Source organism: Vicugna pacos, chromosome 15 (assembly GCF_048564905.1).
Source record: "Vicugna pacos chromosome 15, VicPac4, whole genome shotgun sequence".
In the NCBI taxonomy this organism is placed as follows: domain Eukaryota; kingdom Metazoa; phylum Chordata; class Mammalia; order Artiodactyla; family Camelidae; genus Vicugna; species Vicugna pacos.
In genome coordinates, this window is record NC_133001.1 from 4,147,772 (window position 1) to 4,217,347 (window position 69,576).

General features: G+C 48.3%; 1 pseudogene; it reads left to right on the plus strand.

The window, feature by feature from the left end:
- The first annotated feature begins 1,259 nt into the window (after positions 1–1,259).
- Positions 1,260–22,238, plus strand: LOC140685985 (uncharacterized; annotated as a pseudogene).
- Positions 22,239–69,576: the final 47,338 nt, after the last annotated feature.

Sequence of the window (69,576 nt, forward strand, 5' to 3'; positions counted from 1 at the left end):
ATAATAAACGAGCTTTTATCAGCCTGCATAGAAGTGTATGAAGTTCTCAGGTTAAAAAATGGAAGAGTTCATGTGTTTCCTTTACTCAGAGGGCTTGGAGTTTCCAATAAAAAACTGAAATTGGCTCACAAAAGTGTCGCTTTTGGTATATCTTCATTATAAATTGTACTTTCCAAAATATGTTTAACCTTTTAAGGCATGTTTAGAACAAGCACGAATAGAATGAATCATTTTTAATTTCAGAAACTTGACACATTTCTACTATCTGTGTCTTTTTGAAGTAGTAGTTTATAGGGAAACATCTCTGTCCTGTGCCTCTTTTTTCACTCTTTTGAGGTTCAAGATCATTTGTCAGATACTGCTTTAAAGCCTACTGTAGACCTGAAATTTGCTCTGTGTTTTAGACATAAAAGTAGAATTCAAAGTTTTAATATGTCTATACCTCGAACACAGAAGTCTAAACGAGAGGATAAAACATGTACACAAAATAACCATGATCTAAGTGAGGTTGTGATTTAGATGCTGGAAATTCCTGATTGCCATTTCCTGTAGGGGTATGGGATGTGACTTCTGTTGAAAGGTCTGTACCACAGTGAACAGCCCTCGAATATTTATGGAAGGATGAACACTGAGGGGGCTGCAGGCATTTTATATAAAGGTCTCTCCTTCGGTTGAGGATGGGGAGAATACCTTGATGACTTTTATACTTAAACAAAAACCTAGGTCGAATGTTATTTTACTGACGCAGGGATTACACATGTGCGTTTTGGTAGACTGTCCGGTTGACCATCGTGTTTGTGTTTTTCCAGGGCAGTCGAAGTGAAGTAGGGCCAGTCAGACCCCCAGGACCACCAGGTAAACTGGTCAGTAATATTTCTAGTCTCCAGCAGCTTATTTGCTTCCTATAAAATGCAACAAATTTAAAAAAAAAGCCAGGAGAGAAAAACAAGTTACAGAGGGTGATTTCATCACCCTTGATTTCTCTTCCTGGGTGAGTGTGTGAAAAGGTAAATGTGAGATTTCCAGTTAAATCTAGGAGACCCCCAGAGGGTATTTCAATCTACGTGGCTGGTAGCATTTATTTTAAAACTGGGGAGATGTGGAGGGCTCCGTGTGGCCTCTGCTGGTTCTTGGAATTGGAAAGGACTGTGTGTGAATGCTGCCTTGTTCTCAGGCAGGCTTGTTTACACAGCAAGTGGGGCTGTCCTCATCCCAGGGACTCAACTGAAAGAGCCCACAGTTGGGAAGGTGCGTAAAGCATGGAATTGAAGACCTCAGAGGTGGGGTGGTGGGAGAGGGGATGGGCTCTCTTCTCCTGAGAATGTGGCAGGTTGGAGGAGCAGGATTAAACCGAGCCCAGCACATTTGTTTCAGACAGGAGTCAACACACCTGAGGCCGTGTCTGGCTTGTGTGTTTTCTTTGTTGCAATAACTGTGCTTCTGGGGACTCTGTGTTTGTCCTTCAGGGTTCTTTGGGTAGCGCTGGCCTCCCCGGCGTTCCTGGCCCCCCTGGACTTCCAAGAATGAAAGGTGACAGGGGTAAGCTCTCAAGCTGTCCAGAAGGTTCCTTGTTTGGAAGGCTGATTTCTGCTATGTTGAGAAACCAGGCTTGCTTTGGGCCCAGTGGAGAATTTTTCTAGGAATTATCATAGAGATCTATCCAGAAAGATATCCTAAAGTACTGAGAGTGGAGGTTAAGAAGCCAGACATCTACTAATGCAATAACTTTTTAGAAGGGAAAAAATAAAAGCCAAGTAAAGTAAAAATTTTAGCTGTAGTCACACTTCCTATTTAGTTGTAAATTTACATTCCTACTTGCCACATTTTACCTGAATGTGGTCAGAGATCACTTCAAGTGGCCAGTGAGTTTTTGGACAGTTGTCTGTTTCTCCAGGTCATTCCTGACACTTGCTAGGTGGTGAGAAGATGGCATTTCTCTTCGGTTGGCGAAACTGGTCCAAAGGGTGAACCGGTAGGCTCCATCGTCCGAATAGTGTGAAATACAGGGTTTAATGTGCGTTGATGAGTTTCACCAGCACTGGCCGATTTGTGGGCAGTTTCTCTGAATGTGTTTTGTGAGTGACGCCCAGGGTTTAATTTGGTCTGTAGCTTGATCTACTATTTTTACAAGCTGGAGCTAATGAAGGCTTTGCCTTCAAGACTACACACTGTCTGCCTTTGAAAAGGGTGGTCCTGTCTCTCTTATTCACTGAATTGGTTTACTCCAGGCTGATCATGCCCTCCTGAGCCATACCATTTTTTTTTCTTTACCCAAGACCTTAGCAAATAAACTATGCAGGTGAATTAGAGTTAGACCTCCCTCTGTTCTTTGCTTTCTGCTGTCAGAGCCCTTTCTAACCCTTCCCTAATTACAAAATTGCTGGTACAGTCAATAATCCTTAACTTTAGCGGAAACTCAGCCTCACCTCCTGGTTTTCTCCAGGCTGTTTTCTAGTTGGGAACAGCCCCTGACAGCTAGATTGGAAAGCCGCTGAGAGCACTGTGTATTTCTGCATGATCTAGGGGGCGCTGTGGGGGCTTAGGAATGCTTAGCAGTATTGGCTGGTGAAAATTGAGCCAAGGGACTAAGAATTTTAAACAATGTGACATTTAGTCTTACTTTTTAGGGTGTCTCTGGGGAAGAAGGTGAAGCAGGAGAAGGGTGAACTCGTAAGAGCTTTTTTTCTGGTTATTGATGGAGACTCCCTGATTTTAACTCTATTAGAAGCATACATGTTTGCTTCTCGCTGACACTGCTATCCTTGCTGACTTCTTTAAAGGCTAAGATGTTGCTTATATAGCTGGCAGATGACCCCCTAGAATTGTAGCCAAGACCAAGTAAAGCAGAGGGAAACACCCGCAGATCAATAGACCTAGCCTGAAGCACTTGGAGGGCAAAGTGTTCCCCTTAGGGGGCAAATTTTCAGTCACTTTCCATCTAGACATTCAAGGTGATTCTTACATGACTGTAGAAAGTCTATGAACAGTGTTTATCATGGAAAGAAAAGGAAAGTTTTGTTACAGTTGGAAAGTTGTGGCTCACGAGTGTGACCCTGGTGGCCATTCTCTTGAGTCTAAAACCCTCCAAAGAAGTGACTTCCACCCCCAGAGGAGGCTGCAGCTGCAACTCCAGGAAGGCAGTGAGAATGAGAGCAAGTTGCCGCTGCCGCCGGCACTGCTGGGTCTGCGGGCTCAGCTGCCTGGTTTTGACACAATGTAACGTGACCTGGTGTGGAAGCACACTGGGTGCTTTGGGGTGGGGAGGTGACAGAGTTCTCATAAAATCTTTTCAGAGAGCTTTTAGCACAGGAGAAAACTCTGGTAATGTTGCTTGATTCAGATTTTTAGAATTTAGAGTTACTATAAGTGTGACATCTGAATTAGGCTGAGCTTCCTAACAATTAAGTGAATGACAAAAGGATTATTCTAATTCTATTTTCTATTCAAACTGTTCATTTTATAAGCTAAGAGGACTTTTTTAAAAAAAAAATTTGAGGGGGAGGTAATTAGGCTTATTTATCTATTTATTTAATTTATTTTTTTAATGGATGTACTGGGGATTGAACCCAGGACCTCTGCTATACCCTCTCCACTAAGAGGATGTTTTAAATTATTCTCTTTTGTAGTGGAGATGCACTGATATGCTAAAACAAGCTGAATTCATACCTAGAACCAATGGTGGGAGATATTGAAGTTTGTTTTTTAGGCATAAAAGTATGCATATTTATTCGGATAGACTTTTGGGGACAAGTTTGAAAATATTGTTAGGGTTTCAAAACTGAAGCCACCTGGTTTAAATATCTATTGTGTTATATATAACAACATGGTAGTTTAATATTTTTTGACTTACACATTTAATTCTCAACACCTAGCATTTTAGATCTGGATGGAGCCTTGGAGAGCTCCTATTCAACCCTGGTATTTAGCAGACAAGGTCACCCATGGCTGGGAGGTTACAAAGCTCACACACGGTCATAAAGTTAAGTAGCAGAACTAGGACCAGAATCGAGATTTTGAATCTAATGTTTTTCTGCGGGGCCAGGGTTCTTTTGTTTGTGGTGTTCTGTAGACTTCAGCAGCACAATCCCTCTGAAATACTTTTACTGAACTATCAGATGTGAATACACTCTTCTACTATAATTGGGTTTTATTGATTTAGGGAGATATAGGGTTACCTGGCCCAAAGGGATCTGTAAGTATAACAAACAGTTATGGTATAAAAATAAAAATATCAATAAAACTGTAGAAAATACAGTGTTCTGCTTTATGAAATCATTCTGTAAAACTCAATTCTAAAAGGACTTACATTTAAGGAAATTAATGTCTAAATTTATTTTTTAAGTAATGAATTAGTGCAAAGGAAAAAAAAAAAACCTTACAACACTCTAAATGGAACTGCATTTTGACCTAACCATGCCAAGGGAACTTTTTTTTTCCTAAGTGGCTCACTGAGTATATGTCGTAATTTGTTCCATAATAAGTCACTTTTACAAGAACTGAACTGTGCTTAGCAGTGAAGAGAGGATAACTGAATTTCCTTGTCAGTGATATCACTGCAAATATTTCAGTAATTTTCTTAATCTCCTGCGTATTCTACTTGCAGAAGTAAGTCACAGGCACTGTGCTTAAGAAAATACAGATAATTATTAGAGGTAGAAAATGGTCACCTCATTCAATTGATCACTTTACAGAAACTCAGCTGATGTCCCTAGAGATGAGATGAGTTCAGAATTAGAGAATCAGTAGCAGACCTCTGATGATTTGCTAAAAGTTGTGCAGATTTATTACAGTAAGAAATTTAGGGTAATATAAGGAGAAAGGATGAAGCTGACTTCAGTCTCAAGTGTCGCTACCAGCAGGATCCATTACTTTCCAAGTCACTCCTGTTTCTGGAATCCACCACCCCCTCCCCACCAAAGCCCCTCTGTCCCTGTGCAACACATTATCCTCACGGCCGCCAGTGCCGTCTAGATAAAAAAAAGGTAAAGCCCACAGCCTGTCCCTCCTCTGCTTAAAACCCTTCAGGAACAACACTTCATAGAGTAAAACCACAGCCTTAGCGAAGCGCACACAAAGCCTTCAGCAAAGCGGTCCCTGCCTCGCCAGGGTCATTTCCGACCTCTCTGGAGCTTTATCTGCTTGCAGTTCAGCTAAATGTTTCTTCATGCTGTGTGCTCTTCTCCCAGCCTGGAGCACTCTTCCTCTTTCCTTAGAATAGTGCCTCCTACTTAAGCACTTAACACCATCCTCAGCCCAACTTTCTCCGGAGGGACCCATCCAGGCTGGGTCCCAGTGCGCTGCCCTGGGCTGATCACACAGCACTGAGATGGAAATGATCACACTGTGTCACTTCAGCTGCTTGCATGCTGCTTCTGAATGCCCTGTGACAATCTCGGGCTTCAGTTGACAACTCTGTACCTAGGACTCCCTGACAGCCATGGCTGAGGACTGAGAACAACGTAAAGAATGAACTTGGGTAGAATTTGGGAATGGAAATCCTCCTTTACTGTCTAGAAATAATCACTGATGTCCAACGGTGATAATTCAAGTTATAAAAGAAAAATGTGGGTGAGCAATGCAGATGTCAAATGAGTTCATTTCATTTAATTTTGGATATACTACTAGGAGTTAGTTCTTGATTTATCGCCACCCTTCCTACCCTGTCTTTCCCGACCCTTCCCAAGTAACACCGATGAAACTGAAGTACAGCCCCTGCATCAGGGGAAATGGCTGCTAAGAGAAGGGCTTCCCCTTTCCTCAGTGACTTCAGCCCGGACAAACCCGGCAAGTGGGTGAGGTCTGTTCCCCGGGTTCTATTTCAGCAGCCCACTCCTCAACTGATAAATTCTTTCCCAAAGACCCGGGACCCCTGTGATGTCCTGGCCATGTTGGCCCTTGACATCTTCATCGAAACTGCCTGCCCCTTGTTCTAGCAATATTGCAGACATTGCCAGCCAGGTATCACCCTCAAATTTGGTCTCCTTTGTTTTCTCCTAGTTCTAGTTCTTCCTCTCCTCCTTCTCCTTCGCCATCATCATCGTCGTGGTCACCTTGTCCTCCTTTTCCTCCTTCTTCTCCTCCTCCTTTTCCTCCTTCTTCTCCTTCCTCTCCTTCTCCTCTTCCTCTGTTCTTCTCTCTTCTTCTCCTCCACTTCCCCTCCTCCTTCCTCTCCTCCTCCCTCTTCTTCTTTCTTTTTAGCAGCTTAGAGCAAAGCCATTTACTAAATCTCAATTCTGCAGGTAAAAGTTGGGATTGATTCAACTGGACTCTACTTGGAATCTTGAAAAGCCAAAAACAGGATATTGGATGGCTAAGCTCTTATCTGAAGGCTCTGGGGAAGAACCCACTTCTGAGCTCATTCATATCCTAGTGGTTGTAGGACTGAAGTCTCTGTTTCCTGAGGCCACTGGCTGTCAACTGAAAGTCCCTCTCTTCTCCTAAAGACCATTCACATTCCTTCTTATGTGTCTGCCAGTTCTTAGTGCATTCTGAATTCATTTGGTTTCTTCTCTGGGTTTTATTTTATTTTTTTTGTAGTTGCTGTGGTTTTGCATCCTAGTCACCTGACAGGTCCCCCGCCTTCATTCCATCCTCAGCTCTCCCCACTGACCCTGACTTTCAGGAAGTCTTTTAAGCCATAATTTATTCAAAGAAGCAATTTTGACAGGTTGACTTGATGAATGTCAGGGTTTTTGTTTGTTTGTTTTGTTTTTTTGCATAAAGAGAGATTGGGAAAAAGCATACTCCCTGAGCTTTATTTCGATGTGTCTAGGGAAAGCATTGCTTCACCACCTTTTTTCTTTTAGTTTAAAACATTTGAATGTTGGAATGAGTAGGCTTTTTCTAGACGAATGTTGCATATGAAACAGAAGCAGGATTGCGTTGTTTTATGAACATTCATGTCTTGAGCACTAGCATTCCCTCGATGCCTCCTGCCCTTTTATCTCTCATTCTTATTCTGTGAACAGTTGTACACCGGAACTAGTATGCCACAAATTCCACTAGAGGTGGTTTAACAACAAGTGAATGAATTTAGTCTCCTTTAAAGCAATCATTGTAGATGAGGACTTTAAAAATGCTTTTAGTGGTCTGCTTTCAGAAGAAAAATCTAATTGGTTTATGCTTTTGTGCTAAAGAAATAATTGGTTTATTTTTTAACATCTTTAATATTTAGATTTTTAACTTCCTCAGCACTTAAATTATGGACTCTCACTTTTTGTTTGGGTATTTTAAATACATTGATTTAGTTCCTGCTAGTATTTGATAGTTCCCAGACATATGTGACTTCTCCAAAAGCTCCAGAGACTATTATATAGGCTAAATGACTTACGTTCTTGGAAATATATTTATTTGATGCTTTCTGTATTGCTGATCTACCACGTAACATTTCTTGTGAACTCAGCGGTCTTTTGGTGGCCAGGAAAAGTTAACATGTTTCATTAAAAACTACCTTGCTGTTAGAACTGGATCAAAGTATGAAGAATGTGGTTTCAAAATGGATTGTTCCAATTAACATTTTGAAATAATAACCATACCAAAAAGACAGATCTTTAAAAAGTTCACTTGAACTGGAATTTTAAGAGATGGGAGCATTGTCATGTGGCCTTGTGTGTCTTTACCTGGAGGATTCGCAGCCTCTGGGCAAATACCTCTTAGGTAATGGAGCTTAAGTCAACCCGCAGCTTCATGTCAGTGCCTGTGTTGGTATTAAGCAGACACATTCCCTGTGCGTGGCCCAGTTTTACAGTTCGCTGTTGTGTTCCAGGCAGGTAACCCTGGGGAGCCTGGCTTGAGGGGGCCTAAAGGAAGCCGGGGGCTTCCTGGAGAGGAAGGACCTTGAGGACCGCCTGGACCATGAGGCGTGCAGGGAGAAAAGGGTGCCCCCGGCCTGCCTGGTATCCAGGGCCCTCCAGTGAGTGATGGGCAGTACCTGGGGTTCCCTTTGGAAACTCCATCCCAGTACTGGGTGGGGGCAGAGGGGCAGTTGGGCAGGACGAGACCTCAGCTCCTCAGCAGCTGGGCCATTTCCCTTGTAAATCCAGACGATCTGGCTCCTTGCCAAGTCCGACACTTGCTCATCTAACAGTGTCCCCTTTATGGTTCCATGTACAACGGTCTGTTTTCTTTTCTGTCCCAGGGTAGAGCACCCACAGATCAGCACATTAAGCAGGTTTGCATGAGAGTCATGCAAGATAAATACGTCAGAATGGCTTGACATTTTGTATGCTTTAAAGGTGGGAGGTTTTTTTTTTATTGAAATGTAGTTGATTTACAATGTTTTTGTTAGTTTCTGGTATACAGCATAGTGATTCAGTTACACATATCTTCTGTTTCAGATTCCTTTTCATTGTACGTTATTATAAGATATTGAATGTAGTTCACTGTGCTATGCAGTAGGACCTTGTTCTTTATCTGTTCTGGACATAGTAGTGTGTATTTGCTAATTCCAGACTCCCAATTTATCCCTCCCAACCCCTTCCCCTTTGGTAACCATAAGACTAACAGACATAAAGGTGGGAGATTTTGAATAACATTAATTTCAATTCTGTTTTATCCAATTTGTTGCCATTTGCAATAGCTTATAGCCTCAAAGAAAAATATTACCTTTTGGGGTTAGCCTGGATTTTTTTTTTTTTTTGCCAATGGGGTTGATTTACAAGAAAGTACACCCCATACACACACACACACACACACACACATTTTTTTCCCCTTTGGAACACAAATTCTCAGAACCTTTCTCCTGTTAACATCCTACCACCTGCTGTGTACCTGGCACTGACCTAGACTCTCCCTGTGGATTATGTGAGTAGTAACTGGCAGACTCTGTGCCTCTAGGAAGCATAAGGACATTGCTTCTACTCAGGTACCATGGATGTAGAAAATCAATAACTAGAATTTTACTAAAGTAGTGATATATTTTTGCATGTTAGCCTTTTTTTCCAAATTCATCTGTAACTATGGCAATACTATTAATTATCGTGTTCTTTCATACATTCATAAGGTAGTAAGTTTATCTAGTAGGTTCATCAAGTTTTCCAGAATGGAATCATCACCTCTGTATTTGAAAACCACTGCTGTCGACATTTTATCTTGAAACGATATTTCAATTTTAAATATTTCACACTGAGAATATTATGACTTTATGCTAACTCTTACCTAAAGAAGGCCAGCGTAGGACACTCGTATTTGAACAACTTTAAAATCTTGGTTAAAAAATGGGTTTCCAATTTATATTCTCCTTCACACTCTAAAAGCTTTTTAAAAACACTGCACTAGAATATTTCCCTGAGAGCATTTTAATGGGACCATTTTCCTGTTCTCCATGGTTACTGTGGATGGTTCTTAGTCTCTTTAATGATTCCTGGAAAAGCCTACACAGTTATTAATTTTTCAGACAGACTGACCATTCTTAGGGAGCGAGCACTAATGTCTGGTGTCTGTTCCAAGCATGAAAAAACTTCTGAGAAGGATTATTAATAGGAAGTCATGAATTCTCTGGATATTTCATGTGACTTAAGTATCTTCAAGCTAAAAATGTAAGCCTGGGTCTCAAAGGGTGTCTTGGTACTAATTCTGGATGATGTCCTTGGCTTTCAGAAAGCTCCTGGACATCCACTCCCTACCCATGTTGAGAAACTCACTTTCCTCCTGGCTTTCAGATAACCAGCAGGTTCAGGTGAGACCCTCACCCCTGAGGAGCACCGCTTAGCCCAGAGCCCTGCAATTTAAGGACTTTAATTCCCTCCCCCGTGTCTCAAAGCAGCAGGACCAGGTTTATCCAGGGAGGGCTGAATAGAAAAGCATCCCCAGTGAAGCTTCCTGGCAGAAAGCTTGTGAAAAAAATGACCCTGCTTTACTTATTTCTCACCGCCTGTTTTGAAGCTGTGGTGACACGCTGAGAAAAAAACACACTTGAAATACCTCTCTTTTCATTTGAATCACTTGCATGTGTCTGACTATTCTGGGCTCTTTTGTTTATTATCTTCTAGGGCATTTTGCTGAGATGGCTGCTAGCCTCAAGCGTCCCGACTCGGGAGCCTCTGGCCTCCCTGGGCCACCTGGACCCCCCGGTCCCCTAGGACCCCCGGAGAGAATGGTTTTCCTGGCCATAAGGGACATCGTGGCCTCCCAGGCATGAAGGGTCCCCTAGGGGCTCTCGGTTTGAGGGGACCTGAAGGTAAGGCATTTTGCCCTTGTGGAACCAGGGACGTACACTGCCCTTTTTCAGATGAATTCACGTGTCCTAGCAAGCGCCAGCTGTCTGCGCGGTAAGATGGATTGCTCCCTTTTCACAGTGGTGATGGTCAGGACTGGAAAACTGTTGTTTGATATTTTCTTTACCTTGGTGTGTGACAACAGTAGACCAAACACCAGAATTAAGGTCCCTTGCCTTTTGGTGCCAGTGTTTTTCAGTTACAGTCTGCCTTAACCATAGTTCAAGATAAACCTCATGGGATCTGGTAAAGGATCATTCAGGTTTTTATTTTTATCGAGACCCCTAGAATCATCATAGAGTTGTTCTGAGATGGCAACCAGCCCTTGAAGATTTGTGCGTGTCAACTTAAACCAACAGTTTGTTAGGACGTCAGAAAGGTCACATCAGGAGTTAACGCGGCCTCCCCCACCCCCCACTTTCTTGCCTCCCTCTTCTTTTAAAGAGTGACACTGGCTGTCAGATTTGAGGGACTTTTTTTGTTCAGCTCTGAAATTCAGTCTAACTTTATTCCTTATTTAAGGTATGAGAGACTGTGAGAGAGTTTGTTTCTTCTCCATTTATTGAAAGCAAGCTAAGCCCCTGAGACCAGTTATTTTGCAGGGGAGTAGGCTTATGAATGGGTTAGGTATTCCGCAGAACTTGGAGGAGGGCTGGCTGCCCCCGGTGGTGTTTGCTAGTTGAGCTGAGTAAGTCTGTCAGCTTGGGGTGGGAGTGTGCCGGGTAATTTACAGAGAGAACTGAGAGCGAGGAGTTTATGTATCACGAGGAGGGACTGACAGCTCTCCGGGGAACTTCAGAAAGACATGGCACCAAAATCAAGAGAGGATGTGTGTTTTTTAAACAGGGGTGCCCCAATTAGGGATAAACATTATGGTGTGAGTGGTCAGAAGTCAAGCCAGCTGCATTTTGGGATCTGTCTGTGAATTGCTGACACGTTCGGCTCACTGCACCCTCAGCTGGAACAGCGTTATTCATTATTTCCTATTTGGCATGCGCAGAGCGGTGTGTTAATGGGGCCCCGGGTCAACCTGGCAGATTTCCAAGTTTTCAGAGGCTGAACACAATCAAACATGGAGAGAGCTCAGAGTGCATCTTAAAGAGAACCGGGTGTTTGAAAGAATCCCATGGCCACTCACCTTGGTCCTGCTTTTACCTTCAGTTCAGGAATTCTGACCAGAGGTGCTCTCCCCCAGGGTCGGGCCCTGCTTCCTGTGTCAACTCTTCGAGGAAACTCCACTGCTGCGGGCGGACTGCTGGCTTAGTTGTCTGTGTTGTGGCAGAGCCCATGCTTTCCTGAGTTCCCTGCTGAGCCGTGGTTCCCAAAGAGTGGCCCCCGCTGCGTCCGCATCATCAGAGACCTGTTAGGAAAGCAGTTCTCCTGCTGGCCCAGACTCACTGAATCAGAAACCCTGCAGTGAGGGCAGCAGTGTCCGTGGGGGGCATCACCCATCTTCCCACTGAGAAGGAGCATCTTGTAGGGCTGCCAGCCCTCTCTTCTCTGGCTAAAGTGAAGTCTCCATATTTGGGACAGAGCTTAACTTTGACTTAGTAAAGACTGCTTCTGAAGTCCCACCTTATTCCCTAAGAAAGGAAAGTGTCTGTCTACCTGCTTCCCTGGGAGAGTCTGCAGAGGGCTGCCTCTCCAGCCTGGGCTACATCCATGTCTGGGTCCCCTTCCCAGAGGTTTTGATTTACATTGGGCTTTCACAGTATTCCCCAGGGGATTTCAGTGTGCAACCAGGGCTGAGAAGCACTGGAAATAAAGGGGACCTGTTCTGGAAACTTCCTGGGTTGCTTGGAACTGGAGCATGGAGTTGTGTCTGGGTTGGGCTGGGTTGGCCCTAGCAGGTGAACCTTATTTTGAAAGGAAGAAAAATCTGTTTCTATATTTGGAACCTGGAAAGGATCTCTAGCAGTAAGTTCATTCATTAGGCATAGTTTGATCATATAAGGGACTGTTTCTTCCTGCAGTATTTGTGACATAGCCTAGAATCTGGATGTGATAGAGTTTTTTTTTTTTCCCTAAAGAACTTTCTCTCCCCACCCTCCTCCATACCTTTCTTGGCATAGGGTTCCTTTAAAACAGTATCTTCTCTCAGTTTTACTTCTTAAAATGTGGGGCGTGGACAGAAAGGAATAATCAGATGGACTCTTATCAGTCAATACTGTCACAATTTGGAAATGTAAGATTCTTGATAAGTGGACTGAATCTTCCTTGTCCATCACATACACTAAAAGTCCTATTTAGTTGAAAACACGTAGTGTTCTACTACCCAAAGGTTACAGATCAAATTTTTCTTGAGAATAAACACTCCACCATTTGAAACTTAACTGTTCTTCTGATCAGAGATGTGTTTCATTGCCTCTTGTTGCCTTTTTCCCCCCCACTTAATAAAGAAGGAATGGTGTAGGTGCTGGTTTCCATGGAGATGCTTTGAGAGCCTTTTTCCAGAGACATTGCTACATAGATAAGTTTTACTAATAGTTCAGGCTATGTCTTAATCAAATCACTGTTTTCTTTCTAAAAACTTACTCTGAAAAACACAGCAGAACATTTTTAATAGGAACTCGTAGAAACAGGCCTCAGATCATACTCAAAGCTTAAGTCGTGTTGCTGTGTATTTTGGCTTTCATCACCATGCTTTACACGCTTTTACACAAATGCGTTGGAGCCACAGCCTTGTTGTGTGTCTGTTTCATGTGTGTTCATGTCATGTGACGCTGGAGCAGAAACACAAGAGACCCCCGACTGGCCCAGTGTTCACCTTGCTTAGGATCACGTCAGTCTTTCATGTCATAAGTACTTTTTAAATGTTCATGGTTTGGGGTAGTTTTCAGTCTCTGAGTGAGGCTGTGTGTATGTTTAGAATTTTTTTTAGTGTGAGTCAAGTAGATATGTCGCTATGCCTTGTCTCAAGCCTCTGACAAATGTTATTCTCTGTTCTTCAACTTTTTATCTCTATCTGAATGGAAGAGTGTTTCATCCTTAAAGGTCAGAGCCTGGAGAGTGGGCTCTCCTGTCTATTTCAGGCTCTAGGCAACATGCTTTTACAAAAGGTGCAGAACCAGCATGGCTCAGCCCAGGACACAGAGCACAGGGCTAGAGCTAAGGGAACAGATCTCATAGGGAGTCAGGTTTGTTCTTCCCTATTGCACCATCCCTGTGAAAGCTGCAGTTTAACTTACTCTGCTCATCTCATCTCTTCAGAAAATGAGGCACAGTCTATGGCCAGCCTTGAGATTTGCAGTGATATGACATTTAAATTGCTAAGTTAACTAGAGAGCTTAAGCTGTTAGTTTTAAAAATGCTAGTTGTCTTAGCTTCCTAATGCAGTAAGGCCGTATCGGTGATGAGTGTAAAAAATAACTAGTTCATGTGAGTTCGAGCTGAGCTGTAAATCCTTACACAATACTTATAAAACTTTGTTTTGAAAAGGTGGTTGACATGGTAAAAAATCTTCACACAAGGAAATTCACAGCTAAAAATTGAAGTATGGTTACTATTTAAAGATTCATTTCATAATTTGAGATTTTTGACTGACAAATGTGCATATGGTTGTACAGATACTCTATTTTTGTTGTGTACGTGGCTTAGTTTTTAAAATTATAACGAACCTGATAACATTGGATGAGGTTGAGCTGATATGAATATTTGGAAAAAATGATTATGTATAGAATTTGTTGCAAAATGCCATTGCATCTTCTAACAATGTAGTAAAATAACAATATAATACTATACTGGTGGGGAAACAGGTAATGCCTCCTACCAGGAGCAGTAGAAGTCATTTAGGACCAGTTAACTAAGGTTTTGAGGCACTTTGTTAATGAGGCCAAGGTTGTGGGTTTGGTCTCTGCAGGGGCCAGTTTAATACAACTTTGTTCTGTGGCTGCTGGATCCCCGAATTCAGTCAGCTGTCTTGCAAAGACACATGGTTGGTTGCAATCCAGATTTCCTTTATTCCCTGTAAATAATGAGACAGAATTGAAATGTACTCCCTTGTGACAGCACCCTCTAAATTTCAAAAATTCATTAATTCATTTTTGGTAATACTAAATGTACATTGTTCATGAATTTTAAAGTGTATAAAAAGATATTCAGTGAAGCATGTCTCTCCCAGCCCCATCTCCCATCTGCCTCGATTCCTTTATCCTTTCTATTAGGTAATCACTATTATTAGCTTCCAAAATATCCATATCTGTGATGATCAATGAATGTATATTTTTTCTTATATCATTTCAATAAATTGTATTGTCCTTTAGTAAGTGGTCTGGCCCTGGCTTTTTTCACTTAACAATGTCTTGGGGATCATGTCAAAGAGCTTCCTGGTTCTTCTTCACAGGTGCATAGCATTCTACTCTATAAAAAAGTACCACCATATATTTAACCCTTCAGTGGACACTTAGATTGTTTTTAATCTTCTGTTAAATTTTTTTCCAGGTTGGATTTGCATATTTCTGATTAAACTTATTCCTGGTTATTTAATAATTTAGTTGCTATTACAAATGGGATCTTTTTTCACTACATCTTATTCCTGATTGTTTGTATATGTGAAAATTATTGATTTCCATATATTAATTTTGTACCTTGCTCCTTTACTGAATTCTCTTATTGTTCGTAGATTTTGAATTGGTTTTCTAGGGTGTAAGATCAACAGTCATATCACCTGATGTTGCAGAAAAATGTGTTACAGCTCAATTGTGACAGCAACCTGGATCCAGGCGAGAAACCAAGCAGCACTCGGAGAGTTGGAGAACTCAGGTTTATTACGCCAGCAGACCCAGAGGAGTTAACACTCCAAGCTCTGGACTCTGTCTGTAGGTTTGCACAGGCCTTTATAGGCTGCCAGTTTTACACTTTGCAACATCATATGTAAATAAAGTATAACAGAAGTTGACCAACCAGGAACAAGCTTTATGGAAATAGACCAATCAGGAGTGAGAGAAATAACCAATCAGGAGTGAGCTCCATGTGACTGAAGTACTACAAATGGACCAATCAGAAGTTAGGGAAGTGGACCAATCAGAAGTGAGAGTAATAACCAATCAGGAGTGAAGGAAGTAATCAATCAGAAGTGAGCTCAGGGAACCAATAGAATTTTAGGGGTAAGTAAGCCGTTTCAGAGGCAAAAAGTGAGATAGAGCCTCTGGGCCAGGGAACTGGATGGTGTTGGCAGGAGAGTAGTGGCCCTGCCTGGGGGTCCTGCTGGTCTTTTTATGGGGCTTCCTGCCTCACCGAGAACAAGGGTAACTTACACCAAATAATAAATAATAGTAAGAAAGTAGGCGTCTTTATAACATCCTGACTGGAGTGGAGCTGCTGCTTGTGTTTCACGTGAAGCATCACGCCAGCCAGGGGTTGAGACAGATAAACTTTATCATGCTGAGGAATTAGCTAGCTTCTTATTTTATTGACTGTTGTATCAGGAATGCATGTTTAATTGTCTGGTGTCTTTTCATCATCTAGGGATATAATCATTTGATTTTTCCCCTTAGACCTCTTAAAATAATTAACTTGATTTTTCCCTTGCTATGTACTTACTACAATCTAGTTTGTAGCAACATCATAACTTTTTGATTTCTGAATGTAGGCCTTGCTTTAAGTTGAAAAATATGGAACTTTATTTTTATAGATACATAGAAAAATAACATTTCTCTAATGAAATCCAGGTGACATGGGAGAAAGGGGTGATCGTGGCCTTCCAGGAAGATGTCCCAAAGATGTGCCCAGAGCTACAGGTCTCCCAAGTAAGTATGAGGTGGGGAAATTGGTAGCAAGTGGGTAGTCTGGCTAGAATAATATTTCAAAGAATTGCTCTTTGATTACTTGAGTTTATCACGTGATAATAATGGCTAGCATCAATTTTTCAAGACCAACTTCAATGAAGAGTTAGATAATCTGTAAATCATGTCTGAATTCTTTGAGTGAGAATACATGTCAGGGCTTGAAACAGCACTTTATTTTTTAGGGGTAATTAGGCTTGCTTATTTATTATTTATTTATTTACTTTTTATTTTATTTTATTTTATTTTAAAATGGAGGTACTGGGGATTGAACCTAGGACCTCATGCATGCTAAGCACATGCTCTACCACTGAGCTATACCCTCTGCCCACCTGACATGTAACTTTCTTGAATAAATACTGAAAAAAATAGTGTCAAAGTCCAGCCACAAGGCGCCTGTTATGAAATTGAGTGAATTTCTACCCCAGCTGCTCAATTCCTCTTTGTTTAAAAAGAGCGACAGGAAAATGAAACCAAGTTTCAATTGTTTGTGTTGTCCAGGGAGTTAACTGAAATTTATTTTAAATGCTTCTCCTTCAAACGTACAGACGGTCCGGAAGTCCACATGCAAAAATAAACTTGGACATTTCTAACCCTGGCCACCAAAAGCCACACACAAGTACATACCCAGCTGGGTCAGCTGAGGTGACAAAGTAGCCTCTGTGTGAAGGGCCCAGATTCTCACCTTGGGCGTCTGTTCTCCTTCCACACTGGTTGCTCTGTGGCCGGAGTCTCGATGGCCGCTTGCTCTTCCACTGGGCGATGGCTTCCAGGTCCAACCACAGAAGAAGCCTGAGAGTGTGAATGGCACGCAGCCTCCCAGCAGACTCCCCGATCGCTGTGGGGCCGTGCCTCAGGAAGGTCCCCAAAGCCCCGGGGAGGCAAATCAGGGGAGGGGGCTTGTGCTGAAGGAGGAAGGAGGGTGGTCCACGCTCCCACAGTGGATTTGGAAAACTCGGTCAAAGAAAATCTAGAGAAAGAAAAGATGGTTCTCTAATTCTGCCGATGGCTTGCATATTCAATCAAGGTTATAATTGCCACCCCAAACATCGTTGCTTTCTGATTATCCATTTCATTGCACCTTGGGATTTTCTCATTTAAAAGATTTTTTTAAAAAATACAAATACATTTGGAGAGAGCTCAAACACTGCTTTTCTAAGACTGATTCATGGGCCTGTCAAGACGTTTTCACAAATCGATGATTGTGATTGGAATCACAAGGGAGGCTTTTACTATTGGAAAAGGAAAGAAAATGTGGTTGGAGTTAAATGAGGCCAAGAGAAGATTTTACTATAGAGTCTGGATTCATTGATGGACGTTTAGAAGAGAGAAGAGGAAAGAGACTGCTGAGTGCTCCTCTCCTTTATCAATAGTAGGAATAGGAGGTTTTAAAGCTGATGCAATAGCATCACTGCAATTTACTTAATTATCTGTGGGTTATAAATCCCACAAGAGCCTTACAATTTCTCCTCCCATTTTGTTAACAAATCACTTAACTGTTCTTGGACCAGAAACGTGCACGGTTTACAAGGTTTTACTTTATCAAAAACATATGATTGTTTCTGGTGACCCTTACTTTAAAAAAAACCTGTGGATGAGCCACGTTTTAAGTTTAAGAATGGGGAGATTAAAGAAGAGCCTCTCGCATGTGCGCAGTGCCCCTGGCCGCCACGAGGGGCGCTATTTCCCACCTGCACCCCCCACTCACCTGGGGTTTGTGCGGTGCCGGGAGGGGGCTTCGCTGATGAGCTTTTTTTAGCACATCAGACCATCCGTGTGTGGGCAGACGGTAAGGTAGGACAAGCTCATCACTGGCAGCTCTCCCTGGCCCTAATCTTGTCTCCTTGATGAAAAAAAAAAATTGTTATGGCCGCTCTTGGAGTTAATACTTAAATCTGATTTGTTAAAAAGTTCCATGGACTCCCCATCTCAGGACTCCGACACCTTCCCTTCTGGGTTTCCTTTCTGCCTTTTACCAGCCTGTGCCCCTCTCTTCCTGGTCCCACTCGGAAATCTGGTCTTCCTTTTGGGGCTTTGGTTACATTTTCATTGAGAGGATATTTGGCGTCACTTAGTGAAAAATCGGAGTAGCAGATTATTTTTTTTTGAAGGCACTAAAGATTGAACCCCACTAAGCATGCACTCTATCACTGAGTGTACCCTCCCCTGCCCCAGATTACAGATTATTACTATTATTTTTTTAAATTACCGCTTGCTTTCCGAAGCATGCCACTTCCCCAGGGCTTTGGCACACTGGCTCACTTCTCCGGAGGCCCCAGCTGGGGCTTCGGCTTTCTGTCAGCTCACATCCCCTTGTCTGCACGAAAAGATGCTCAGCTGTCAGTTTCCCAACCCATCAAGTCCCTGAGCAAGGGTTTTGGGGGCCATTTCTCCCCTAAAGCGAGTGCTCTGAAACGGGGCTGTTGGGAGCTTGGGCCCCACAGTCCAGACGCCTGGCTCACATCTTGACGGTCACTAACTGGCTTCCTGACACCAGACAAGTTCTTAACTGCTCAGTGCCTCAGCTTCCCCACTTACCAAAGAGATGATAGTCAAGAGTCCCATCTCCCAGAGAGCGTAATTCTGAGAATGAAAGGGAAGGAGGCAGCCCATCTGACATGCTTAGGGCGGTTTCTGGCCACCGCCCCTGCGCAGTCCGGGTTCATGCGTGGTGCTGCTAGTAACGTAGCAAACCCACTTCTGTGTGTGGAGGTGGGTGGTGGGCAGAGCTGGGCCCTGGTTCAGCCCTGGTGGCCTCTTCCTGGCTGTCGCTCAGCGGGAAGATGCTGCTACTCCCGACCCCTCAGACCTTCCCTCCGCGAAATCTCCAGCTCCGCCCACAAATGCATAGTGCTAGGTCACAGCAGATCGTGTCACCAGCTCACTGTCCTCAGAGAGGCTGGGCCATTCTTCATTTCCTTGTTAGAGCTTGAAATGGGATTAAATGTGCTTTCTGGTCTCTCCCAAACCTAACGGATGGGACTTCAGGACCTGAGGGAACCCTCAGCAGGGCCCTGTTCAGGACCTTGTCCAGAACCTTCTAGATACATATACATCTCATGTCGAGGAAAGAGCCTGCAGAACAGAGTATTCTGCGACCTTCTTTGTTGTCCCTGTTGTTAGATTTGGGACTCAGCCTGTTGAGTGAGAAGACGACCGTTTGGTCCTTCTTGGTGCTAATATAGCTGATGAATTTGAAAAAATGGCACTGACTCCTTTACTATCTATCCAGCGATCAGAATTCCTTCATTCTTTCTGCACAGTTTAGTTCTCTGTCTCTCCTCCTTACCCCTTAGTTGGTTCAGTGTTAAAGATTACGTGCCCTTTGGGATTGTGATGGTCCGTTGCCGAATACGGACCACAGGGCATTGTTATCACCATTGTGTGGACTGTCATTTTGGCCTTCGTGCTCTGCTGTGTTAACGTCAATAGAAACCATGAGTGAGCTTCTCGCGGCCAGAGGGAGGAGGGCAGACAGGTGAGAAGTGCGGACTCAAGCCCGGCTGCCCTTTTACTTACTTTCAGCTGCGCTGCCTCTCGGTGCGCTCGCATCTTCTCTGCACGGGGGAGAGGATAACCGCACCTACTGTCCGGCCTCATTCGGGAGGACCTGTGGGTGTGTTCGTACCTGTAGAGCACTTAGAATGGTGCCTGGCTTGTAGCAGACGTTCTGCGAATTTAGCTCTTACCGCTATTGTCATTCCTCCGTTTATATTTGAAGAGAGACAGACGTAACACAGGTCCCAGGCCCCGACAAAGGTCTCGGGTGAGTGACAGAGGCAGATGTGCGTATGTCCAGGTTCACGTTGTGGATGAAAGGATGGGCAGGCTGGGCGGGTGTACGATGAGCTGGTCTTGCCATCTGAGGCATCATCTGACTGGCGTGTCCCATAGCTGCTCAGTGTCTTGATTCCTCTTCTGCCTCCCACAGAGCTGTGCAGAACTCACAGAGCGGGATCTGTGGGGCTTTAGACCCCGATCCCTGCCCCTACCTTCCATCTCTCACCAGAACCTTCCGTGGCGTCACTTGTCCCATCAAGAGTTACTCTTTGCCTGCTGCCCCAAACTTGTCCACTGGGGACCAGTTCATTGGCACCCTGGGGATTTTAGGAAAACATATTTAAGGATGGGTCTTGACTTCTCTTTGTGCATTTAAACACCGGGGAGAGGGGTCAGCTAAGTGACAGTCGTGTGTGGACCACCAGGAATGTGGCGCTCACCATACCAGGCCACGGGACCAGATTTCTTGTGCAAAATCTGCAGTTAGGTGAGCTGTGCTTGTGAATGTTGAGTGGGAAAAAAATCCCGCAATGCAAAGGGCACCTCTGAAGCTTAAGTCTAGCAGTAGTCATTTATCCTATTTCCACAGCTGTCCAATTTCCACTGTTTTATTCAGTCCTGGGGATCTTAAGTGAGCAAACCACTAAATACACCAATTCCTTAAACATGTGTGCTTTGTCTAACACCACAAAAGTTAGCTCAGGACAAAGTGAGACATGTAAGAAATTTCTAATTAATGCTGGAAATGTATCCGTGTTTTTTTAAGCCTGTATGCACAGCCCCTGTGATTCCGCAGCGTCATTAGAGCCCTCGGAAGGGTCCTGGCACGTTGAGCCTTCATCAGTGTAACGCGACTGCCCTCTAGTGTTAGCACAGAGAATGACACCGATGTTCACTTTAAGAAAAACGAAATGTTTGGCAATAACACTTTATAGGTCCTTGAAATTTTGGAAAACTGTAAAATCATCAGGCAGCTAGTGTAGCTAACACACCCATGAGGCCAGCAAGGCAGAATGAGAACACTCTGGATCTGGGCTTTCTCTTCGCAAGAGTTGAAAAGCAGTTTTTAGATATTTGTTAATGGAATTCTTGAGTAACTTGAATGTGACTTAGTGTCACCCCAAAATTAGGTTCCCACAGAATAGTCTCCGAGCACCTTGGAGCCCAGGTCAGGGCTCACCAGAAGCTGATAAGCTGTTATGGGAAGGCTAGTTTTTCCCTCTGGCCACTTTTACAGGGCAAAACCTCAGACAAATAGCTTTAAGGATCATCATCTTCATCCATCATCATCTTTAGTCATCCTCTATCATTTAAGAAAGCATTAAAAAATTATTTTGGAGGGGAGGAGGTAATTAGGTTTCTTATTTATGTTTTGGAGGAGTTACCTGGGATTGAACCCAGGACCTTGTGCATGCTAAGCATGTGCTCTATCACTTGAGCTATGCCCTGCCTCCTACAAAAACATGTATTAAGGCCATTTGTACACACTGCTGGACAGTGGGAGGTCCAGTGCCTCCTGCCAGTCTGCAGCCACGAGGGGTGTCCTGCTCATGTGTGCAACTTTTTGTGTGTTTCAGGTGACCCGGTTCCTGCCAGCTATGGGAGGAATGGCCAGGATGGTGGGCGAGGCCCCTCAGGGGTGGCAGGCCTCCCTGGTGTGCCTGGCTCCCCAGGACCTCCCGGCCCTCCTGCTTTCTGCGAGCCAGCCTCCTGCACCGTGCAGGCTGGTCAGCGGGCATTTAGCGAAGGTCCTGACTAGTGAAAGGCTTAGCGCTGCACCGCTGTCAGCGTAAACCACACTTGGAGAGGAAGCTTGGGAGAGAAGCACTGCCCGAAGCGAGGGCAAGGGGATGGTGCCTCACCTTCAGGTTTATTCCGGAAGACCCACCTGACAGTCAGAAATCCTCTTCCCTTTCCTGTGGACGGGAGCCAGCAGAGCCGTCAGTGACACAAACAAAACCCCTCCCTTGAAGCAAATTTACAGTCCTGTCCCCGGGACCGTAAGCCTTAGCGTGCTATACACGCTGCGGACCACTGCGCCAGGAAACAAGGACAACGGTTTGGACACCTCAGCTGCGGTAGTTACTTTCCTTCTTTATTTGGATGTTGTTTCAGCGCTGTAGGGGATTACCAGACTAGGTACCAGGAGACCCCACTAGGGATGAGAGAATCGGTGCTCAAACTCCCCGTCAGTGTGCGCTCTCGGGAGTTGCAGGGAAGGCTGGACCACATGGAGTGACTTCCTTACAGCTGTGGTGGTTTTCACAGTCGGCGTGGATTTTTTCAAACTGTATTGCATCTCCCACCTGTTAATATTTCGGGCTCTTCTATGTGAAAGCAAAGAAGGAATTTTAATATCCTGCCAATCATAAGTTTTATTGATGAGGCTATTTATTTTAAAGGTTTGAGGTAACACCTCTGGTTGTACCAAAGAAGCAATAAATACGATTTCTTAACCTTGCATGTTTTCTTAGTCGTAGTCAGTGAAAAGAAGTCTGAGCTGATTTAGAGACATTAGAATTTTTTCAATTACTGGTATTTCTGTGGGCATGCTTGTAATATTAATACTTTTTTTCTACGGTGAAATTAAAAAGCCCTTACTGTTCCCGGGAGGGTGTTACCATGACGGAAGTTCTTTATATGTGGGTGTGTGTGTGTGTGGTGGGGGTTGGAGAGCGGGGGCTTGGGGTGATGAGGAGGCCTGCATGGACTTTTTTGAAATCTAACAAACATGGGACATGAAATCTAACATATGGAATATGAATCCATATCCCACAAAAATGCACAAATGCATATGCAAAAATATGTTTGCATGTGATGTCTGAGATCTCACTGACCCCCTCTGCCTAGCCTTGCTTGGTTTCTAGGTGAGAAACCAGTCTTCATTTCAGTGCTGTGTTAGTGCCCTCCTATTTAGAACTTCACTGCTGCGAAATGATTTATGTTCTGCCATTTTTCTTATAAAGGCAGCTCAGCTAGAGCACCGCATTCTTACCAATAAGATGGGTATTGCCTGGTCACTCAAAGCACTTTATTACTGTTTACACAGTCACATCGGCTTGCTGTTTTAGCAACCTCTACATGAACTGTCGATCAGACTTAATAGATGAATTTTGTGTCGCAGTGCCTGTGACTGACTTGTCCCGGGCCGTAGCGCGCTGCTCAGAGTAGTCAACATCTTCAGTGAGTTCATGGAACTCCATTCTCTCAAGTCAAAGGGAGGGAGGGTTTTTGATATTTTTTTCCTCATGTGTACTTTCTACACATTTAAAATTTTTAGTCCCATTTGTTTGCTCAAATCAATCATTTCATAATATATATTTGAGTTTCTTTAAAACCGCTCCCAGCATCTGGGCCTGTGCTTCTGGCGTGGATTGTGTTTAAGGGGAACGTGCACAGCCTGACCGCACAGATCAGTGCCGTCCACCCCCAGGAAGGGCGCTCTTCCTGCGCGTGGAAGAGACGATCCTTGAAATGGAGGTATCGTTATAACTGCTTCAAAGGGCCTTTAGAGGAGGTGGCAGACCTTTCCGGGTCCTGTGACAGATAAACAGGTGCAAAGAAACTGCCTTGTCATTTCACCAGGGTGGTTTTATTTTAACTGGAGTGACACAATCAAATACGACAAAAGAGAAATTATTCAATAACCAAATACATATGTTTCTCGGTTCTGTAATATCCAACTCATAAGAAAATTTAAAAAAAAATAAAATTTCAAAGAAAAAGTTCCTTTGACTGTTTTACAAACTTGAGAGACAAAAGGAAGTACAGTGGCTCCTACAGATACAGCAATTGTGGGAATGACCACTTACAAATGGATTGTGCAAAACGAGCAGATTCCAGACGGTGGGAACGATCCGTTATAAATCCAGTTAGCTGAAGTCGCTTATGGAAGCAGTAAATTCTGGACTGAGAAACTGCAGGGACAAGTAGCCCGCAAATCTCCAGGAAAGAGGGCTGGTGGATATTGAATGAGACCAAATAGCTCTCTTTAGCAAAGCAGAAATCTCCAAAACCTCTGAGCTACCTCTCAAAGGTGGATGAAGGGCCACCTACAGAGGGGTGGGCGGGCAACCCCAGGTGGTGAGAAACATGCAGGTAACTTCCTCCAGGGCAAGAGAGTTATGATTTATTTCTAATCAGTGCTTCGATGGTATCACGATGATTTTCATCCCGAATGTCTGACAGATTGGTTAAGAATTATGGAAATCACATCCCAGCATGACTGAGCACATAAATTCTCCATCATAGTTTGGCCTAATTGACTTTGTCTAGCAGAAGAGTACGAATGAGTCATCATATCAGTGACATGACTGATTTGATCATTTGTGGACACTATATTTCAAGCTGACTAAATGAATACTGTTATTCTTCAACATCATATGTAAAATCTGATTTATCTGCAACCTGAATTAAGCTTCGTGTAAATCCCTGCTTTGGAAGGTCACCTCTGATTGTATTATTATTATTATTATTATTATTTTATTAATAGGCTATTACAGCATCTCTGATGTCTAACATCTCTGAGTTTAAAAACAGACCAATATAGAGGGAAGATCACTAGAAATACATACAACATACCGAATATCCAGAAAATTGCTTTTTAACATTTTCTTGTCTGGAGTCCAAACAAGGGATAATTCAGGAAATTTGATCATTCTTCTTCCCTGCTGTGGACATTACTGCCATCTGTGTGAAAATAAACAAATGTTGTGTATTGGAATGGATCAGAATGATACAAGAGAATTGCCGGCCACCAAGTTAGGGGACAATGTCACACCCTCCTTTGGGGCCTTAATTATCTACTTTCTTTTTGTTAAAGGAATTAGGCAACTGCCACAGCTCCACTTTACCTGGCGTGGTATCAGCTGGCCCAGGCTTTCCTGGTGCTCTTTGCTGCATGTCATGCGTACAGAGGCGGGGATGGTGAATATACAGGAGGCTGAGCAGAGATGCTCCCGGTGACACAGCTCCATTCCTCTGGTTACACCCAAGGGAGATGGAGTCACACGTGTCAGTTGTAAGAAAAAGAGCTTCAGTCACTGTGACAGCTCTACTTTGAAATGCACCATATAGCAGTCTACTCCCCTGCTCCTCAAATCACCAGAATAAATTCAGGTTCTTGAAACCAGAATAAACTGGCCCAGCATGAGTGGAATTTAGAAAAAGAAAAGTTCCTAAATATGCAATTTGTAAGAAAGGATACAGGCCATATCCTCTGGGAGTAAAATGAGCAGAATTTATAAAACAGGAAACTGAATTAAGTCTTCTTATGTATGTGAAGGGATCGACTCAAAGAAAACAAAAATACACCGATCACCATTAGCAATAATAGTTCATGAAAACATTAAAATGCTAAAATAAATACTTCTGGATTAGCAAAAAGGTGAAAGGATCAACAAACTATTAATTAATATGAAAAAAACCTTTCAAAACATGAGATGTTCAGCTTTATGTCAAATTCAAGTAAATTAATGAGTAGCAGATGTGTTATAAGCTTTCAGAAAATTCAACAAATTAAAGTTCAACAAATGAAAAGATATACACATAGCACCAGATTTTAGATCTCTGTACATTTTTGGGGGGAAATGATCATTTTACTAAGAAAATGTGTATTTGTATTCTGATTGTGTAAGTCTGAAACAGCACCATTGTAGGTATTGCACAGGAAATAAAATTAAGAAGAAAATAAATTTAAAGTTAAAAACACTTGAAATAAATGAAATGACCTTGGAAAAGAGAGTGAATAAACTTGGAATTGACATACACAGCACCATTCAACATGAAATGAGGAAAAGGTTGTATTATACAACACAGTCGTGTAGGAAGTCCCTGACCAGCAGTTCGTCCATCTACAATGACAATCATCTCAAACCAAGGGCTTGCCTTTCAAACTCACGTTTCAATTAAGAGAGAAAAGCAACCAACCCCGGGCGGCTTTAGCCACCTTGGCCCCAGTGCTGCTTCCGCGAGGCCAGTGCTGGCCCCGGGGTGATGCGGCAGGAGGGCGCTCAGCGTCCGTGGGCCCCACCGCTTAGATTTCAGCAACGTCCTCAGGCCCAGTGTTCAGAAAATCAGTTGTTCTCAACAGCTTCTCAAAGCAATGTCCAGCCAGGCAATATGGGTGCCGTTGAGCCGTTTGGTTGGCGACCACCCGTTTCCGGTCCGGCCGGAGGCTGCGGCCTGGCCGCGCCTGCTCCCCCTGCAGGGCACGGGGACGCTGTGGGCTCGGCGCCGGCTGCGCTTTGGGCCCCGTGGCTCTCCGTCCTGCCCCGCACCTCCTGCTGCAGCTTGTGGACGCGCATCTGCGACACCACCCCCTGGAACAAGGGCGTTTCTTCTCCAGTCGCTGCAAGTCCCGTCTTCTGCTCTGATGGCTGGTTCTTAAACTCTGGGGGTGATGAGGTCAGAATGATGGACACAGGGCCCAAAGACTCGTTGGACTTTTTAAGCTTCACGAGGACCAAAGACGGCTTGGTGCCCTCGCCACCGAACCCCTCTTGGGGAAGGCAGCGTTCTGTGTCCCGGGTGAGAAGCGCGGTGTGGGCACCGCAGGGCTGGGCTGTGACTCCTTCCTCCCTTCTCATGCAGAACGTGTTCCGGCCGGTGGGGTTGCCTCACATCGACCTCCGTACACAGAGTTAACAAAACCATCTCAGTACTTGGCTATGGTAGGATTTGGGGCTCCCTGATAAAACAGTCACGTGGGGTTTCCCCTCTAAAATATAAGTTATGAAGTGAAGTTCTTACTGCCTATCTGTTTCCCTATATAAGTCGAATGGATATAGGATGGTATAAGAATTCTTAAGCTATGAAAAACTAACTAAAAAAATTCAGCAGGAGCAATGGACTATATCAAAAAAAGTTGATGAAATTTTTAGCAATGATAGTAAATTTAAACACCAAGAAAACATTAAGTCTGAAACTTTAAAATTCAGAAATCAAAGGCCAAATACAAATTGATGAGGCTACGAAACGTACATCACCATCCGTCTTCTAAACCACAAGCTGTCATTTCCTCTTGAAGAAGACCTAAGGATCAAGATCTGCTTGCATATTTCATAGAACACCCTGAATAAAAATCATAATGAAGGTGAAGCAAAACATATAGCATGAATTTGGAAAAATTCTAAAAATGCTGATATCGCAATTACTATAGGAATAAGATTTCAATTTTTGCTGTTAATGTCTGGCTTACACCAAAAAACAAACAAAAAAAGTCACTCCCACATCACGTGGGTTTGATAGTATCAAGAAAGGGCCGGTTTGATAGTATTAAGAAAGGGCCAGCGGCAAGGAGAGACGAGCAGGAATCCAGTTGCCCGTAGGTGCGTCTACTTCCCACCTGTCCGCTGACAGGCATGAGAGACAGGACAGGGGCAGTCTTCGGGGTTACATCTTCCACTGGGGCCCAGGAGCACCTGGTGAGCCTGGCAGGCCCGGAGCTAATGAAATAAAAGGCCCCATCAGAATGCAGGTCAACATATGGCCTTTCCTTCCTCACTCCATCCAACATGGGTCATTCAGTGTCACCTGTAGCAATACAGAAGGGCCATAGGGGAGAAGGCATGGGTCCCATTTTGGAGCCAGCTGGTGTTGTGAAGACAGTATCACTATTACCTGAAGTCCCAGGAAGACCCGGACTCCCCGGAAGCCCAGTTCCTGGTTCCCCTCTTTCTCCCCTCTGTCCTCACTGGCCTCAGTAAGAGATACACAAAACGAGAGACAGAGAAGTGAGCGTCCTCTATGCCAACACAGCCCATGCAAGAACCGTGATCTTAGTCTGCAATCTATACGCAAGTCCTTCATTTAACTTAACAGTATATTAGCTGTTCTACATTAACCACATACTAACTAACATGTCAAACAGATTTTGTGCAATAGGCAATGCAGACCTTGGAAATACACAGTTACTATAAAATGTTCTGACTAATCAAACTCTTGATAGTGAGACTTTGGGCACTGAAAATGATGCTTAGACACACCAATCATGTGTATCTCCTTTCAAATAGCTAACGACGAGGTGTGTGAGCCCTCTTCAACCGGAGTTCTGCCTGGAGAGTAGACGCAGCTAAATGTGAGTAGCTGAAAGAGTTCTGCTTAATGGGGAGACCAGATAATGTGACAGCAAGAATCCACAGCCTCGCCCAAGAATTAAAGGGAATGAAAGGAGCAAAAACTCATGATTTTAATAAGTGACACTAAATGTCTAAATATTTGCGAATCCACCCAACTTGGGACTTAGGTCTTTGTTCAAATTACCGACTATAACTGTTGTTATGGTCCCTTCCAGTGCTTTACATCCTTTCCAAGGAGAGTTAAAACAGCAACCCCTTGTTTCAACGTGGTCCTGACAGATTAGGAGCTTCAAAAATGCTGGAAAGCAAGAGGAGATTGGAGGCTTCATCTAAATTCACTTCATCCACTTATGTTGGTTTAACCAAAATGAATTAGATCTAAGATCTGTATACATTTTAAAATGAAATCATCCTTCTTCTTGAATATGCTTGTCACCTGAACTAAAATAGTACAGAGTGATTTTTGTCTCTGGAGGACCTTAGCCCTGTTTTTAAAAAAGCATAGAACACCTTTTTCCCTCTGTATTTTATATATTGGCATCCATGTAAGACTTTATTGAAGACAATGTTCTTGATTATGAGAGCTTCAGTGATGATAAATGGGGTTTTCATTCTCAACTCTTTCAGACTTCAACAGCAGCTTAAAAATTGCTCCTACTCCCCGATGCACAGAGCAGTCATGTGGAGTCATGCAGACACACAGCCAGGGTAATCACTGGGAGAGCATCTCAGTAGGAGCCAGCAGGCCGTGACTCAGCTGCACCTTTCCTTAAAGGTGTTATATTAGCACAATGTGACTGGAGGAGAAATGTTACTGTTCTCTGTGAATTTATGCAAGACAAATTATTTCCTATTATTGCTGGGAATTAGGCATTTTGGGAGTTATCCTGTTTTGACCTGACCATATATAGTCGCATAGTATACACATTATTATTTAAATAATATTAGCAATGTAATTACCACACCGTTTTTTTTTTTTTCAGCTTTGGAGGTGTGACCAGACCATAAACGTGAAAATAGTTGAAAAAAGGGTATACATTCAGGAAATATTTTGAGGTGCATATTGAAAATACACCCAGTGGAATATCTTCACCCATTTCTATCTGGAAACTATGTTACAGATATTCAATACAATCCTAGATCCCAGAGAGAACAGTGGCTGAGCATGTGGGCAATATCCTAAATCGATACATACTAACATTTAGAATATTACCAGGATTTCTTCTATATAAGTGACTTTGACTTAACATATGTGAACAATAAGGGAAAATGTTTGCACTCTGGGCCATGTGGAAGCACCCTTCCAAATCTATTATTTAAGCCTGTGTGCAGTAAAATAACATTTACTACCTGAAGTAGATCTAATAGTTCAACCCAGTTCACACTATTACAGAGACGTGGTTAAATTGACCAAGTCATCTCAGTGAGTGCTTAAGATCATAGGTTGAAAAATGAGGAGGAAAGAAATATAACTGAAGATACATGAACTTTGGATTAACAAGAGGATTAACAACACGGTGGCACAATTCCAAATGAAGAACATTTCTGCCGAAAGCTACATGTTTAAATTCAGTTCTCAGATTTTAATATCATGTAAAATATATAATCCATTCCATGTGGGTTTCAGTGCATATGATATCATAAAAAAAGAAACAATAATTTGTGTATTTGTATAATAAGGTACCATTTACACTTCTTGTATCAAATGTAATAATTGATTTGTACAAATCTCTCAGCTCATTAGGTTAATAATGAACTACTATGAATAGATAAAGATGTTGAATTGCACAAAGCACATGAGAGCTTTCTGCTCATACATTTCCTAATAAGGTCCCAAGCTCATTCCTTATGAAGGCTGCCAAAAAGCCACAAGGTCCCATTTCATATTTGCTTCACAACACAACTTCAGATAGGAATGCTAATAATGCTAATAAGGTCAATAACAGCTTTCCCATTTTCTAGAGTTAAGATTTTCATCACTTTAGGGTAGGTCACTCTTAAAATTTGTAAAGGACTAAAAGACTAGTCTACCTGCAAACAGACATGTATTTTCATGATGACAGTTTGATACCAGTGTAGCTTACGTAGGAAAACAGAAATAAAATCACAGCAGCATCCTAATCCAGACATTCAGAAGTGCTGGTCACTGAGGAAACGTGGTGCTTGCTGTGGCTTTCCAGCTGGGAGGCTTTATTTCTGGTAAGGAGACTTCCAGTTCAACTACAGGGATTTACTTCTAAAGTTGTAAATCTGTGCATCTGTATGCATACCGGAAAAATGAAGACAGAAAAAGAGTGTCCCTGGCGTTTGGGGAGGGACAATTCTTCATGGGGGGGCGGGGCTTACAAGCCATCTGCAAGGCTTGTAAGTTGTTTGGCCTCCCTGGTTCCAGACCGCTGACTGACCACACTGTCCTTCATCGTTCTGACACCCACAATGTGTTCCATTTCTGAAGGTCCCTGCTGCTGACAAATTTGAAAGATCAGATCTGCATCAGCCACGTGAACTACCCCATGGGCCACTGGATCACAAATAAGAGAAGGGTTGCCTTCATTATAAACCAGTAACAGCTCAACTCGGGAGGTTCCAAAGTAAGAATGATTTTTCCCAACACCGTCCCTCCAAAACCGAAGGAGGACAAATGGCTGGCTCTGTTTTCTCCTGGCGACTCCATATTCTTTCAGCGTGCAGGGCTCTTTCTCAGGTGGATGCGGCTTTCAGGCACGTGATCTGTGCTTGAGGGTCTTCAGAGAGGCGGAAAGTCAGCTGTGTTTGGAGAGAGTTGAAGTCGAGTTCTTGCAGGGCTCTGATCAAGATGGCGGACCAGACAATCTGCGCCCAAACCACAACTATGTATAAAACAGGCATCTGTGGGAATGACCTGAAGACGAGCAGAAGAGAGCTTCTACAGCTGAGGGGTCAAGACAGGGAGGAGGGGCAGAAGCAGTCCAGTCACATCCCGCCCCCTGGCATGGTGACCCACAAGCAGGACGGACATCACAACTGTGACAGCCCCCCTGGGGAGTCGGGGGTCCAGCCCCCGGTCAGGCTCCCCAGCCCAGGGAAACTGCATCAGGGAGACGAGCCCCCATAAGGTCTGGCTTTGAAAACCAGCAGAGCTCATGTCCAGGAGAGCCTGGGGGCTGTAGGAAACCAAGACTCCACTCTTAAGGGGCTCGCACACAAACTCACTTGCTCCAAGTCCCGGCATAGAAGTAGCAGTTTGAAAAGCACCTGGGCCATATGAAAAAGAGATTCATTGACTAGTTTTAGGGCATGTGCCAGAAAGGCAGGGATCCAACGGAAACTTCTCCAAGGATGGAAGTTCTGGCGAGCGCCATTTTTCTCTCTCCTAACACCTACTTGGGCCAGTGCTGGTGGGCGGGCAGCATTCAGTCACTCTCCATCTATGTAGCTAACCCTGTGTGGCCCACCCCAGCATCCTCCTGAGGAACCACCCTGCCCACCCTGCCTGCCCCCGCCAGCCACTGGCGGGCAGCCCTGGGTGGCACTGCTGCCCTTCCAAAGTGGCAACCACTCTGGGGAGGCTGCTCTGCACACCAGTGTGTCTTGCAGCCAGCCAGCTGGGGGCCAGTTCTGCCCACCAGCACGCCCACAGCAATCAAGACCCAACCACAACAGGGGGGTGTTTGAAACCTACAATCTTCCAGGACTGAATCAGGAAGAAATAGACCATCTGAACACACCAATTGCTAGCAATGAAATTGAATCAGTAGTAATAAAAAGAAAATTCCCAACAAAGTCCAGGACTTCACAGGTAAATTCTATCAAACATTTAATGAAGAGGTATTACCTCTCCTTCTCAAACTATTCCAAAAAATTGAAGAGGAAGGAACACTTCCAAACTCATTCTATGAGGCGTTACCCTGATACCAAAACAAGACAAGGGCACCACAAGAAAAGGAAATTACAGGCCGATATCCCTGAGGAACATAGATGCAAAAAATTCTCAAACTGAATATAACAAGCGTTAAAAGGATGCTACACCATGATCAAGTGGGGTTTATCTCAGCATGGTTCAATATCCACAAATCCATCAATGCGATATATCACATTAACAAATTGGAGTGCAAAAATCATATGATCATTTCAATAGATGCAGAAAAAGCTTTTGACAAAATTCAACATCCATTTATAATAAAAATTCCCCAGAAAGTGGGACTAGAGGGAACATAACCCAATATAATACAGGCCATACATGACAAACCCTCAGCTACCATCATACTCAACGGTGCAAAGCTGAACGCATTTCCTCTAAGATCAGTAACAAGGGTGTCAACTCTCTCCACTTCTACTCAGCACAGTACTGGAAGTCCTAGCCACAGCAATCAGACAAGAAATAAAAATAAATAAAAGGAATTCAAATTGGAAGGGAAGAAGTCAAGCTTTCACTGCAGATGACACGAGGCTAGAGTCTAGAGATGAAGGAATCGGGTTTGGGGGGTCCCCTGGGTTCATAAGAAAGGTAGTCCCTGCTAGAGCCACCTGTCAACATCTATCCTCCTGGAAGGAGGAGAGTTGAGAAGGGATTTGGGAAGAAAAGGATGGCTTTGGACCAGATCCAAAGACATCTTGTAATAAGGACTGAGGCACACGGTGGGAGTGAGACTCTCTTTCATTCATTCACTCATTCACTCATTCAACAAACAGAGCACCTGAGAAGGTCCCTGTCCTCAAGGGTGCTCATGCTCTGGATCTGGAAGGTAATCATGAAACAGGAAACCACATAAAATGACCTGAGCTAGGGTGACTGCTACACAGGGACAAGGTAGAGCTGGGGGAGATGGGGATGTCTAGAGATCGGGGGGCTCTCTGCCCTGTGCAGAGGTGACTGGAGGGATGGGAAGGTCTCCCTTCCCCTACTAGCTATGGCCCCTCAGCCCTCTACAGTGGCAACAGGGAAGAATTCTCCACCCCTTGCCACCAGGGGTCAGCAGACAGGTCCCAAGCAGACATGGTGATGGGCAGGCAGGTGTCTGGACTCAAGGGAGCCTGGGCCACCAGTGAAGCGGCTGCAAGAACCCAGGTGGGCACCTCTTGAGGGAGAGAGGAGGGAGTGGACCCTGGGGCTGAGCTCTGACAACAGAGTGACAGCACATGGCACTTACTAGGTAAATTAAACCCATTGGTCACTGTAATTAGCAGAACTGCTTGGCCTGGCTGTTAATACAGCGGCACAGGCTGCCCCTGCGGACTGAGTGGCCTCCCCACGGCTGACTGTGCAGGGGGGTTGGGGGGCTGGCTGCCAGGCTTGGCAGGAGGGGGATGGAGAACGGGGGCTGGGGGACTCTGCGCAGGGGAGAGGCGACTGTCCCTTCGACATGTCTCCCTGTGTCATCAAGATTTCTTTGGATAAAATGAATGGCCACGTCCCATTAGCATGAAAGTGCCACGAGGTAGGGGTACTGTTTGCCTGGCTCACTGCTGCAGCCAGCCCCAGCATCTGAAAGCCGGCTGGGCACACAGCAGATGCTGGGAAACTATCTGTTGAATGAATGGATGAATCAATCAATCGATGCCCTCTCACTTCTGGGCATTTGTGCAAACCAGTCACTCTGCTTGGAACACTTTTCATTTTACCGAGGTAGCTCCTCAGATCCTTCAGGTCTCAGCTGAGATGTCCTCCCGCCCCTGAGAAGACTCCCAGGTAGGAGTGACGTACCTCCCTTTGCACCCGGATTCTCCTGCACTTACCCCTGGGCTGGAACTCAACCCCCAGCCTGACAGCTGCTTGCTTACGCATCGCTCTCTCCCCACAAGACTGAACACTCCAGGACAGCGGGGGTCGTCATGGTGTCTCCAAGACTTCGCCCAGGGCCTGTACATAGTGAGTACTCACTAAACAGTTGTTGAATGAAGGAGTCAGTGAATCAATGAACGAGGAATGGAAAACCAGCTGGTGCGCTGCTCTGAGTCACACCTACTCTTCTCTGATTTTGAGTGGGTGTGAGCGGCAGGCGTGGACGGGGTGGGAAGGCAGAGCCTGAGCCCACATGCCTGGATGCTGGGGCTCCTCTTCCAGCCACTGGCATCTCCCCAGACCCGCACTTTAATAACAGAGATACTCAGCCATAAAAAAAAAAAAGGAATGAAATAATGCCATTTGCAGCAACATAGATGGACCTTGAGGTTATCAACTAAGTGAAGTCAGTCAGGCAGAGACAGACAAACATCATATGATATCAGTTATATGTGAAATCTAATAAAAAATGACACAAACGAAATGATTTACAAAACAGAGGCAGACTCACAGACATGGAAAACAAACTTCTGGTTACCAATGGCAGGTGAGGGATAAATCAGGAGTATAGGATTGACAGAGACACACTACCACGTATGAAATGGATAGACAACGAGGATTTGCTGAACAACACAGAGGACTATGTTTGGTATCTTGTAATAACCTATAATGAAAAGGAATCAGAAAAAAAGTGTATGTGTGTATATACATATGTATACCTGTATATACATATAAGACCAAATCACTCTGCTGTACACCTGAAGCTAGCACAATATTGTAGGACAGCTATATTTCAATAAAAAATAAATAAGTAAATAAAATAATAATGGAGATGCTGATCTCACAGACCACAGCCCCCCGGTCTCCAGGTGGGGTCATCCTGTCAGGACATACTTGTCTCCAGAAGACGCTTGGCAAGGCATCCCCAGGGCGGTCAGCTCTGCCCGGGCCCCGTCCCTTAGCACCTAAGGCAGAAGGCCACGCTGGGGGCTTCCCCCTAGTGGCAGACAGGCCCCTTGGCTCAGCTGGAGCTTAACCTTCCTCCTGGGTTGGGCAGGCAGGTGTCCCGGGACGACGAGGTGGCCTCGGGGACCAGATTCGTCCTTTGATGATGAGAACATAGGAAAGTGCTCAGGAATCCAGAAGATGCCACCCTGATGTGAGTGGGAGTTGGGGAAATGGTGCGAGGTGAGGCTGCAGGAGGGTATGCTGCTTCTCTAGGGGTGGGCGGGCTGGCGAAGGGGGAGGGACGGGATAGGGAGAGAAATCGGGTCCACACGAGCTTCCTCACTGAGCACGGGAGAGGTCGCTTAGGGAGGGCACGCTCTGCTTGGCGCACGCCTCTGTGGCCCCAGGGCCCGTGGGCTGGATGGGGCGGGGCGGCCTTTGAAGTCAGCACACCTGAGCGAGCATATTTCTCTTACCGACTCCCTCGGAGGAGGATGACACTTACCTGGCAGGGGTGCAGCTTAAATAAGACAAGGCAGGTGAAGCTCCTGGCACCCAGTACTCAGTGTTTGTGACCCGCAATGAGCCTCCCCACCATCAGAGCGACCAAGAGCCTCACTCAGTAACCGCTTCCCGACATGGGCCCCCGACACCCCACTACGCCCCAACATTTCCTTCATCCTCAAACTGAAAGTCACGACTGTGCTGACATTGGGTATACAGTCCTGACTCCTGACCTCTCCGGACAGGACCAGGGGGAGTTTTCACTTGTGATGAGCCAGTGGCTGAGCACTCAGGGACTCCCTGACCCACTCCTCTCAGAGCGCTGGAGCCCGGCTCCTCCTGCTGCAGATGGGAAGGCTAATGACCAAGGAAGAGAAGGACTGCGACTTCCTCAGGACCCCGCACTTTGGGAGGCACTTATTTCTGCAGCCTAGTCCTCCTACTTCCTCTGAGAAACCACCCCTACTCCAGGTGGTCCTGGTGAGGCTGTCAGTCGAGTACCTGCTTCCTCAAAGGGATGGGCGTCTGGCCAGTCACAGAGTAGACCCATTCCCCTAGGCAACGGCGATTGAGCCAAGCGTGGCCACATGACCCAGGCTAAGCCAATTGGAACCCTTACCAGAATGTCAGCTGCAGGAAGGGCAGGGCAGTACCTGTCCTGTGGTTGGGTTTCACTAAATACTTGCTGAGTAGGGGGGAGGGTACAGCTCAGTGGTTGAGTGTGTGCTTAGCATGCACAAGGTCCTGGGTTCAATCCTAAGTACCTCTATTAAAATAAACCTAATTAACTCCTCCCCACAAAAAATAAAAATAAATATTCACCGAGTGGGTGAATCTGATGGAGTTTCCAAGTTTGGGGAAGAGGGTGCTGGTATGAGGCTGACCTCGGGCACCAGGAGGAGGGGTCGGGGTGACCTGTAGCCTACAGAGCATCTTACTTGTATTAGAATAGGTGAGTCTTCCTGGCAGGTGAATTAGGAAACTTGCCCCTCTGGGCCAACACTGCTTCGTACCAGAGCACAGAGCTTGGCGAGCAGAGCTTTGGATGGGTTTCAGCTCCCACCGGGCCCCTTAGCTGGTGTCTTTGAGCAGTGCCTAACCTGCCAACAGATGTAGCCCCACCCTTCCTCGCCCTGAGGACGGAGGAGAGAACTTCTGGTGGATGAGGTCAAGAGAGAGTCAGTGAGCCCTGACCACATCGTTTGATTCCTAGAGCCACCCTTGGACTCCCCTTTCACTTGTGCCAATAGACCCCCCTTTTTTTAGCTACTTAAGTTGGATTTCCATAGCTTGCTACTGAAATCCTGTTCACTACACACAGCCACGTGTGGGCCTTACAGCTCCTGGGATCCTTGGATACCTGGGACCCCACCCCTCCAAACCCCATCCCTCCCATGGGCGTGACGGGCATCAAGCCAAGAATAACTGTGGCTTTTATGAATTGGGTGTGAACCGAAGAACTGGATCTCATTTCTAGCTCTGCCACGTGGTCCCGGGTACCAGCTGGCCTGGATTTGGACCCCAGCTCCATTACCTTCCACCCCTGTAACCTGGGGCAGTCACTTAACCTCACTGGGCCTCAGTTTCCTCAGCTGCAAAATCGGCATAATAGCAGTATCTACTTCATAGGGTTATTGGGAGAATTAAGTGAGTTAATACAGGTAGAGTTCATTGAGTAGACATGATCCATGGCCAGTAAATGCAGTAAGGAAATGTCAGCTGGTAGTGTTACTAGTAATGATGGACGCAACTTCCCCATCGGTAGAATGGGAATAAGAATCCCAAATGGGAAGGTTGTAGGAAGGCTAAATGGGATGGAGTGGGCAGAGCTATGGGCCCAGGGATTCCCACTCAGTAGGTGCTCAGCCAGCGCTTGATGAATCTGGATCTTCAGCGGCTTCACTGAAATCTGTGGGCTGAGCTCTCCTCCTGCCAGACCCAGCGGAAACAAGCCAGCGCTTCGGCAAGGAGGAAATAACTCCTCATGCAGATTATTCCCGAGTGAACGTTCTCCTGGGACACCGCTTGCTGGGAGCCTTCTCATTCCAGAGCCAGACGCAGCAAACACTGCAGCAGCTCACCTCGGGCTCGGCGCTCACGGGCTCGTCCTCCAGCAGCAAGACAAGGTGAGAGGGAAGGAAATCGCAAAGTCTTTGATTCGTTGGAGCCTGCCAGCACCGGACGAACATCACTGGGTCCCCAGGCCTGGTCCCCAGATCACTGGTTCTCTGCCAGTGCATCTCTGCTATTTCTTGGAATTAGTCTGTCTGAGCATTCAGGGCAGCCCAGGGGTGGGAAGTGGAGGCGGGGGCGCCTGAGGCTGGAGCTACAGAGCAAAGCAAAAGGGAAGCAGCTGAGAGGACCCCTGCCCAGAAAAAAGACAAAGCAGGAGGGACCCATGCCTGACGTCGTGACTGGAGACACAGCCTTCCAGAGAGTTCGTCTGTGCTGGCTAAGCTATCTGCTGGACTTTGGCACCACGGTAGGAGCCAGGACCTGCCTGCAGGCTGTCTAGGCATTTACGGGCTGTGTGATTGGACCTGGAGGGTACGGGGGAGGGAGGGACAGGGCAGGGCTGAAATTCCTCATCTGTAAAATGGGAATAAACATCATGAGCCACGTCTCCCTGAGACACCACGAAGAGCCCATGAGATCAAAGGTGTGGACATCTTCCTGAAAGGGACGGCTTCCCTGCCTCGTGAAGAAGTTTTGTCTTCCCCCAGGGCTCCGGGCTTTGCGCTCCCAGGCTGGCCCGCCTCCCACTTCCCGTCTAGGGCACAGGCCAGGCAGAAGTTGGTTGTCTGTTTTAGAGAAGAAGAGACCGTGATGGAGAGAGGGGAAGGCGACCTTGTCAAAGTCAAGCCCAAGAGAGGCTGTCCCCTCCACTCCCGGGACGAGGAGCCGCCGTGTAGGGAAGGGTCAGGCCCCAGCCCTGCCACTTGAAGCTGCATCATCTGTGGCGAGTCACTTAACCTCTCTAGGACTCGATTTTCTTATCTGTAAATTGGGAGGGTAGCAATAGTAAATCATGCATAAAGTGCCTAGCATGGAAGAAATGTCCACAATAATAGCTAACACGTACTGAGGACTGTCTCCGCCGCAGGCACTGTTCTAAGTGCTGTTGTGATCGTGACTGTCCTCGTTAGCAAAGGGTCCATCTTCTTTTCTCGTTTCTGGTGAGAGCTAGATTTTAAAGCTCCTCTCTGCTCTGCTGCTGCTGCTTCGGGTTCTACAGAGAGCTGTTTCCCTGAGCCCTCTGCAGGCACCTACACAGCCCGAATACACGACTTACAGCCTGCAGGCTTGGCGGCACCCCAGGAAAGGGGAGAGCCCTCTGGTGCCCTTTCTAGTCCCTTCTCGGAGCCTCGGACTGCGTCTTCCATCCGAGGACACGTGGCCAGAATCCAACATCAGGTCAGAAAGGAAGCAAGAATGCAACCCCCCCCACCCAGCGAGCTGCTGGGAAATCCTATGAAAGGCTCCCTCCATTGCCCTAGTCTTCAGAGATGGTGATTTATGGAGACATCGTCCTCCAGCCTAAATCTACTTCCTAGGACTTGAGCTGTCATTGATGTAAAACTAATGAAAGGTTTATGAGTTCCCGAGCTCCAGGTACAACTGATAAGCGCCCTTTCATGCCATCGTTATAGCTCGTCATCCGCACAGCCGCTCTGAGCCCTTGAAGCAGAGAGCAAAGCTCAAAGGTGGACCATTTTATACCTGCTCTGAAGAGGAGAGCCTGTTTGCACTGCTGCTTCCCCACCTCCAGCGGGAGGGAGGGGTCCAGGCTGGCAGGAGGACGGGTAGCTGGCAGAGACCTCAAGACGACATGAAAAAGTTCTCCACGTGGCTGGTGAAGATGGTCACACAACTTATGAATGTCTTGAATGCCACTGACTGCGCTCTTAAAAATGGCCACAAGTTGTGGCCTGGAGAGCCTTCCATCTTTCTTGCAGGGCTGTGAACCCCTTTCTCTCTGATGAGCTGGGGCTCCCTCATAGAAAGGGAATGTTGCCTCACATCATGGAGACAATAAATATATAGTTAGCAGAATGGGCTCTGGAAACAGAGCCTAGCTCTGCCACTTAAGGGCTGTGTGGCTTCAGGCAAGGTCCTTACCCTCTCTGTGCCTCAGTTTCCTCATCTATAAAATAGAGTCGAGGGTACCTACTCCACCAAAAGGCTGTAAGAAGTTAGCACTTTTACCATGCTTGGTACAAACCTCACATGTGATAAGTACTCCATAAAGGTGGGCTGGTATTGTCCCCAGCTTCCCCTATGCTCCAATCACGGCTGAGACAGACTTCTTTGGACATGAAAGGTGAAGCAATTTGGGGTGGGGGGGTGCAGCAAGCAAATTGGGAGTGGCTGTGCAACAAGGGTCTGCCTTCCCAGATGGCAGCTGCTCACGTCAGAGTTTCTGAAAAGGAGCCATGAGTACACTGATGTCACAGCATTTAGCGATGGCCACTCTGGAGGCAGACACAGCCGCCCAGGGACCCCCAGCAGCCGTGCTCTCAGCGGCCATTGTCTGGAATGTTGGGGAAGCTTGAAAAGGTAACTGCCAGCCTTTAGGGCTGTTTGTGAGGTCTGAGATCGGTTCATAAAGAAACCACAGCAGCTCCTGCCTTGTCCTCTCTCCTATCGCTCACTCTGGGGAAGCCACCACCACGCGGGGATGAACTGAGGCCTCCCACCGACAACTAGCAGCCCGGGAGTGAACCATCTTGGGAGCAGGTCCTTCCGCCCCAGCCAGGCCTTCAGATGGCCACAGCCCTGGTCCACATCTTGACTGCAACCTCAAGACAGACCTAGAGCAAGCTTGCTCCCAAGTTCCTGACCCATACAAACTGGGAGAGAGAATGGATAGAGATGTTTATTATTGCTTTAAGCTGTTACATTTTGAGGTCATGTGTTACGCAGCAATGGGCGACTAACACAGATGCGGAGGGGGATGGGCGGGCAGGGCCAGGGGTGTCATCTCACGTGGGCTGTGGAGCTGATGGCCGACTTTCCGGGTCTCTTCCCTTCACGTCCACCCTGATTTTCACACAGGTGAAATCTACTTCTGTGTCTTGCTGCTTCCCAAACACGCCCTGCCTTCCCCACCTCTGTGCCTGAATGTGCTGCTTTCTCTGCCAAGAATCCCCTTACTTCTCCCCCTCCTGCTTCTTCCTCTTTTTCTTTCTCCTCCTGAAATGCTCTCCTACTCAGCCTTCAAGACACATCTCAAATGTGCTCTCCTCTGGAAAGGCCTTCCCAGTCTCTCTTGGGCAATTTTTGTCACCTTCCTTGGCACCCCCATGATACTCTTGTTTTTTTAATGGATACCTGAGGGGGTGGAGCTGCAGTGACTGGTTCCATGAGCTCTGGCTGGAGTTTAGAATTTGAATTTCATTCATCAACTCTGCCCTCCCTCTCTGTTCACTGGGAACCAGGGGATGCTCAACGTAAGGATGTTGAATGAATGCATGAATGAATGAGCAAGCATCAAGGGGTGCTGTGGGGAGGAAGGAAGGATCCACATGCAACCGCATGGCGGGGAGGAGGGCAGAGCTCGAGCTGTGTGAGTGGAAGGGGTGCGGGGCTGGCTATTGGTCTGCGTCTGTAAGTTTCGGGTCTGCTCATCCCAACACCGGTGACCTCCTAACACAGCCCTTCTCTCCTGCCACCCCCAGAGCTTCCCGGGGTCAGGGGAAGGGGCATCACTTAGGAGGCCCCTGTGTTTGTTTCCCCATCACACCCTTTTCCTGATCCCTGCCCTTCCTCGCTCACATTTTCCCTGCCCAACGGGCAGCCCTCCAGAGTCCCTTCCCTTCATCCAAACCTGGAGGGCAGGTGAGTGGCAGCCAGACAAACCTGATTTCTAAAACAGGTTTAAAGGTCTTTTCCCAGAGCCCCCGAGCTCATTTCTCCGTCCTCTGTCTCTGAGGTGCCAAGGCAGGAATTTGGATCTCAAACACCCAAGCAGGAGTGTGGCCAAGTTCTCTACTGCATGGAATTAATTTGTTATGTGGAGAGTCTTTGGCCTGAAGGATTGCTTATTGTCCTTATGTCACACAGTGTCCCAACCCAGCTGGTGCTCAGAGGCAGGAGAATTACCTTGCTTGCCGGTTGACTGAGAGGAGGGCTGAGCGGGGCTGAGGCTGGGGAGGGGTCACCAGCGGACTCTGGTCCTACTGCTGGCCACTCCTGCCATTGAGCGCCCAGCAAAATCAAGTCCCAGAGAAAGAAGTCATTTGTCAGAGGTCTCAAGGCAGGATGTGAAAGAGTCGAGATTTGCTCCCAGGCACTTCGAAGACCCCTGTTCCAGACCGCTAGCCGCACTGCCTCAGCCGCTCCAGGGGTCACTCGGCACCCCCCACCCCCGCTCCCAGCCCATCCAGGGGCCCCTCCAGCTCCCAGAAGGCAACCGGAGGTTCTGCGGTCTCCTGCTCGGCTGAACTTCATCCCTGCTGGGGCAGAGGGGGGCAGTTCGCCATGTCTGGTTGTGGGGCTTATCTTTTGATACTGCAGTGCATGTGGAAACCTGTGAACCAAAGAAGGCAGGAGGAAGATTAAAGAGGGGAAGGATTAACATCTGCAGGGCTCCCCACGCTCTGCAGAGCCTCTCCCGTGAGCAGCGCTGAGATCTCTCTATTACAAAGCCCGCCGGCTGCCAGCTCTGCTGGTGGGGAGGGCTGAGCCCCTGACCCCAGCCTTAAGTCATCGAGAAAGCAGCACATTCAGGCACAGGGGTGGGGAAGGCAGGGCGTGTTTGGGAAGCAGCAAGACACAGAAGTAGATTTCACCTGTGTGAAAATCAGGGTGGACGTGAAGGGAAGAGACCCGGAAAGTCTGCCATCAGCTCCACAGCCCACGTGAGATGGCACCCTTGGCCCTGCCTGCCCATCTCCCTCCGCATCTGTGTTAGTCGCCCATTGCTGCGTAACACATGACCTCAAAATGTAACAGCTTAAAGCAATAATAAACATCTCTATCCATTCTCTCTCCCAGTTTGTATGGGTCAGGAACTTGGGAGCAAGCTTGCTCTAGGTCTGTCTTGAGGTTGCAATCAAGATGTGGACCAGGGCTTTGGCCATCTGGAGGCCTGGCTGGGGCGGAAGGACCCGCTCCCAAGACGGTTCACTCCCGGGCTGCTGGTTGTTGGTGGGAGGCCTCAGTTCGTCCCGCGTGGTGGTGGCTTCCCCAGAGTGAGTGATAGGAGAGAGGACAAGGCAGGAGCTGCCTTTTTATATGTATATGAACTGGCCTCAGAAGTCACCGTAATTACTGTAATATCTTATTGGACCCTCAGATCAGCCCTTTTCAGTATGAAAGACCAGGCATGGGTGTGAACACCAGGGGCTGGGGGTTCTTGGGGGCGCCTCGCTGGTAGCCGTACAGCACAAGCCCTGGCCCACAGACTTTCAGGGAAGGAAGCACTCAGGCCCTGAGGCAGATGCTTCCATCAGTTCCCACGGGGCTTTCCAAGGCACCTTCCAATGGCGACTAGTCAGAGTGTGTGGTCCCGGGCGGGCTGGCACTGACCTTCCCTGGGGGAAGGGGCCCCGGGGTCAAGAGGACCACCTGTGTCTTTCAAATCATGCCAACACGCAAGACTGAACCCGTCCCTGGCCACTGCCCAACTGCCCGCATGGCTTCTGGAGCAGTCATCCTCGAAGCAGGCCCATAATTGTGCCCTCCAGCACATCCCTGAGGCACTGCCAGTTGGACGGCCCACGCTGGGCCTGGGCCAGGGCCAGCGATGCCAGTGAGACCTCCGTCGGGGCCTGGGACCTATCCAGAGGTTTGTGTGCTAGGTGGGGGATCTCAGCAAGTCTCCCGAAGCCCGGCCCAGGTCCTGGACAGCTCAGACCCGCCGGCCCCTGAGGCGGTGCATGCCTTATATAATGGGGAATGCCAGGCAGGACCTGAGGACAATTTTATCACACTCTGTATAACGTGTAAATATCATTAAGTTAGACAGATTTTCTCATTAATTCTCGGTCCCAGTGACAGACCAGGAATTAACACAACTGATTTTCCAGTCCCTACTCATTACCAGTCATCCCCCGGAACTTAGTCACCTGTCATCTGCTCCACTTGGGCCCCAGCATCTATGGAGTCTTCAGCATACATTAAACTAATAAAGAGCAATGGGCACCACCACGTCTGCCCTGGGAGCTGGTGGGGCTGCATGAAGAAACAAATCTTGGGCAAAAAGTTGCTTCTGGGGCTTTTGGAAGCGCATTTGAGGGCACAGTGCTGTCCCCTGGGAAGCTGCCTTTGGCCACTGGGGACTCGGGCCAGCATCTGTTATGAACTGCTATGTGACAAACCACCCGAAAACATAGCGGCCTAGAGCAACAGCTAAGGTGTTTGCTTGTGATTCTGTGGGTGGACAGCCTGAGCCAGTCTTTCCTGGGTCATTTGTGTGCCATCAGCTGCTGGCTGGGATGTCCAGAAGGTCTAAAACTGGCCTCACGAACATGTCCGGTGGTGGGTGCTGGCTGTCGGCGGGGTGGTCTGGGGAGCCCAGCTGGGATGGCTCATCTCTGCTTCATGGGGCTTCCCACCCATCCGGAGGCTGGACCGGACTCCTTCACCTGGCGGTCTTAGGACCGTCCCAAGTGGAGGAGAGCAGCGGCCAGGCCCGATAAGGAAGGCCTGGGCTGAGAAGTCGCACAGCATGACTTCCATCATATGCTATTGGTCAAAGTAATTCGAAGACCAACCCAGATTCAAAGGGTTGGAAAGGAGACTCTGCCTCTTGACAAGAGGAGTGGGGCGAAGGCACAGTGCAAAGCAGACGTGTCCCGGGGAGGCGGGTGCTTGCTGCAAACACCGTCCAACCAGTCACCGAGCTGGGATGGGGCTCTCAGGCCTTCCTCCAATGGACAGTGTTTTCCGATCCTTCATACCAAGACCTGAGTTTGGTACCCATCCAAGCAGGACAGAAATGTCCTGCAGTGACCTGAACAGTGACCACATCCACCACTGAGGGAAGGGCCCCCAGGTGCAGGGAGGAGACCACCATGTCAAGGTCTAAATCCCGCCTGCATCTGACTTCGCTGCCTCCCGGAAGGTTTCTGGACCGTCTCACCGCCAAGGCTGAGTAGTATGTGTTCAGAAATTGCCAATAAATTTTAATACCAGCAAGAGCACGCACACTTACAGAAGTAAGTCCTTTGCAAACAAGTGCATGTCGTGTGTAACGCACTCATTCTAAGTCCAAGTCAAAAACACCTGTGGGTTATCCGCTGCTTTCTATTACCTGCTCCCCCCCCCACCCTAGCAGAGGTTATTTCATTTCAGTGATATAATTATGGGTGTGTTAACGACCTCTACTTGACAAAGGGCTTTTGATGGTACTTAGAGTGTAACGTACATTCAGAAGAAGTCACAAATTATAAGGGTATGTATCATTCAATGAATCTTCCCAAAGCGAACGCACCCATGGAATCTGGGCCATGAAGCCCCCCTCTAAGCCACCCCCTCCCAATAAGGGGCAACCACTCCCCTGACTTATGACACCATAGATTAGTTTTGAAACGTTGTATATTCATCGAGAACATGCTTTAAGAAGACGCATCTGCCCAGCCCAGGTCCCAGACCTGGGAGATGACTGAGGCGTCATCACTGCCTTCGGGGCTGGTGGATCAGGAGTCCCTGCTTGGGGCAAGGAGATGCTTTTCCTACTTCTCAGGGGTCCTCTCCATCCTAAGTCCTTGCGTGCCATCCTTAGGGCAGAGCCCTTTGCTCTAGAGAGCACTGCTTTTGCAAAACCAGATCCGAGCATGGGAGCAGGGGTGGTGAGAGTAGGGGTGTGGGCAGAAGAGTGAGTGGAGGGAGGAAGGGGTGACCAGAGGTAAGCACGCCTTTGAGGGCTCCGGCCAGTTTCCTTCCATTTTCTCCTGGACAGAGTTCCTCCTCCGACCCCTTGTCACTGGGGAGCGCAGGGCAAGCTGTCGGATGGTGTATTCATGCTGACGTGGCACGCAGGTTGCTGGCAGGGACGGAGTGAGGAGGGGAGAGCGGGAGGGCTTTAGGGAACATTCAGCAGACCCTTCCTGAGTGCCTCCTAGAGCAGGACAACGTGGTGGGGGCCGGGGGTGAGCCCTCCCTCGGCTCTGGTACTCAGGAAGCCTGTGTACTCGCCTGGAATCATCACCAGGCAATAACAACTCTCTTTATGGAAACCATTTCAGACGAGTTCTAATGCGCTTTATTATGTGACTTTTTCAGAAGTTCTGCTACAGGGAGGTGAGATAGGTTCTGAATATTAAGCAGTAAGAGGCTACAAAGGGCATCTCTGCCTGGTGGGAACCTTCCCCATTACTTAGCTCCCTAACACCACCAGGTAGAGGCGGGGATGGCAGACAGGGAATCCCCCTACCTCCACTCAATTAGGTTCTCTCTTCTTTCATCAGAGTTGTCGGGTGCCCCTGGGTCGCCCCCGGATGGGAGCCTGAGGTCCCTTGTAATGAGCCCCTCGGCCCCCACTAGGGGAGGAGACAGGCACAGAGCAGGGTGTGGTCGAGGTAAGGCGGCAGGGGTGCAGGAGATGGATGAGATGCTGAGGCCGCCATCCACCGCGTCTCCGCCCCTTTTACCCCGCTGAGACATGGGGGAGGCATATGGGGACAGAGGCAGCCGTGTCTCCAAGCCTCCAGAGTTTGAGGGTCAGCAGAGCATTAAGTTTTCCCTCTACTCCAGAAGGGGGTCAGGAGGGCCGGGACAGCCCGTTCATCTCACACTGTCCGTCTCAAGCAGAGTGGGGCATCCAGTGATGCCTGGAACCGGGTCCCTCTCAGAACTGCCCTCCCACCACCACATCCCTAACTCTCTCATCCAGCCTTTCAGGCCCTCCCTCCCAGGGCAGCAGCCCATGGGCTGGACATTTCTTATCTCTCTCCCATCAAAACTTATCCATCTTGAAGGGGGAGGTCACAACAGAGTGAAGAATCACTTAGCGAGAAATGCAGGCAAGCGAAGGAAGCAGTGGTAGTGGTCAGGCTTTAATCATTTAATTGACATTCAATAAACATTTACCCAGTGCTGGGAAAAAAAAGACTTATCCATCTTGCATAGCACTCCTTTAGGGCCCCATCTTCTGTCTGCAGTGGTGACGGGCAGATGTTTTCCCCTCTGCAAGCCCTCCTGTTATGCACCTGTATTTCAGCAAGGGCCTGTGAGAAACACAATGCCTTCATTCACAGGACTGACTGCTGATGGAACCTGAGGCACCAGGCAGGTTGCTGCAGGGCTATTCAGGTGCCGGAGAGCCTCTGAGCTCCCATTAACTCATGGCCGTGGGGACCTGATGTAAGAGGATGTACCGTTCTTCTCATGAAAAGTTTTCACCTGCAAACCAGCGTGAAGCTGTCAAGCGCAGGGTTCAGCCTTTCAGAATGTGCTCAGCAGCAGATCATTGAATGAATGAGTGAATGAATGAATGAATTCCAAACAAAAATGGAACCTAAGACTTTGATCTCATTAGCCCTTGACATCAGTCAAACTCCCAAATTCCGGGAGTCAAGCCAGAAGGCCAGAGGTCCCCATCATCCCTTCTAATATCAGCTTGGGGTCCAGTCCGGGGGGTGGACCTAGGAGAGAAGGAAGCCACCTGCTCCCAGAACCAGTACTCAGCACCCACTGGCCTGGACGAGGGACCACCAGGGCAGCTCTTCCCCAAGGCTGGCCCAGGAACACGCGGGCCAAGGGAGGAGGTCCTTCCCTGCTCCCATTCTATCCCAAACCCCAAGTCCCACAGAAGAGCAACCTTCCGGAAAGAGACTGAAATAGACACACTGTTCTGTCTTGGTTTCTCCGTTCCCCCCACCCCTACCCACACTTAAGTGCTTATTAGGGACAAAGGGACGGGAACAGAGGACAATAACGTCTGTTTTTCCAACAACCGGTGACAATGTGGATCCGGAGGCGGAGCCCACGTCAGCACCGGGCCCCAAATGCAGCCCCGCAGCTGCAGAAGCAACCAGCACTCCATCACCTCTCAGACGTTATCTCCCAGTCGGCGGGTCCCGCTTGTTTGCTTTATCCTCACCCGCGGAGGTATCACTGCTCTCCGCAGGATCCGACCTGCCTCTCTGCTGGCGTTTTACCTCTGTCGTGGGCTGGGCCCTGGTTCAGGAGGAAGCGGGAAGCCACAAGTCCTCCAGTCTCCGTGCTGCCTTCTCATGGCTGAGACCAAGGTGGAGATGCTGGCTCACACCATAGAGCCTAGTGGAAAGAGCACTGGGGGAGGAGTCAAAGGACCTGGCTTCTAATCCGGCTTGGCCACTGGCTCTGTGACCTTGGGAGGCTAAATGTGTCTGGGCACACTGAGAGCCAAGTGCTTAAACTTGCTGCAGGAGCCTCATTTTCCTCATCTATAAAATGGGTACTCTTGTAACTCCATCCTTGAATTGCTACAAATCTCAAGAGTGATAAACCTGTATGTGAACCTAATGCAGGTCAGACAGCAGAACTGAGGACAAGGGTGGTGAGACACTGCAGGGTGGGTTTCTGTAGGCAGTTTTGTCTGGGGCTGTTCACACCTAAAGATGATACCTACTAGGGGGTAGGGAGGGTATAGCTCAGTAGAGGAGTGTGTGCTTAGCATGCATGAGGTCCTGGGTTCAATCCCCAGTACCTCCATTTAAAAATAAATAAATAAACCTAATTACTCCCCCATCAAAAAATAAAGTGCATTAAAAAAAAAAAAGATGGTGTCTACCAAATTTGCAGGAGCCACGCTTCTGCTCCAGTTGGGAAGGATGGCTGAGATGACCCCCGAGGTCAGACTGCAGAAAGGAAACAGAATCATCCATCCCCCTTTCACTCAGTGGGAACCCCAAGACCCTTTCTCTGATGGGCCCCTCAATTCCTCCCACATGGGGACAATCAGCAGGATGAGCCCCCACGTGCAGGGGGAGCTGGGGGAGCGGGGAGAAGGGTTAGAGAGGGAAGGGGAGGAGAGGCAGGAAAGAGAATCGGAGAGGGAGACAACGATGAGAGAGGAAGCTGCGGTTGTTTCAATATTTTTAAGGAGATTTCAATTGAAAATGAGATTTATATATATAAAAAAAAAAACCACCAACAACTCATCACCCTTTTCGCCCCTCCAAAAGAAAGGAGAAGCATTGAAAGTTAAAAAGATTTTTAACCAAGTGAGTGCTGGGTTTAGAGTCAGAGAAAAGCTGATGGGGGCTGAGCATCTGCCATCCTGTGGCCCTGGGACCTGTAGCAGAAACAAGCGGGCGGGCCCTCTCGGGGCGGGGGCGGGGCGGGGGCGGGGCCGGGGGCGGGGCGGAGACGCGCTTGGAGGGGGCGTGAGGGGCCCTGAGGATGGAGACTCTCACTGGGAGCCGGGTGGGGCGGTGAGGACGGACTGTGCCCTTTCCCAGGCTTAGACCCCAGGGGTCAATGTGAGGATGCCCTCCACCCACTAGCCCAGGTCCCCTCCGGGAGCGGCTGCTCAGGCCAGGTCACCAGCCCCTCCAGGAGGGACTAGAGAACCAGCACCACGGTTCTCCTGGGGGTGGGGGGTGGGGCCCCGGGGCACGGCCTGGCCTCCCCCAGGAGCCCGGGCCCCCCTGGAGAAGCAGGTCTTCTCCCCGCTGTCAGGGGAGGATCAGCCGCTGCCACCCGACGGCCCGGGCGCGGATTACGCAGCACTAACTCGGGCGTCTTTGCTTGTCACCGTCCCCTCGCTGTCCCTTCTTGGAAAAGGGATGGCTCCTCTCCGCCGGCAGCCCGCTCGCGTGCCCCCCTCTGTTCTGAGCTGGCAGGATGACGAACAGCTCCATCTCGCCGCCTCTGCTCGAGCGGCTCCGGGCTGTCATTTGCTCACTTCCCCCCTGGTTTCCTTCCATCCTCTCTGGAACTGCACGGAGATTGGTTGTCTGGTCATTGAGATTGCTTTACAAGGTGTCGCTCATCGCATTGCGTTCCGTTCATTTTCGGCTCTCCCTGAATACCCAGAGCAGTAACTGCCTGCTGGTGAGGGAGCAGGGGAGCCAGGGTCCCCGCACCTACACAGGTGCGCACACAGGCACGTGGGCAGTTTTTTTTGATAGAATGACAACCTCAGAAAAACACACTTCAGACGTTTTCTGGATGTCCTTCCCTGGGTGAACTTTGACAGGAACCCAAGAAGATGGTGTTTCCTCTCCCCAGGGCACATATGGGAAATTGGATCCCCGAAGATTCCTTTAACCGGAATATTCTTGAAACCTCTCTGAATTACAAGCCATTCACAACCATCTATAAGACCATCTGTCTCCCCATCCAACACTCTCTTGGCACCTGCTCCACGCTCAGGCTCCCAGGGCTGTAGGACATTCAGATAGGAAGCCACCTTGACAGTCTCTGGCCCCAAGGCCAGAACCTCAGGGGTCCCGGGCTCTGGTGGGCAGAGGGGCAACCTTCTGGGATTCCAGTCTCCCTGAGAGAAAGGCTCAAATGGGTCATCCCTTGGCTTCCTCATAGAACATTGTGTGGTTGCCAGAGCAGAGCTCCCCAGGAAACCACTAAAGGGACCCCGCACACACACACATAGAGTTTCACAAGAATTGTTTTTCTTTTCTGCCTCCCTTACTGTTTTATAAGCTCCATAAGGGCAGGGACCTGGTCTTGTTCCCCTTCTATTTTTAGTTTTTATCACAGTGCCTGATACTTATCAGGTGCTCAATGAGTGTTTGTTGAGTGAATGAATGACTGTACCAGGCATTGTGTTGACACTTGAAGAACACCATCATGTCAGCCCTGGGTCCTCTGCCCCTTAGCAGAGAATTCTGAGATTATACAGAAACAACCACATTCTAAAATATTCATCAATAAGGAAGGAAAGGAGACCCACATTCTGAGGTGCCTACCACACCCCAGGCACCATGCTAAGTAAGTACTCTCTGAACAATGTTTCATTTAAACTCAAAACTACTCCACAAGGCAAATACTGTCATCCTCCTTTGGAGAGAAGGAACTGGAAGCTCACAGAGATTACATGACTTAGCTGAGCAGTTCCACAGGGCGAGTGATACAGCCTGGACCTAATTAAACCCAGTGCTGTCAGACTCTGTGTTTAACCAGTCAAGCTCCATGAGTGACGTAAGGAGTGCCTGTCTGTCTTTCCTCTGAGATTGTAAGATTCCTGAGGGTAGGGACCGAGTCGCACCTGTTCTACCCCAGAGCCTAGCCAAGTGCTGTACGGTTAATACTTGCTCAGTTAACTGGGAGTGACTGCCTGGCCTCAGAGTCCCCAGCAGATGGCTCCAGAAAGGCTCAGAGGTGAGAAAGAGGGTTGTGTCACAGGGAGTGAACTGACCAGGGTCTGCAACAGTGGGGAGCAGGGAAATTAATCTCTGCTGCCCTCCTTCTCCCACAGTGCCTCTGTTAATGACACTTGAGATGGCATCAGAGTAACGTACGCATTTGAACTCTCCCACCAGCTCTTTCCAGCCCTTAAAAGGCAAGGGCATGCTTCATTTATCTTGAGTCCTGGGACAGAGCTGGCCCAGAGCGGGCTCTCAGCAGTCTCTGGCTAGGAGAAGTGTTAGCTAGAAGGCCCACGTTGGTGACAGTGACAGTGGTGGCCTCTGACCCCCTCTGCATCTTCCCTGAATCTGGGCTCCATGCAGCCAGAGTGAGGCAGTCTCCCCACTTCCCCAGCTTGATGCCTTCCCTGGGCCTGGGCCTCGTCTCTCAAGGCCATTCATCTTGATTAGATATCGGCAGCCTTGGCTGGTTAAAACCCCACCATCCGCTCCTGTTTGTTTCTCAGTGAGAAGGTGTCAGGGCTTTTCATTCTTCAGGCTTTGACCTTGGCAGTGGTACGATGGCCCTTTAGCACACCCACCTCAATGCTGCAGCCGTCTGGCTGTGCTGCCAAAGAGGCTGATTAAGGGGAACTTCGCCCACACTCTCAGGCAGCAACCAAGGGACTTTCTCCAACTCGGCGAACCGGGGACAGCTGTCTTTCAGGACCTCAGCTTCCCAGGAAACCATCACCCCATGGCTACCTCTTCCTGGAAGCCTTCATAATGAATCATCGTCACCTCCTCCTGGAAGCCTTCCTGATTAGCTCCGTCCAGCATCCTCCATCTTTACCCTCAATGTATTGTGGTCATCAGGGTTTATTCGATAGTTGACATGCATCTGCCTCCTCTCACTGAACCCAAAGAGAAAGTCTTCTGGGTCCCAAACATATGTCACATTCAGCTCCCCGTGCTGCTCACCCAGAAGGTAGCAGGGGGCTCCTTCTGTCTCCCCCAGCCACATTCCCAGGAGCAGAGTCCCCCACATTCCTGATGTGAACACTGATTCAGTGGCTGGGTGAGGACTGCGGGAAGGAGAGAAAATGAAGACAGGCAGATGGGGGAACAGGAGTCTCACTTTAACCCGAGAACGGACCTTCCTGTGTCGTCATGAGTGGGCATCATCCAAGGATGGGCAGATCTGACCCAAAACCTTAGTCCAACCAGCCAGAGCAGGTTAGGCAAGTGGGTTTAATTATTATCTCCTCAGAGCTGGCCTCCAGAGGATATTAGAGGGCACAGGGTTTGAGGGGGCCTCACCTGGAAGAGCAGAGGGCAACAGGCCAGTGCCAAGGGCAGTGCCCAGCCCATGGTACCTCCACTACCTCCAGCTGCTTGTCTCTTGTGCCAGGTCTCAAGTTCTTTGCTTCCCGGGTTAGAGCTCCTCCAGCAAGAAGGCAGCTACCCTGTCGGGATGGGAACCACCTCCCCCAGCCCTGAGCCACCCAGTCCCTCACATACTCTTGGGAGCAACCCCAGGAGCCCCTGCCTAAGGGCACTGGTGGGGCCAGGGAATTTGTGAAGGCTGTGGTGCCCCTTGATGCTTCTGAAGCCCGCTTCTCAGGCACCCACCACCTGGTTTCCCCTCCCTCACCCCCCCTCACTCCCGAGGGCGGGCCAGGTGACCGAGTCCCCAGCCTACAAGGCGCTGCAGGGCCCTCAAGGACAGAGATGAGGAGCAGAACTTGCACTGAAATAGTTCAAGGGCAGAACCATGGCTCCATCACTTACTAGGGGTGACCCTGGGCAAAGGTAATAATCTCCTTGCACCTGTTTCCTCTCTTATCAAAAAAGACCTTAATACCCATTCATAAGGTTGTTATGAGGCTTAAAAGAATGTATTTAAGCTTTAAGCGCCATGCCTGGCACACAGCGGTAGCTTTCATTCACTCAGTCATTCAGCGAACATTTATTTATTTAGAAGCTTCCATGTAGCAGCCAGATGAGCCGGATCTTAAAAGATCTTAAGCGTCACCACCCTGTTCCCCCCCCAACCCCTTCCTGCCCAGGGGCAGCACGTGTGATGCGGCGGCCCGAACTCTCACCTGTCGGTCAGCCCTACCACCAGCCTCCCGGGGGCCACCCAGTCCTGCAGCACCGGTGACCGGGCGCCCGCTCTGGATCCCGAGCCCCGTGCACGTGCCAAGCGAAGACGGTAAATAAAGCTCTTTAGTCCTCGCGCCTGCCGGGGGCGGTTCACAGCAGACGTGCTGACAAGCTAACAGGCGTGTGACGCCATGTTGTCGCCTTCCCTGTTACACCCACTGTGACCCTAGTGGGGACGATTCTAAGGGAGGCTGGGGGAGAGGGTGACAAGGATCTGGCAGGAGTGCAGAAGTGTGGGCTTAGGGGGCCCGAGAGCCACAGCAGGCAGAGGGCTGCCTCTCCGGATGTATCGGCATCATAGAAGGGCCCCAGGTCCACCTCCTTGCACCCCCAAAGTCCGGTTGAGAGCATGGGAGCAATACCTTCACTGTCCCTCTCGAGATGCCCAGGAGCCTCCCAGAGCTCCTGCATCTTGAGGGGGGTCAGGAGCACTGAAGGGGGCTTTGCCCTGCAATTACAGCCCTTCCCCCACCCCAGGAAACTGCCTGCAGGCCCACCTGAAGAGCCCGGACTTGGCCCTCGTTACTCCTTCAGACAGGGGACCCGACCTGGCTGATGCCGCTGCTTGGCATCCTGGCTTAGTCACTCACGGTGGGAGGCCTGTCCCGATTTGAAAAAGGGCAAAATCACAAATGTCAGCTGGCTGAGACCCAAGTGCCACGTCCTTGCCAGAGGCACCACATCTACACGACACCAGCCTGCAGTCTGGAGCCCCCCGTGAAAGAGGCTGACAGCCCACTGGCAGCAGAGTGGTCCAGGGGCTCGGAGAGAGGAGCTGTCATCCGCCTCACGCCAAGGGCTTTCAAGGGGGAAATCAGCTCGCGCGTGTATGTGTGTGTATGTGTATGTGCGCGCGTGTGTGTATAATCTTATAAAAAAAAAGTAGTATCAGTCACAGCCGCACCTGTTAAAACAGGCAGACAACCATCTGACATCACGGAGAACTGTCAACATGTTTCTTGTGCTCTGTCCTCCCAAACCTTGGGGGCAGGTCTGAGAGATGATCCCAGAGTAACAGAACCGCCACGTCACAGGAGGGGAAGACACTTAAGGTCCTCTTGCACACCCCCTTGCTGATGTCCGACTCTGCTTCAGTGTTCCTGACGAGGAATCATCCTTTCACTTGAATGCCTCTACTCACAGGGAGCGCACTGCCTACTGGACGCTTCAAATACCTCACTTGTGGATTCCTCCAACAGCTAGAAAGTTCTTCCTGACCAGAGAGCTCAAACTTGGGGCCATATAATGTCTACCCATGAGTCCTGGCTTTGCCTTTGAGGTCACACACACACACACAGCCCAATCCCTTTCCCCCCAAGGCAGCCCTCTCGAGTCTCCTTTCCACGCTGACATGGTTTTAAGTGCCTAGTCTGCCTACTGCTTTCTGGACAAGATCCAGTTTGTTAATAACATCTTCAGAATGTGGTTCCCACGCTGAGAGACATAAAGCCTCTGCCGCAGCTGTTACCGGTGTGAAAACACACACACATGTGCGGGTAGAAGTGAAGTTCCTCTAGCTGTATTTTCCGCCTTCCACAATTCATCTCATTTGTCAAATGCTTTGCTGAAGTCCAAGTGCATTATGTCCCTGGAATGCTCTTGATCTACCACCGCAATTGCTCCATCAAGAAACAAGGAACTGGGGTGGGGGAGGGTATAGCTCAAGAGGTGGAGCGCATGCTTGGCATGCACGAGGTCCTGGGTTCAGTCCCCAGTACCTCCATTTTAAAAATAGAAAGAAACAAACTAGAAACTAAGAAAGAAGGGAAGATGCCCAGGAAGGGGCTGGCCCACCACGTGTGGTCTCAACCACACAGGGTGGGCAGGACTCATGCCTTCCTTGTTCTGGACACTGTTAATTCCACCTCAGATCATATTAACCATCATGGAAGCCAAAACTCCTCACTGACTCAAACTGAGCTTTGGGCCAGGTTACAGGCCAGATTTTGGTTTTAATGAAGGAGTAACAGATGAGTTGGTAGGATAACATAGGATGTTCTCCAGAAAAGGCCAGCACTGAGCTTCTAAAGGCCCCCTGGGTGGGCTTTCGTGCAGAGGTCCTACAAGGGGTGGGCAAGGAGGGAGATGCTTTGAGTGGGGGAGGTGGATGAGGTTGTTCATGGAGGAACTGGGAGCCTCCCCAAGACTGGGCAGAAATGGGGATGGGGTGGCAGGGACGAGTGGCCTCCAGGCCCATGGAACTCAGCAAGGAGGGCCGCTGTCAGGGCACTTTGAACCCTTCTAGAGCAGAGTTATCTAAGAAACAAGGGTGGATTCCCAGGCCGGGCCCCAGCACGAAGGAGCTGGGAAACAACCTCACAGACAGTGAGCAGACGGAGCAAGGATGCAGCCAGCACCCCCGGCTTCCGGCCCCATGGAGGCTCAAGGCTCCTGGGTGGTCCTAGGGAGATGGAAGCAGGCCCGAGAGGTGGCTGCGGCTTAATTTCCAGCCACCCACACTGGGCAGCAGAGTAAATCTCACAGAAATCAAGGCCGTGATGCTGGACCTCAGGGTCATTGATAAAATTCACACCCACATCTGCTGCCCTCGCTCCATGGACCGTCCATCTGATGTTACTGGGTTGGCTTTGGAGACCCGAGAATGGTGCTTTTTTCATGCTGAATTTCGCCTTTGACACATCAAAGCAGCCTTTTGACTTCCTTTATAAGCTCTTCCTCCGTGGTTTACAAAACCTGCGATTTCGGCTGCCCGATTCCAATCATTAACTACGAGGGTTCAGCGAGCAGGCTCACGTACGCCGCTAAAGGCTTGCTCCCTGGCTGCCCCCGACACGCCGGCCGGCCGGCCGGCCGGCCCGCCCCAGCAGCTTGCGGGGTCTCCCGAAATTCACCTGACTTGACTGCTATCCACTCTGCATGTCTCTGCTTCGTTCATAGGGATGTATCATCAGATGCCTAGCAGAAAAGCAAATGCACGCTGTCTGCCTAATGCTCTCAATCTATCAGTACAGTGACACCATCAGGAAAAATGAAAGTAGGAAAGGACCAAAGGAAGCAAGGTTCATCTGGCCTGACTGGCTCTTGGCAAAGCCACACTGACCCAGAGGGGTCCCTACTGCCCCTTCCAAGAGCTCATTAAATCTGGTCACACTCTACACCCAAGATCAGGAACTCCGCCCCCTACTCCCACCAGAAGTCTCTGCACTGGTCTCCTGAGGTTCATGAGTCAGACTTCACAATCAGACAACAGGACAAGAACTAGGAGGAAAGCAAAGAAAAACTGGAAGCCAGTCCACTGACAAAAATATCCTTTTATAAATTTTTAATTTTCTTTTAATTAACCAGTCTAAAGAAAACCTTCACTGAATCAGGGAATGTATTACAAATTATAGTGACCTGAATCTAAAACCTGGCACCAAATCTGGCCTTTTAGAAAGATCTATATATAAAAATACGCATTAAAACCTGCACTGGAACACAGCACAGAGGTTAACCGGCACCCCCGAGGGGAGTGCTCCCCAAGGCGGCCTGGCCTGTGGACGCAGGGGGCTCCTGGTCCTACGCCCTCAGGGGTGGGCTTTAAGTGACAATGGCCTGCCCTGAAGAGGAGCCCAAAATGCTTGTCTTTGAAGACAGGACTCCTGTGAGCACCAAATGCCACCAGCCTGGCATGAAACAAAAGCGGTGCAGGGGACAACGGCAGGAGAGGGGCTGTCCTCCTTTCCCTTACGGGGCTCAACCACGATTCGAGGATTCTGGAACTCTGCAGACAAACCACCTTTAACTTAGGAGGAACTTTTGCAATTTCCAAATATGTTTTTCCCAACCAAGCTGACCAATTCTAACTCAAGGAGCCAAATCATAATTGGCCTGATTTTAAGGATTAAGAGCTAGCTCTCAGGTCGTTTTCTGCAGGCCAAGACCCTGAACTATCCCTCAAAATGGCCATCATCACAGCAGAAGAGCATGACAATGCCCTCAGTCTATTCAGGCTTGGACTCAATGCAACTAAACGACTCTAGCCCAGAAGTCACACTGCCCAGGCAATGAAGTGTAAAGCAGCTTTGATCAACACTGGAATCCCACCCCCTAGGTGCAAACTATCTCTGCACAAGGCGACTGAAGCCTTTAGGGGGAGGAGGGTCAAAATTGCACATCTGCCTCCAAGGAAGAAGATGCAGCTCCTGCACTGGCAGGCCCGTCATGGTGGCCTGACAGGGTCAGGACCTCCTCACGGAGGAGCTGGTGTCCCTGGTCTGCTGGTCCCGTGGTTCTGCTGAGAGAGGCAACCGTCCCTGGCTCGGTTGCTAAGCAGCTGCCCCGCAGCAGGGCCCGCGTGTGGGAGGCACACAGGTGGGAACCCGGGAGAAGGGCAGGCGGAGGGGCAGCCCTGAAGCAGCCCGGAAAGACAGCCGTGCCTCTGCAACCTCAGCTCTGCGCGTTACTGAAAGGGCGGGAGTCTTCGACAAAGGCAAGACAGCTGCCTGACCGGTTTCTGTCCAAAAGCAGAGCGGGTTTTCGCAGCTGCCTCCAGGGCGGTTTTTTCCCCCTTCCCAGGCCCCGGCCTGGCGGTCTTGCTGTGGGGGGACCTGGTGCTTCTCCTCAACTGTGGCAGTAAGTGAAGTGAAGGGCAAACGTGTCTGAATCACAACTGAGGCAAAAAGCCGGGAGACGAGCCGGGCTGTTAATGAGGGACTGTCTCTCCCTAGCAGTGTATTTCAGGACCGCAGGGCTCCGCGCCGGACAGCTGCTCCTTGTCACGGGGACCACTGCCACATCCTGCCAAACCAAGGCAGAGGGGGCGCTTCGCTCCATTGCTGCGGCTCCTTCAGGACAGAAGCCCAAGCCCAGCAGCTCCTTCACAGCCTTAGGGCAGCCGAGTCCACTGAAAAGTGACCCGACAGCACCCTCTAGTGGAAATTATAAATACAACAAGGGTCATGCATCCAATTTACCTTCATCTGATAGCAGAGTAGTTTCAAGGGTCCCCATAAAACAGAGTAAAACAACAAAAACAAAACATTCTCTAAGAACGTGATAATTTAAAAAAGGTAAGAGTTCACAAGCCGTCCGTAGGCCCCTCACTCCCAAATCACTTCCCTCCTCAGATGCTCTGCCTTCAGCACACTCTAAGAAAGGGGGACGTGTTGTGGGGGGAGCTACCGGTCCCCCTAGAGTTTGGGCAGACTGCCTGCTGGTGCCAGAATGATGCCAAGACGTAGAAGAGTCCCAGCAGAAGGCTGAGTTTGGCAGTCCTCTGGGGCAGTTTGTTGAAGGTCTGGCTTCGGAACTGTCTCTCGAGGGTGAAGGCCATGGGAACGGTGAGAGGGGGAGCGCCAGGCTGCTGCCGCAGCGCGTGGCCAGGACGCTGAGGATCAGGCAGGGCAGGAAGAGCCGCGTGTTGCAGAGCATGCAGGAGAGAGCGGGGCCAATGAGGATGGCGAGCGGGACGATGCCAGCCTCCCGGTCGGACTCCATGTCCCTGGTGTTGTTGGAACGGAGAATGGCCTCGGTGCTGAGGGTGAGGGGGATGGCGTAGACCATTGGGAAGACCGCCAGGGACCCCACCTGGACGGCGCAGGCGAACGTCACAGCCAGCCGGCCGGAAGTGATGAGGGTGACGAGGTCTCCCAGGGCCCCGTGCTTGAATCCAATTCCTACGGCCAGAAACCCCAGAGAGCTGGTGTGAGATCAAGGGCTGGAAACTGTGGGACTGTCCTTCAGTCAAAAGGCAGGCCCCCTGGGCTGGGAAGGGTGCATTCTGAGGCTGTGAGGCTGGGCAGCGATTGAGTTCCCTCCCCTTCCAGAACAAAATCTGATTCCTTCTCCAATGACCCAGGGGGACAGAAAAAACTGATTGTTCAACACCCAGTCCAGTCTCAGCATCATCCCCGAGTCCTTCCTGCTGACCCCCAACAAAGCCCTGCAACAAAGAGCAGGGGGTTCCCAGTCACACACAGTTCAACGCGGGAGCCGGGAAGAGCAACATGGATGCTCCTGGAGAATGTCATTCTAAGTTAGCCAGAAAGAGAAAGAAAAATACCATATGAGATCACTCATATGTGGAATCTAAAAAAAACCAAAACCAAAACCAAAAACAAACAAAGCATAAACACAAAACAGAAATAGACTCACAGATGTAGAATACAAACTTGTGGTTGCCAAGGGGGCAGGGGGGGAAAAGGGACAGACTGGGATTTCAAAATGTAGAATAGATAAACAAGATTATACTGTATAGCACAGGGAAATATACACAAGATCTTATGGTAGCTCACAAAGAAAAAAACGTGACAACGAATATATGTATGTTCATGTATGACTGAAAAATTGTGCTCTACACTGGAATATGACACAACATTGTAAAATGATTATAACTCAATAAAAAATGTTTTTAAAAAGTTGTGTTGTTATTGTTATTATTATTGTTATCATTGACTATATTTAGGGCTGTGTAAGATCAGGTGGATGTGCTGGCTCTTTATAAACTGGTAAGGGCTCTGAATGGTGGCTGATTCTTGTCTAGAAGTGAGCTTGTAGCTTATAGTCTAACCCTCCAAGTGATGCACATTGCCAGCCCCTCCCCCGGAGGACTGACCCCCCAGCAGCCTCTCTCAGAGGCTGGCATGCTGGGCCTCTGCCCACTCCCTTGGGACACCCTCTCCTCCTCCCCCACCCCTCCCCCGTAAGGGAGCAGCTCTTTCCCAGAGCTCTGGAGGCCCCGGCTGTGAGTGTGCCTCCCGGGCCCCAGCTCTGCCTAGCGTGGTATCCTTTCCTCGCAGGCATATTCGTCTCCAACCTCATCCTGTCCCTGGTGTTTGCTAGCCAGTTCCGCCCTGCCAGCCAGGCCCCACTGCTCTTCCGGCCCGACACCAACATCCAGGTACTGCTAGACCTCAGATACAACCTGAGCGCCTAGGGCATCTCCTGCATCACCTGTTCAGGTGAGGGTTTCCAGCCAGGGTGGCCCTGGCCCCTGTGGGACCCTTCCCTCTTTGTAATCCAGATCTCAAAGACGAGAGATGGCACATCCAGCCTCCCCATTACTGCGTAACCTCAGGCAAATCACTCCACTTCTAAGCCTCAGTGTGCCCACATTTCATTAAACAAATACTTCATGGGTGCCAGCTGTGCTGGTGCTGGGGAGACCCCACTGGGCAGTACAGGCTCCTGAGCTCAGGGAGTTTGTTCCACTGCTGGGATAGGCCACGTAATAGTAGATCTGAGCTGTGGTGAATGGAAAGCGGGGTGCCTGGGGAGCTCAGCATCATGGAAGGCTTCCTGAAGGAAGGACTGTCTAAGCCAAAACTTGACAAATGGGAAGGACTTAGCCTCACTGAGAGGAGTAAAAAAGGAAGGAGTCAGCCAAGCTGGAAGGGGAGAAGAGGAAAGGTCTGGGCAGAGGGGAACACTGAGGTAGGAATGACTGGGACCAGCTTCGAGAGAGGTATTTGCAGGAGCTAGGACTAGCCAGATGGGCTGGGCCAGGGCCTGGTGGGCTAACGTGAGGAGCCCGGATTTTACCATAATTGTACTGGAAGCTAGTGGAGGGTTTTAAGCCGAGAGGGGTAATGATTGAGCCCCCCAGGTGCTGTGTGGTTGGAGATCCAGCGTGGAACTGACTGGGAGACCAGGTGGGAGGTTGGTGTAGTCATCACCTGGAAGAGACGGCGGGGGCTGGGGCGAGCATGGCCGATGGTGGCGGTGAAGTCAGGAGGATTTTAAGAGACAAAAATCTGTAGAACTTAGTGACGGAGTGCGTGTGGAGGATGAATAAGGAGGTGAAATGAAGACGTCTCCTTGCCTTAGTCTGATCCAGGCCGTCATCTTACAGAGGGGAGTGTGAGGTCGGGTGGGGGTCGGGGAAGTCAACCCAGGGCCGCGCAGCTTTGCTGGATGGTTGGAAACCAAATGAGAAGACGCTGGGGTGAGTGCGTCCAGCTCCCGGGGAAAGCCCCGCTGCCGGCTGTCACTGCCTTCATTTAATTGGGGCGGTGTTCAGATTAACCTGGCCTTCCCCCCGTAATGGCATTAGCCAAATGCAGGATAATCAACTGCAGCTCAGAGAGGTGCCCAAAGAGCTCCTCCTAATTTGGAGGCAGCCCTGGCCACGTCCCCTGCTCCTTTCCCGCCTGCCTGGGCATCAGATCCCACTCCACTCTTGCTGCCGCTACAAATCCTCCCGCCGTCCCTCGGGGCCTTGAGGAAAAAGCCATGTCTGCTCCCACTTCACAGACAAACCCCAGGCCAACCTCAGCCAGAGTCCAGCTCCGAGCCCCTTGCATCTCAGCCTCTGAACTGCCTCTTAAAGGGACCCCTTCATTTTGTAGCAGAAAGACCTTCGGCCTTAGGTGTGGACAGGACCCATCCTGATGGGGCCCTGCCTCTCACTTCCCCTGCAGGTCCTGTTCCCTCCCTGAACGTCTGCTTGCTTCTCTGTCAAATGGAGTTAATAATGACCTCTTAGGATTATCGTGAAGATTAAATTTTTGAAGATGTAAAATTCCTTTCATTAAAAAGCAAAACTGAAAAATCACCCACCATGTTTGGCGCAAAACGGGAGGTCTCCCCTCATCTCTGCTTGTTGTTAACATGCCGTTTCTAATTGTTCCTGTTTATTGAACATTTTCTGTGAGCCAGGCACGTTGCTGAGCACCTGAGACGCGGCACCCCACCTGGGCCCTCGGCCCACCTCTGGAGGCGCCCCTTTGACGGAAGAGGGAGAAGGGACGTGCTGAGTGTGAGCAGGGAAAGCTTCAGAGGGTCCTTCTCTGGGTGGGGCCGGCAGGTCTCTTTCTTTTCCCTTAAGAGTCTAGTAAATTCAACATTTGGTGTTTTTTTCAGTTCCATCTAGTTCCTTGCAGACCCCTGACAGCAATCCTTTCTCATGCTGAGGGCCCTGGGGCCTGTGTCCCTGGGGTCATCACTGTCCTAGTCTCTGCAGGGCCCTGCCAGGGAGGCCCTTCTGTCCCTCACACAGCGGGGGCGGGGGGGTAGGTCTGTTCCGGGAGAAGCCCCACAGCCTGCAGAACAACGTCCGGACATCCCTGGAGAAGCAGCAGCGGGGCTGAGGGGTGTCCTGGGCCAGCCGGCCTGGGGCCACCCTGCAGGGTCAGTGGGGCGCGGGCACTGGCTGGGTGGGGGTGTTGGGAGGTCCTGCCTGGTGCAGGGGTGCAAGGACCTTGTGGGGAGAGAGGGTTAAATCCAATCGTTCTTTTCCAAGAACAAAAGCTTGTGTTCTTGGGTCACTATGGAAGGGTTGGGTGGGGGGAGGGTGTTGAACTGGAGGCCCTTGCCTGTCGTCCCACCATCTCTCGGCCAGAGCAGTGGGAACCCCTCCTGCCGCTACCCCAGTCTGGCCTGTGGTGCCCCATAAACCTGCCTTGTGTGCCAAACCCGTCCTGAGTGTCGGGGGAAGGGCTGCGGCATCCTGAATGCTGGATGCTGGCTTATCCCTTCTGGGTTCACCATCGGAGGTGGGACGCTGGGATGCATGTGGGCATTAATCCTTGTTGCCCCATGGCCATCGTCACTCCTTCTGTGCCCACTATCGCCATCACCAGCACAGCCCCACCAGTGGCACGGGGCTCCCCATCATTAACACCGCTGCCAGTACCACAGCCCCACACTGGCACAACCTCACCATGACTTCGCCATCCTCGTCACTACCTCCACCTGTGCTGCCGCCCCATCGCAGGGAACACCGCCACCTCCACTTCCATCTATGCCGCCATCCCACCCCAATGTCCACTGCCAACGACCTTTCTTCCATCACTGCCCTGGGCTTGATCCAGGAGAGGGGCAGAGCCAGCATTCGGAGATGAGCCCACGGTCGGGGCTCAGCTCCTCGGTCAGCAGAGCAGAGAGTGGGCTGCTACAGGGTCAGGGGAAGCCAGTCGAGGTGACTGTCAGCCCTCCTCCACCTCCCGTTTGTCCCTAGACGCCCCAGGCACAGTGTATGTCTCCAAGGGGAAGAGCAAAGGCCACCCGGCTGTCTGCAGGTTCTCCCTCAACGCCAGCCTACCTGCCCCTTGGCAGGTCGTGTTCCCCGGGGACGGGGAGGTGCCCTCCTTCCAGGTGAGCCGGGGCTGCCGTGAAGTTAGTCACCACGACTGGGGGGGCCCTCAATGCTGCGCTGGTGAGCACTGACCATGTCAGGGGTGGGGACAGGGTCTGTGAGGATGCAGCTGCTCCAGGCAGATGAGGACCCTCTCCCACTGTCAGCCAGGTCAGTGGCAGGGACCCAAAGGGTGGTGAGAGCACGGGCTTCTGAGGAAGCCAGACCTGGGTTCAAGTCCTGGCACTGACATTTATTACCTGTGTGTCTTTGGGAAGGTGACTTACTCTCTCTGAGCCTCAGTTTCCTCATCTGTGAAACAGGGATATGAAAGGTACCAGCCAGGGTTGTTGGAGGTGCACGAGGCAAGGTCTGTGCGTTACAGAACGTCTGGGGTGCAGTAAATGCTCAGTAAGAGGGAGCCACTAGTCAGACTGCTGCTCCCGACAGCTGCTCCCGCACCTTAGAGAAGGACGTCCGAAGGCCAGCCCGGGCCTCCGGCTCTCCCTCTCGGGAACGATGTGTTTCTTTAACACGTTACACCCCAGGGTTACCATCACGCCTGTCCCCTTATTTGTTCAGGGTTTGTATTTCCATCTCAGAGACGGGGTGTGAGGTGTTTCCTGACCCTGACCTTTGCACCACTGTCCTACTGCCTGGAAAGCTTTCCTTCCCACTTACTGTGCGGCTGATGCCCCAGCCAGGTCTCAGCATGAGTGCCACCTCCTCCCAGAGCCATGTCCTGGCCATCCCTCAGTTTGCCCTCCCCAGCTCAAACAGAAGGTCATTTTGGGATAACCGGGAAATTCGGTCTGGCATGTAAGGGGCTTGGAAGTCACCACTCCATCCTAATAAGTGAAAATCCCAAACACACACAATTTAACAGGTTTTATAGATCTGTAACTGAAGAAAGGTCACACGGCAAACTGCTGCCCCCTAACTGGAGAGGCAGACAGGTAGAGACAGAGAATCAGGACTTACCAGCGCAGGAGACCGGTGAGCGGAAAGCTGCACAGGAGCCGGTGCCAGGGCAGGAAGGCCTGAACTGTAACTGACAAATTGCTGGAGGCTCCATGTGGGCGAGTCTGCGAGTCAAAACTCCAGGGGGGTCCCAGTGCCAGCGCAGCCTTTCAGTTTTACCTCCAGGAGCTCAAACATGTTCTTACATTGACTATCAGAGAAAACTTCCCTCTTGATTCTAGCAGTGGGAGCAGAAAAGTAACAATTTTGAAATACATCAGAACATTCTGTTCTTCTCAACAAGGTCTGCCCACAGGAAAAGCTAGTTAACCAGAGCCTAAGCTGCTGGGGTGTTTTCAGAGCATAAATTACGTGGGGGGAAAGGGACATACTCAATTCCTGTCCCACCTGGGGGAGGAGGGAGGCGTACTTAGAAACACTTGTGAAGTTCACAGCCCAAAGATAGGTTCACTAGAAGATCGAGGCCTACTCAAAGGACTGTGTAAGTGCTTCCTCGCCACCCACACCGCGCCACCACATCACTAAACGCCTGTTTGCAGCAGGTCCTTCTACTTGGTCCATCACGTCCAGCTATCAAAGAAAATTTGCAAGGCACACCTAAAGGCAAAAAAACACAGTTGAAAGAGAGCAAGAATCAGAACCAAACTCAGATACGGCATGGATGTTAGAATTTCAGACCAGGAACTGAAAACAACTAAGATTAATATACTCAGGGCTCTAATGAATGAAGTAGGCAGCATACAAGAACAGCTGGAAAATGCAAGCAGAGAGGAGAGTCTAAGAAACAATCAAAAAGAAATGCTACAGATCAAAAACACTGACAGAAATGAAGCCTGCATTTGCTGGTCTCATTAGAAGACTGGATACAATTGAGGAAAAAAAAGTCTCCAAGGTGGAGGATATGTCAATAGAATCTTCAAAGACTGAAAAAGCAAAGAGAACAAAGATTAAAAATTTAGGACAGAATATCCAGGAACTGTGGGACAACCACAAAAGGTATAATGTACCCACAATGGAAATATCAGAAGGAGAAGAAAGAGAGGAAGGAATAGAAGAGATATTTGAAGCAATAATGGCTAAGAATCTTCCCAAATTAATGTCAGACACCAAACCACAGATCCAGGAAGCTCACAGAATACCAAGTAGGATAAATGACAAAAAGCTACACCTAGGCATATAATTTTCAAACTACAGAAAATCAGAGATAAAGAAAAAAATCCAGAAAGAAGTCAGAGGAAAGAAATACCTTATCTATAGAAGAGCAAAGATAAGAATTAATATCTGACTTCTCAGAAGCCACGCACGCAAAAAGAGAGTGGAGTGAAATATTTGAAGTGTTAGGAGGAAAAACCACCAACCTAAAGCCAATCTGACAGTTTTTGTATGTGATAATGGTGTTGCAGTTAAATAGGAGAATGTCTGCTTAGGAGACAGATGCTGTAATAGTACGGGATGCAGCATAATAACATCTGCAGCTTTACTTTCAAATGTACAGATGAATGTCCTCAATTAGTGAATTTTAAAAAATAGATATACTGTGTTTATAGTAACTACAATAGAAAATTACCTGTAATAAGAACAAAATAGACTGTTAAATTATAAAAATGGCATTTTCTGATCTGAGGTCTATAAGACACCATTTCCATCTCTCTCAAATCCAAAGCTCTGCCCATCTCAAGAAGGAAATTGTTAATTGATCAAGACAATATAGACTGTAAAGCTAAGTGATTTAGTGATAATAGTTTAGACCCAGCAATCCCAGTCCTATGTATTTACCCCCAATGAAATGAAAACATATGTTTTCACACAAAAACATGCATACGAATGTTTATAGACTCTATTTATACTCACCCCAAACCAGCTCCATCCCAAAAGTCCTCCAATGGGCGAATGGATAAACTGTGTTGCATTCATGCAATGGAACACTACTCAGCGGTAAAAATGAATCAGCGGCTATGTGTGCAGCAAGATGGGTGAATTGCAAAAGCATTACACAAAGTAGAAGAAACCAGATTCAAAAGGTTACATGCTTTCTGTTTCCATTTATTTATGACATCCTTGAAAAGACAAAACTATAGGACAGAGAACAGACCAACAGTTGCCCTTAGTCAACTACAAAGAGCAATCTCTTTACTCATGAGAGAGATTTTCAGGGTGATGGGGCTGCTCCATGTCCCGATTATGATAGTGATTGCATAAATCTATACATGTGTTAAAATTTTTAGAATTATACACTAAAAAAAGATCAAGATTACTATGTGTTAATTAGAAAATAAAAAAGGAAACAATAAAATTCTGTAACACTTGAATTTGAAATTTTTGATAGAACACTCAAAGACAAAAGAAGTTAATGGATTATAAGAGTATATTTAAATGACATTAAAATATAACATTATCATCATCTGTAAAAATTCATCATGTTGTACACTTACAATTTGTACACTTTTCTGAATGTGTGTTACACTTCAATGAAAAGTTTAAAAATCTAAACAGTTTGCTCTAGTAGATGGGCTACTTTACAGGTGAAAACAATGCTTTGATTGAATATGATAGAAACATCCCCTGCAGGTCCGGAGTTATGGCATGATTTCAAACAATTGTAATCTTCTTTTTGTTGCTTCAAACTTTCCCTCATTTCATGGAGGAGAAGGGGCATAACCACCACCTTTCTAAATTTATGGCATGAAGACAGGAAAATTCAAATACTCTGCTCTTCTGTTTATCACTTAAAATATCATGTGACATCTGTGTGTCTGCTGATCCTGCTGATAGAGCAATGGCCACTTCCTTTCACTCTGTGAAAACTTACATTATTGCTACGTGCAAATTGGACTGGGAGTGCCGATCTGGCCAAATCTTAGTAAAATGCCTGATGCTCCACTTATTCTAGAGTTTAATCATAATGCAATACGTCTTGTATTTATACCATGCTTTATATTTTTGAGGGGAGGAATGGAGGAATAAAGAAAGAAGCCATTTATTGAGTGTTTATTAAATGCCAGGCATGGTGTTCAGTGTTTTATATTTGTTATTTTATTCAATTATCAATTTAGCTCAGGTTATTATCCCTCCCTTTTTTTCCACAAATGTGGGAAATGGCTAGATTTTTCCAAGGTCTCAGAACAGGACTGACGTAACCAGGACCCAGCTTGGTGAGCTTCAGAACCAGAATTAGCAAGGTAGTTATCGCCCCAGCCCCTCTGTGGTGTCAGGAGGCCGTCCAGACCAAAAGTGCTCTCCACGATGAGGACGGTTACGCATGAGGACTGTCGCCCCTTGGAGGCTGACAATACCTTTTGTCCTCAGAGCTCCTGAGGCTAGTGTACCCAATGTAGGGTGTGTTTGCTCCCAGGGAGTGACTATACCAGTGACTGACTGAGGCCATTAGTGTCAATACCACAGTACCTCAGCCTCAGGAACGCCGAAGTCCATAAACATCCTATCGCTTCTGACACTCAGCCTGAATTCTGCGAAGTGATGGAAATTTGCCTTCAGCGACAACCGCCCCATCACAGGACTTGTGGACTCACATCCTTGGATTTCTTCCACGGACCAATTCCAGCTGGCCTACGTTTTGAGGGTTTATTTCAGACACCTTCCAGGACTTCGCCATGAAGAGACAGCAGGAGTCCTAGAGGGCTGTCAGGGCAGCCCCTGGACACCATCTTCAGAGTGCCCCACCGCTGTTGAGCCAGATTTAGCACAATTACACTTGCACGTGGAAGGCAAGCTCTTGCACAGCCACCAGACCCCAGCAAACAGATCTAGTTCGGTCGCGCTCAGACTGCTGGCAGCAGGATTTTAGGAGCTGCCGCTTCCTGGCGGCCGCTTGCCGCATTTACGCCGGCCTGTACCCCTAGAGCCAGTGGGGAGTAAACAGCTGTCCAACGTTTGTGTCTTGTCACGAAGACTTCAGAGTTAAGTTTTATAAAGGCATTTCACGAGAAATTTGTATCAGCTGCCCTTCTCTCCCTAACGTGGAGAGAGGAGGCTGAGGACGACGGAGGTTCTCATGCTCATTCCTCTGCCCCGCGCACCGCCCTTGAAGCAGCGGCAGCACAAAGCCCAGCTACGCAGCGTCCGCCTCCAAGAAGGGCGGCGCTGGGCCTGCCCGGCCCCTTGTGCGGGGGGCGTTTGTCCAGCGGGGTCGCTGCGATTTTTACTGCGTCTCTCGATGTGCACGGATGTGCTTGGGAAGCATCCCAAGAGGAAAAGAGACTCAATATCCTTGTTCCCAAATGGCACTGCCTTATGGAATCACTTTCTGGGCTACCTCCTTTGGGATCCTTTAAGCATTTAAAGTTTCTAGATTTTAGTGTTTTAACAAGGGTTTAATTACTAAGGTAAGTGTATGCACCTGCTAAGGCATTCCTAATTATTTGATAGTGGTGCAGTCTTTCTCAATACAGCCAATTTTGTGGTGTAAGCTACACTAACGAAGCACACTGAGAGCACACATTCCACCAATGTTGGGGAAGCTTATTTAAATTAAATAAATTTGCAAAGGGCTGAATTTTTACCACTGGCCTCAACAATTATGCATCAGTATCTCATGCTGGAAGCCAGTGGGCACGGTGTCGGAATGAGACACACTTCCCATTACTTGTTCTCAAAGTGCCTTTCAGAAAAATTGTCACTCTTAAAATTTTATCCTTTCCAGATTGTTTTACATACTCTCCTTGTTCCACCTTTGTCTTGAAAGGAAGAAAGAAAGAAAGAAAAGAAAAGAAAAGAAAAAAGAAAGAAAAAAGAAAAGAAAAGACAAGAAAAGAAAGGAAAGGAAAGGAAAGGAACCCTAGCTCACATCTTTTGCTGTTCACTTGGCAGCAGTTCGCAGAAGCGCTGCTTGGACAGTGCTTGAGCAACTACTGTAATAATCAGAGCTAACGTTTACTGAGTGCCTAGGCTGCGCCACACACTGTTCTAAGCCCTTATGCACCATCTAGCTTAATTCTTACACCAACCCAGTGAGGCAGCTGATGTTCTGATTATCTTCACTCTATAGTTAAGGATGCCTCGAGGCACAGTACAATTAAGTTAGCTGTCCAAATTATTAAGGCCAAAATATTAAGTGGTGGAATGGGACTAAAATCAAGACTTTCTAACCCAGAGCCCTTCCCCTGTATGCTTTTACACCAGTTGCTGTGCTAAGCGCATGCTCCTTGCCCTGCTTCATTGCCAGGCAAGCCCCTGTTCATCCACTAAGATCCAACCTGGGCAACGTTTCCTTGAGGCTGCGTTCAGTGACCAGCTTACCCATTCCCACAGTCCCTGTCCTCCTCCACAAGGGCGGCAGGAAAGACCACATACAGGCTTTGGATTCATATATCTGGGGTGAGGTCGCAGTCACCCCACCTAACCGTGGGAGTGTCAGCAAGCTGTTTCACCTCTCTGAACTTGTCACTCTGTATTTTAGTTTTTTAATTCCATGTCACTCAATGTGCAACTCTTGAATCAGCAGCAGCGTCACCTGGGGACTTGTTAGAAATGCAGAAAGTTGAGGCTTTTCCCAGACCTACAGGCTTTGCAGGGGACTTGTTTGCAAGCCTGAGGAAGGTCTGATTTAACGGATGTCTCTGTGAAGTGGGAGTTTGCTGAGGACGGGGGTTGCTCCTGCTTCCCTTCTGTAGGCCTGGCCCCTGGCACTGTCCCAAGAATCTCCTACTAGAGATCTGGGGGATGGATAAGTGGATGGATGGGTGGGTGGATGGATGGAAGCACCCCAGGGAAAGGTACTTGCCTGGGTTGGGAATCTGGGTTGGCTGTGGAAGGATCTTCAAGGTTTTAGATACCAACAATTACCTCTGCTTAATGTGTTCAACTGCTGAGACAAAAATCCCTGTCCTGGGTTTAAAAAAGCCTCTCTTCCCTCTTCCATCTCCCCAGAGCATTGTAGGCGTGGTGACAACCAGGGCCCCTGTAGACTTGCTTTGGTGCCTTCTTTTGGATTAATAAAGTCTTTTTATCAGTCTATTATTGGTTACCCGAGAGATGGCACCTTGATTTATTACAGAATGATACAAATGATCGCTTTTACTAATTCTCTGATAATACTGGAATCTTAGAACACATTCATTGCATTTATACCCCTTCAGGCTTTTGCATTTATG